The sequence below is a fragment of the Callorhinchus milii genome, unplaced genomic scaffold (assembly GCF_018977255.1).
Source record: "Callorhinchus milii isolate IMCB2004 unplaced genomic scaffold, IMCB_Cmil_1.0 Scaffold1, whole genome shotgun sequence".
NCBI classification, from domain to species: Eukaryota; Metazoa; Chordata; class Chondrichthyes; order Chimaeriformes; family Callorhinchidae; genus Callorhinchus; species Callorhinchus milii.
The window spans coordinates 50,021,236-50,093,324 of NW_024704742.1; the positions used below are offsets into that span (position 1 = coordinate 50,021,236).

General features: G+C 40.0%; 1 protein-coding gene and 1 non-coding gene across 2 annotated transcripts; one reads left to right on the forward strand and one right to left on the reverse strand.

Annotated features, from left to right (window-relative positions):
- Nucleotides 1–3,338: 3,338 nt before the first annotated feature.
- Nucleotides 3,339–37,647, reverse strand: gabrg1 (gamma-aminobutyric acid type A receptor subunit gamma1). The gene is made up of 9 exons (XM_042340431.1): nt 37,631–37,647; nt 37,045–37,193; nt 28,514–28,581; nt 22,175–22,395; nt 17,627–17,709; nt 15,936–16,073; nt 11,040–11,192; nt 9,686–9,891; nt 3,339–3,771 (listed from the first exon to the last, which is right to left on the reverse strand). The coding sequence occupies exons 1-9, from the start codon at nt 37,645–37,647 to the stop codon at nt 3,493–3,495; spliced, it is 1,314 nt and encodes a 437-aa protein (XP_042196365.1). The 3' UTR covers nt 3,339–3,492.
- Nucleotides 8,167–8,238, forward strand: trnaa-ugc. Its single transcript has one exon. It is a non-coding gene; the product is annotated as a tRNA-Ala (tRNA).
- Nucleotides 37,648–72,089: the final 34,442 nt, after the last annotated feature.

Below are 72,089 nucleotides of genomic sequence, written 5' to 3' on the forward strand. Positions count from 1 at the left end.
TGATCATCACAATATTAAGAGACAGCCCAGACCCTAGAGATGGTGCAGAGGAGAGCAGAGGCTGATATCCACAGTTGGAGGGATGAGTCATGAGGAAAGATTAGATAAGTCTTAAAATGCGACAACTCAAAGAGGACCTTACAGATATAAGGTATAAAAGTGGTATAAAACTCAGATGGAGAAAGCAAATCCAGAACAAATCTTTCAGATATGCCAAAGCAGCAGAGGAAGAAGTCACATGTTCAGAATCACAAAGGGTAGTTTTAAATGAGTATTGCCAATGGTACAACAAGCCTTTAATTCATCATTGATGACACAGCAATCAGAGAGTCACAACCAAATGTCGCAAATACCCAACAAATCTGTTTTGCAAATATTTGGGGTGGTACGCATTGCTATGGTGTTAGTTTCAAATAGGATCTATGAAGAAAAGGTCTTAGCTGTACAATCAACACCCCAAGAACTTTTAATGGACCATTCCTTAATGTTGTTAAAGTGTCTGACCAAGCTTCCAGCTCCTAATCATTTTACTGCTCAAAACAATATCTTTTCCCTTCAAACAGATTGATGGGCATTACTGACTTGTAGCTTTTTGGAATCAATAACTGACTCTGTCTGGAGGACCCAGGATTTGACTTATGTCTCAAGATGTCATTAACATCCTGAAATTTTCTTAGTAACTCATCACATTGATCTGTTCTTTCAGTTCAACATGATTGTCTATGCATATCTTAAATTAAATATAACAGAGGTCTGACATCTGATATGGTCTTTAACCTTATATTAACCATTGTCTTAAAAAGATTGTGAAAACATTTAGAAAATTCTTACATTTGGTATTATTTTGTTTTTCATCAGTTCTTAAAAGGATCTGTGGAAAACTGGCTTCCAAATTAAGACTCCATTTAAGAGTTTTCCAAATTTCAATTTGGAAAATTTCAAATTCCAAATTTCTAGCAATCCAAAATATGAAGACAATTGTTTTAAGGCTATGAAGGTTTTGTTATGAGTTAACATACAGTGTATATCTCTTAAAAGCACTCTGGGACTCTACCCTGCATGAGAGGTACTATATAAATACAAGTTGTTGTTTTTGTTGTAAATTATAAACTAATTGAACCTGTAGTGTACGTCACCCAATGAAAACAATGGGACACAGCAAATGACCGTTCACTTTGTCTCTTGAAACCTACATTTGTTTCCAATGTTCAACAAAGTTGGATCTGATTTGAAGTTTAATATAAATGATTATTAGCAACTGATCTTCATTTAGTCTCAGACTGAGCAGTATAAAATGTTACAACGAGAAGGCTGATAAATATACCCAAGCATCCTTAATCCTGACAGACATAAAGGTTGTTTGCATCTTTTGAAAACCTTGATATTGTATCAGATAAACTCTACAAAGTTATTTCAATTAACACCCAGGTGTTTTTTTTCCTCTCTGTCAGGAATTATATTTATGGTATTTCACTTTGGCAAAATAAACTTCAGTCCCCACTCTAAAAAATGTGCTTCCACTGTTTTAAAATCAGCTCATTCAAAGGCAGCTCATCTCAGAAAAGGACTGCAGACCGATGGATACTCTAGGTTTCTCAGTGGTGTGAGTAGACCCAGTTAATTATCCTATTCTATTGTGAGCACCGGTGATAATTATCACAGCAATACCCCCCACCTCCCCCATTCCGTCCGTCCCACAATAAGATGAATATACGACTACTATACGGAATCTCGGGTGTGATAAAAACACTGGTGAATAAACATGAACTGACACCATTTTATAACGATTTTTCTCGTCTTAGTCTTGAGTCTTTTTCATCAAGCATTCCCTCGAAAGCTTTCATTGTCCTCTGACAGCAACATGGTCAGACAAAGGAAGATGAAAGTTGGGAGGGAAGGAACTGAAGATTCTGGTGATAGACATTCAAATAGTAAAATATAATATTTATTGTATAAAATTCTGAAGCTTCTTTACTGAATTAGGCTGACATGTCAAAAATCAGTTGCTAATCTTCACTGTTGAAATGTCTCTAATGCTGAATGATTATGAAATAGCAATGATTATTTATATTACAGTGTGTTTAGATAATAATGGGATTGTACAAAAGTAACTGAAGGGCGGTATTTTGGTTCAAAGTACAATGTTCGCTCCATTAAAACATATATTCTTATGTCCAGACTAATTCTGGTGTGCCCTGTACACTGATAAACACATTATTATTGCTCATTTCCCTTTATTTTAGGCAGATCAGGGATGAACAAAAACACTTGCCTCCTTATTAAATGTAAAAGGCAATATCCATTTTGTATGGTATTTTTAGACTTTATTATTTCCTTGAGATTATGCTGGTATTTGCATTTGGCATATATATTTTAGTTGTTTTAAAAATCAAATTTTCAGTTTGGATTGCAGTTAAAGCTTTATATGTTACATAGTAGACGGCATACTCCTGGGTTTAGAAGTACGAAGAATATAAAGTAGTATCTCATGTTCAAATTTTGCTTTTGTTCCATCTAATTAATGTGTTAGACTGAAGCCATCAACGTCACATTATAAGACCCTGATTTAAGATGGATAATGCCTTTATTTTGTACTATGATTTGCTGACCAAAGTCACATTGATGTTAAGTGCACTTAGTCTTTATGGAATACAAGCAAAATCAGCAAATCACAATAAAAATCAGAAACAAATTTTGATTTTTTTTCAATTAGCTTTTTCGATGAATCATGTCCGTTTCCTTCAACTAGTACTTATATTTTATTATAAAAAACACATTATGTCTGCAATTTGCATTATGATATGGTCCTATGAAATTCTTCAGGTTCAAAATGTGCCAAAGGTTAATGGAACTGTATTTTGGGTCAAATATCCATGTAGGAAGCTACTGAAAACAAATTTAGCACAAGACAAGTATCCTTGCAACTTGAATTACATATGAGAAGGAGAATCAGACACCTGACACCAAAATTGGGAAATTAGTGGACAATCAGAGAACCCTCCCTTAGTGTTGTAAATGAGATTAAACATTTATTTCCACAAGGATTGATAAAACGTGATCCTAATTTATTCTAGATAACTTGTCTTTATCTCGAAACTGGCTAAAGAACCACGTAGATCTAATGTGTATCAGCTGCATTGGCATATGCCAAAATTTGAGTGTTAAAATGAATATGCATTTTGTGAAATGTACCAAAGTCTTGAAAAATAGCAATATCTTAAAATGTGCATGATTCATGCATATGGCACAATATTTCAAGTAAAGCTGAACATTTGGCATTCAGTCACTAAGTTCAAAGATGGACATGATATAAAGCGATCTCTCTTCCGCCCCTCATGTTATTCTCTTTCTGTTGAAACAGAAAATGACATGAAATGATTTTGAAATCTTGTAAGTTTTTTTATGCTTTCAGCACAATCAAACCTTGCATAACATGAGTGTTTACCACTGCAGATTTGTGTATCCTCTTTTTAACCATGCCACTCAGTGCTTTTATAGGTAAAGGTATCCAATCCAATACACAAGATTGAACAGGCCAAAAGCTGTAGGAAAAAATATTCTGGAATAGGAATCGATTTTGGCAACACGAATATGTATTCGACCTTGTCTCCAACCCCCTGAGCGGCATTCATCGAAACAGCAGAAGAAGCTGCTGCAGTCCTTTCCGTCCAAGCACTCGTAGCCATAGTCATCTCTCTGCTCCTGCAAGTGTGCAATGTTGTTCACCTGAATCAATGTTGATCCTGGACCCACATCAATAACAGGGGATTTCTGCAAAGACATCACAATAATTCCCATAAACAATCTTGACTTTACAATCACAATTCAATTTCCAGACGGTCAGGAAAATTAGTTATGGGAGATATGGGACCACAATCATGTCAGAACATTTCATGATGCAGTGATCACTCATAATCCCCCTCCCATCTTTCCTCAAGGCAATGGATCAAACTGGTGTTCCACATGCACCAGGCATCCTCTCGTAATTTGTCCAAGTAGCCATTCTTCATGTCTGAGTTTAAAGATTAAATCCTGGCAGACTGCTTTATTACAAGAGCATCATATTCAAGCCATGATCCTATCCTTATCCTACATACCCACAGACTTACTTAATGGCAGGAATCACTGTATATGATCCAGAGCACAAGCCCTATTTGATCTGTTCTCCCACTTCCCTCGAACACCCGAGCTGATAGCAACATACTCAGGACAGACTTTTTTTGGTCAACCAGATGTTTGACATAGGTGCAAGCCCTATGTCAATGCTCAAGAATATCCAAACCAGTCCCAGAGTTTCACATTGCCGTACCAAATATGCATGGGAGTTTTCCAATGGAATGCACACTCTCCCTCTTAGAGGGATACACCATCTTAACTAATTCCAGAAAGCATACATACAATGAGAACCAAGGATTCGGGATCCCAGAGTGTGCATTGGGTACTGAGTTATTGAGGCACTGCTGGTGTTTAACCAGCTAAAACTGCACCACTTGGCATTCAGAGCATTGTCTGTACAGGTTAGCAATTGAATATGAAGCCCTCCAGGTTTGCATGGCTCAGTTCTACATAATGTTTTAGCAAATTAGCTATTTGAGGAGCTAGTGGTCTTCATATAAATTTGGAATTGTTTCAGTTGAAAAAAACAGTACTCTCTCCACTCAGCAGACTATGGCCTGCTCCATGTTCCCCTCCCAGCTCGCCCCACCATCGGCAGTCAGACCTTCAGGCTCTCTGCCTTCACCCTCTGGAACTCCATCCCACATTACCTTTGCCTCGCTCCCTCCTTTGCCTCCTTCAAGGCACACCTCAAGACCCTCCTCTTCAACCATGCCTTCGGCCACCCGCCTACCCTCTCTGCCTTCCACCCTCCCTGATCCCAACCCCTCCCACCCCCGCTCGTGTCCTAATCCCTGATTGTTCAGCACTGTGGGACGTCCTTCCGATGTAACAGGCGCTTTGCAAATTTAATTTTTTATTGTATTGTATTTGGATTTTTTACACAATACAGTACGCCAAACGTTTCATTACTTTTATTTCATTTCAATGATGATCCAAAGTGTTATTGACAGCTTTTATTTACACCGAAATTCCCTCACCCAAAACCTCTTTGCAATTTCAGTTTGTCTCATAATCTTATACAAAGGGGTCAAGCAAACCTAATGCCATTTTCACAGTAATTGTTAGTTTGTACCCAAAATATCTCTTTTAGCAATATTTTATCATAACAGGAAGATCACAAACCATGTTTACATCATAACATGGTAACAGTTTATTCGAGCGCTTTTCTACAAGTAATTCCAAATATGCAAGCATTTAAGGCAATTTAATTAACTGTGTGATCGATGATTTAAAAAAATTCAGGTGACCCTGAAGCTCCCCTCATATATTACAAATTAAAATTACTCAAATACCAGGAGGAGTATCTAAACTCAAGTGTAACATGTGTGAACTATATAATAAAAATCCTTGCATTTTCTATAGCGGTCAACTGTATAATTAAAAATATCTGTATATCTGTTTGTACATGATTAGTCAGTGTGCTATTAGCCCAACTATTAGACCCCAAAATGCTACCATACATTCTTCAAAAGACGAGGGATTTCTAATGGAGCTTTACAATTGTTTAATAGAGAGTATTGGCTGAAGTGTACTTCACCAGACAATGTCCACTTTTCTTTCTTTCCTCCCCCAAGTAGCACCTTCTCATTGTTTAATCGCACCTTGGGCAAGAACTAACCAAGGTTTCCTATCCTCAGGCTGGTGAATTTGTTGGTCAAAAATGAGATGCTTCAAGTTCCATTTTAAAGATATTTGATGCCGATCCTGTCTGAAAAGAACTGCAAAACCTCAAAGTGAAATAAAGGCTATAAGATGCTAAATAGCAGGCGGAAATAATATGTCGTTGATTCAGAAATGGAAGGCTATTACATTGCTCACTATTAGTCTCAATGCTTCCAGTTCTGTGAATTCTGAGCTAAAGCAGAAGGTCTTGTCTATGTGTATTTGGGGTGAAAATATAAACATGATATAGTATACAGTTCCAATCTTGTATTCTGTACAGTCAGATTGCATTGCTTTTGTTACTGCTCTAAGATATGATAAACAGTACATTAGAATATACAGCACAGAAACAGGCTATTCAGCCCAACTGGTCTATGCCGGTGTTTATGCTCCACATGAGCCTCCTCCTGTCCTTCCACAACTAAGCCTTCAAGCACAACCTTCTATTCCTTTCTCCCTCATGTACCTATCTAGCTTTCCCTTAAATACATCTATGCTATTTGCCTCAACAACTCCTTGTGGTAGCATGTTCCACATTCCCACTACTCTTCGTGTGAAGAAATTTCTTCTAACTTCCCTATTGGATCTATTTGTGACTATTTTATATTGATGGCTCCTGGTTTTGGTCTCCCCCACAAGTGGAAACACCTTCCCTATGTCTACCCTATCAAAACCTTTCATAATTGTAAAGACTTCTATCAAGTCACCCCTTATCCTCCTCTTTTCAAGAGAAAAGAGTCCAAGCATGTTCAGCCTTTCCTGATAGGTATAACCTCTCAGTTCTGGGATCATCCTTGTGAATCTCCTTTGCACCCTCCCCAGTGCCTCTACATCTCTTCTATAATGTGGGGACCAGAACTGCACACAGTATTTTAAGTGTGGTCTAACTAAAGTTCTATAGCAGTTGACCATAACTTCCCTGCTTTTCATTTCTACCCCTCTAGAAATGAGCCCCGATGTCTGGTTTGCCTTTTTTATGGCCTTATTAATCTGCGTTGCTACTTTTAGTGAAATGTGTATCCTCATCCTCACCTACAAGGCCATTCACGGCCTTGCTCCCTCCTACCTCTCCAACCTACTATCCCCCTACCTACCTGCCCGTACCCTCCGTTCCTCTGGCTCCGGTCTGCTCCACGTCCCCGCCCCAACCGCCCTACTATCGGTGGTCGGGCCTTCAGCCTCTCAGCCCCGAGGCTCTGGAACTCCATCCCCCAGTGCCTTCGCCTTGCTTCCTCCCTTTCCTCCTTCAAGGCCGGTCTCAAAACCTTTCTCTTTGACCGTGCCTTCAGCTCCCCTCTCGACTCTCTTCCTCCTCGCCCTCCCTTCCCTCCCCTCACCCTGACCATTTCCCCCTCCTCTCTCCCTCCCTTCCCTCCCCTCAACCTGACCATTTCCCCCCTGCTCGGGTCATGACCCAACTGTGCAGCGCCTTGGGACGTCCTCCTGACGTGAAAGGCGCTCTATAAATGGAATCTTGTTGTTGTTGTTGTTGATGTGTATGTGTAGGTCCCTTTGCTCTTCTACCCCATTTAGTTTTTTATTTTCCAGGATGTATGTGACTTCCTTATTCCTTCTAGCAAAATGTATCACCTCACATTTTTCTACATTGAAATGCATTTGCCATTTAAAGGCCCACTCAGCAAGTTTATTAATGTCTTGCTGAAATTTGTTGCAGTACTCCTCTGTATTAACTACTCCCCCCAATTTGGTGTCGCCTGCAAATTTTGAAATTGTACTGCTGATTTCCAGGTCCAAATCATTAATGTATATTGTGAACAACAGTGGTCCCAATACCGATCCTTGTGGAACACACTGCTCACCCCTTGCCAGTCTGAGTAGCTATCCTTTACTCCTACTCTCTGTTTTCTGTTTTGCAGCCAGCTTGCTATCCATTCTGCTATTTTCCCCCTGACTCCACATGCTCTGACCTTATTCATTAGTTTATTATGTGGTACCTTATCGAACGCCTTTTGGAAATCTAAATATATTACATCTACGACAACAACAAGATTACATTTGTATAACACCTTTCACTACTGCATTACCCTTGTCTACTCTTTCCGTTATCCCTTCAAAGAATTCAATGCGGTTGGTCAAGCATGACCTTTCTTTTTGAAATCTATGCTGACTATTGTTTATTATGTTTTCTGTTTCTAGATGATTTTCTATTACCTCCTTCAGTAAGGATTCCATTATCTTTCCTACCACCGATGTTAAGCTGACAGGTCTATAGTTCCCTGGGTTTGTTCTATCTCCCTTTTTAAATATAGGTATAGCATTAGCTATCCTCCAGTCCTCTGGTACTACTTCCTTTTCTAATGAATTATTATATATGTGTAATAGTGCCTCTGCTATCTCTTCCCTCGATTCTTTTAATATACCCGGAGTCCTGTAGCTCAGTGGTTAGAGCACTCGCTTTGCAAGCGAGAGACCTGGGTTCAATTCCCAGCAGGGCGAAACCTGGGGCAAGTTTCCTAACTCCACACGCCTGATAATAATCCCTCAAAAGAAAACAATAATAAATTGGTCATTTCAATCCACGACTATTTGTGGGACACTGCTGTGCGCAATTGGCAGCCGCATTTCGCCCACAAATACACAGCCAATTCACTTTACAGTCTATTCTGTGAAGTGCTTTGAGACATCTAGAAGACGTGAAAAGCGCTATGTCAAATGCAAGACTTATTATTATTATCTGGACCAGGGGTTTTATCCTCTCTGAGTTTCGTTAGTTTTTCGATTATATCTCCCTTTGTATCTTAAATGTATTTATATTATTTTCGATCTCTTCTACTGTCATGTCCACCTAATCCATCTCCTTGGTGAATACTGAGGCAAAGTAATTATTTAATATTTCTGCCGTTTCACTGTCGTGGCCTGTGAGCTTATCTTGTCCATCCCTTAGTGGCCCTATTCCTATTTTGATTTTTCTTTTGTCACTTATATGTCTGTAGAATATTTTACTATTTCTTTTTATATTCTGTGATAATTTAATTTCATAATTCCTCTTTGCCTTCCTAATTGTTTTTTTTGATTATTTTCCTGACCTCTTCATATTTTTTTTTGTCATGCTCTCCCTTGTTATTTATGTACTTGGTGAACGCCTCTTTCCTGAGTTTCAACTTTCCCCTTATGTCTTCATGTCTTCCTTATTCCATGATGTCTCATTACTATTTAGCTTTGTCTTGCTTTTTAGCAGAATATATTTTTCCTGGGCTCTATTGATCACTGTTTTAAATGTTTCCATTGCTGTTCTATCTCTTTGTTTGCCAATATTGTTTTCCAGTTTATTTTCCCAAGTTCCATTCTCATCCCCTCAAAATCAGCTTTTCTCCAATCTATTACCCTGATCTTTGTCAAACTCATTTCCTTCTCAATCTTTATCTTAAACCTTATTAAGTTATGATCGCTATCTCAGCAACATGGAAATAAACTAATTAAGTGATATATCAGTCAATGTCAGACTACAGTGGCACACACAACTGAGCATTGTTTTCAGGTCTGAAGAAGGCACTCATAATGGAGCGGATTATTTTATGCCTGAATATTGCATACTGTTCAGGCAGTATGGACCAGAGGAATCTAAGCCTAGAGGATCCTATGGCAAATTACCTCTTCTCAATAATAACGTAACTGCCCTTAGGATCAACAATGTGGGAGCCTGCTAAGTCATAAAGTTACTCCGAAAAAGCCTTGATGGATGAGGTGGGTGGGGAGGTAGAGCCCTCTTCCCTCAGGACTGGAACATTTCCTGTAGGCCAGGGAGTAGGGCTGGTAAGACCACAGCCCAGGAACAGAGCTTTAGATTCATTGTAATGTAGGCAGTATTTATCCTATAATCTTTGCATTTGGTATAGTGCCCTCAAAAATGATCAGCAATGAAAAACAAATTTAAGGAACTAACCGCTGGTTTAAGCTTTTTTTTCTTGTTTTTGCTGCTTTTTCTGTTGCTGACAAAGTAATGCAGGGTTCCATACTCCATCAGAGCAGCAAAAACAAAAATGAAACAAACAGATACGAAGAGATCCATCGCCGTCACATAGGATACCTTCGGCAAGGACTTCCTGGAAATTGTACTCAATGTCGTCATAGTCAGAACTGTGGTGATACCTGTTCAATGTGGAAAGTATCATTAACTGTCAAGGAAGCTTCACTGTGGAAAACAAACTTGTACTCGCACTGAATTACAATATAAAACAGTTTACAATTATATAGCCATCTCAAAGCATATTCACAGGTTAGCACAAAACCATTTAAGCCCATTTTTAAGTTGGTTCCTCATATGATTCCTATTAGGAATAAATAAGAAAATACTGGATATACAACAACAATTTAAATTTATGGAGGATATATCAAAATACTTCACAGAATTTACTGCAAAGTGTAGTGACTGTATTTTATATGTGAATGCAGCTGGCAATTTTTTCACACAGCAATATCCCACAATCAGCTATGAAGTGATTTTTTACCTGGGGAAATGTTGGTCAGGATTATCAGAAGAAACTTCCTTCCCTTTTTGAATAGTGTCCTGGGATATTTAACATCACTCTGAGCAGCCACAGGTGGGACCTGTTTAATATCTCACCCAAAAGATCGCACCTCTGACAATGTAGAGCTCCCCCAGCCCTGCATTGGAGGGTCACCTTAGACTGTGAGCTCAGAGTCCCGAGGTGGGGTTTGAATCCCCAATCTTCTAACTAAGAGGCGAAACTGCTATCAACTAACAGGCTGCCAACAAATACTGTAGAGTTTGTCTTGGATGCTGAGTATCTGTGCAGAGCTTGCCTGGTGATGATTGACTGGATGGGTGGACTTCATGGTAGGATACGGCTGTGGAACGCAGAGGATAGATGGGCTGAATGATATCTTGATCCATGTTTTGTATACTACACTGTGATATGTATAGAGAGTTTTGCAATGTTGTTTATGCCATTTCAACATAAAATTACAAATCAAGATTAGTTGCAAAACAAAGAAATTCTATCTGGTATTTTGTGGGTTGGACTTGTTTCTAATTTCTAACTTGTATCAGCATAGGCAATGAGCTCAAGTCCCAATTGCAGAAGTTGAGCTCACAACCTTCTGACCCAGAGACAAAAGTGATATAAACTGAGCTCGGCTGACATTTACACAGTGGACTTATGAAACCCGAATATCTAATTTAATAAATTATTTTACGTACGTCACCTTTTCTATTAATACTTACCAACCTTGTGACATTAAAGAGTAGACTAAATATGCTCAAAATTAGGCCATACCTAATGACGTCCTTGCTGGCACTGCATCTTTGTTAATCCAAAATGACACCCAAGACAAGACAACTGTAAGTGAGCAGGGAATGTAGGTCTGAATGGTGAAGTAGCCCATCCTTCTACTTAGATCAAAGAATACTGTCAGCAAGACATAATCTCCTGTGAAGAGACAAATTCAACTCATTATAATTCATTGGGCACAGAACTGATCGAAAAATTATATACATGACTAGTTACACCACAGTTAGAATACCGTATCCAGTATTTGTCAACCCACTTTAGAAAGACAACAAAATAATGCAGAACGGTGAAAAGGGGAGAGGATAATTCCCAGGATAATACCGGGTATGAAAGCTTTGACCTATGAACAGACACTGTAGGAACTAGGACTTTTTCTGTTGGAACAAAAAAGATTGATGGGTGACCCGATAGAGTACTTCAAAATTTGGATGGGTTTTGATGGAGTCAATAGGGAATATTATTTCCAGTCGGTGAGTCAGTAACGAGATAGTATCAATTTAAGATGGTTAGTAAATAAGCAAATGGGAGGTTAAGATTGTTTTTCACAAACAGAGTGGTTAGGATATGGAATGCCCTTCTGGGTGCAGTGGTTAAGGCAAAATCTATATTGGCCTTCAAGAAGGAACTAGATAAATAGCTTTAAAAGAGTCAGCTTCAGGGGTTTAGAGAAAAGGCAAATAAATGGAATTGAATGGATTGCTCTTAAAAGAGCCAGCACAGTCACAATGAGGGAAATGGCCTTCTTCTGTGCTGTAACCTTCTATGATTGTGTGGTTCTATTAGGATAACAGCATGTTAAAATAATTAAGCTAATAAATAGGAATTACTTTTAGATGAAAGCACATCTGCTAATTCCCAATATTCACCTTTGCCATCTTTGCAATGATAATTATCCTTGCCTTTGATACAGTGCCCTTAATGTCGAAATATCTCGAAGTGCTTCACAGTTTTCTGTAAAGTACATTGACTGTCAATTTGCAGACGAATACAGCAGCTAATAATGCACCAAACAAACAACCTTATAGTGAATGACAAATTTTATATGGAGGATTGTTGACCAGGACACTGTGAGAGACTACCTTCTCTTTTCGAATAGTGCTGTGGGATCTTTCAGATCCTCCTGCGTGTCACTGAGACAATGGTAGTAATCCCACTGTGTCGACTGAAATCAGTTAATTTAGTCCAGATCAGAAACCTGACCAGTTTGTATGCCTCTATACAACAGCACAATGTTGATGTGTTTAAGCAAACCTCAGTCTATTGGTAGAAACTGTCTATCCATGTTGCCTATCTATCTGAATAATTAAAACATGAATAATTAAAACATGGGAGGGTATTGTATTGTATTGTCCTTCAAATTAGACATTAAACTGAAATCCCGTCTGCCTGTTCAGGTGGACGTTAAAGATCCCATAACACTAAAAGAGAAGAGAAGGGAGTTTCTCACAGTATCCAAGCCAACAATCCCTCAAATAAAATTGATCCCTTACTCCATGGCTGTTTGTGGGACACTGCTGTGTGCAAATTGGCTGCGCGTTTGTCCACAAAATATACAGTCAATCCACTTTACAGTATATCCTGTGAAGCACTTTGAACCATTTTGATGACCCAATAAGGTACTATATCAAATCAAGTATTAATATTATTATTATTATGGATTCTGGACAGGGTTATCAATAGGCTGCACTTACAATCAGCATTACCTAAGGATACTGTTGATTAAAAGGCTTGTTGGGCTATTAACAGTGGCTGAAGGTTGTGCACATGCAAAACCCTGTCCAGCTGTTCAGCATTCAAGGGCCAAAGTTACCTTGACAAGAGAAAATGGGAATTGTAATTGAGTGAACTTTGTACAGCAATGTCACTGAACATATGTGAGGAAAAGCTAGGGTCGGCACTGATCTCTTTCACAACACAGGCAGTCTATTAACCACATCCTTTCAAGCATGCATTAGTATGGTCCCTTTGGTAATGGATAAAAGCTCCATGTGTTTCACAGGTTACACAACTATTAATACCCAGAAATAGGTCAAGTATTTACATAACCACACAGTCTCAATCTTACTTACACAGAGTGGTTTGAATGGCACTCTGTGGGGTATTATTATTTGCTTCTAAATTCACTTTAGAGCATAACCTTAAGATCCTGTGGAGTCCTGTAGCTCAGCAGTTAGAGCAATCGCCTCGCGAGTGAGAGATCTGCGTTCGATTCAGAGTAAAGCCACAGAGAGATGTTTCTATAGAATCAGTGAGGGTCTTAATATTGCATTCTGGTCTAACATTACATTGTCAAAACATTCTCAAAATATTCCTACCTTGTAGGGCTGGAAACAAACTATTCACGGAGCAGATCTACACATTAGTCAAGAGCCAAATTCAGGGAAATTAGTTATAGTTTCATGATATTACAATGTAAAAATTACAAACTTGTCTGCTGGACGTTTCTTATAATAATAATCCTTACATTTGATATAGTATTTGATATAGTCAATTTGCACACAGCAATGTCACTCAGACAGCCATGAAGTTAACCTCAGGCATGGCCAGGAAACCGGGAGAAACTCCCTTCTCTTTTCGAATAGTGATATGAGATCTTTAATGCCCTGCTGAACAGGCTGATAGTGTTTCGGTTTAACTTATGCACCTCCAACAGTGCAGCACATCACAGCACTGTACTGGAGTGTCAGCCTCGACTATAGGAGTTTAAAATCCCGACATGTGGCATGAAGCTACAACTTGCTGACCCAGAGATGGGACTGCTACCAACTGAGCTAGGCAGGTAGACAAATCCCAGCCAAATAATGTTATCCAGCATTCCAATTGTATTACAAAAACAAGATTACATTTGTAAGGCGCCTTTCACGTTGGGAGAACGTCCCAAGGCAATGGACAGTGTACAGCATTTCAGACCCGAGCTGGGGTCAGGGAGGGAGAAGGGAGGGGAGGGGGAGGTGGGTGACTGATGGCATGGTCGAAGAGAAGGGTCTTGTGGTGAGACTTGAAGGAGGCTAAGGAGGGGGCGAGGTGGAGTGATTGTGGGGATGGAATTCCAGAGGTTGGGGGCAGAGTGGCTGAAGGCTCTCCCGCCAATGGTGGGGCGGGTGGGTTGGGGCACGTGGAGAGGCCAGAGCTGGCCCAGCGGAGGAAGAGGGCGGGTTGGTAGGGGGTTAGGAGGTCGCAGAAGTAGGGTGGGGCGAAGCCATGGAGGGCTTTGTAGGTGAGGACAAGGATCTTGAAATGGATCCTCTGAAGGATAGAGAGCCAATGGAGTCGGGTGAGAATGTGGGAGATGGGGTCACGGAGTTTGGTGCAGGAGAGGACACGGGCTGCAGAGTTCTGGATTATCTGCAGCCTGTGGAGGGAGGAGTTGGGAAGGCCGACAAGTAGGGGGTTTGCATAGTCGAGCCTGGAGGTGATGAAGGCATGAACAAGAGTTTCAGTGGCCTGAGGGGTGAGGTAGTGGCTGAGTCAGGCGATGTTACGGAGGTGAGGGAAGGCAGAGCAGGTCATGGCTTGGATATGGGGAAGAAAAGACAGTTGAAGGTCGAACAAAACACCTGGGTTCCTGACTGGCTTGGTGAGTTGAAGAGTTCAACCAGAGCCTGAGGTGCTGAGGCGCTGGCGTGAGCTAATCAGGAGGGCCTCAGTCTTGTTCACATTCAACTGTAGGAACTTTGCTCTCATCCAGGACTTGATGTCTGACAGATAGTCTGTCAGGACAGCAGTGGTTCTGGAGTTGAGGGTGGAGGCAGAAAGATAGAGTTGGGTGTCATCCGCATACATGTGGAAGTTGACCCCATGTCCTCGGATGATGTCGCCAAGGGGAAGCATCTAGATATTAAAGAGGAGAGGGCCAAGGCAGAGCCCTGGGGGATGCCAGACGTGACAGTGTGGGGACTGGAGGAGAAACAGTTAGAGGCCACAAAGTGGAGACGGTGAGAGAGATAGGAATCAAACCAGGTCCGCGGAGATTAAGTAACGAGGAGAGGAGGTGTATGAGGATGGAGTGGTCGACAGTGTCGAAGGTGGCAGAGAGGTCGAGAAGAACAAGGAGGCAGAGGGAGCCCTGATCACAGATGTTCAGAATGTCATTAGTGACTTTGACCAGAGCTGTTTCCATGCTGTGGGCAGTGTGGAAGCCGGAATTGGACAGGTTCAAAGAGGGAATGGTGAGAGAGAAAGGAGAGGAGCTGGGACGTGACGATTCATTCCAGGACCTTGGAGAGGAATGGGAGGTTAGAGATGGGGTGGTAGCTGGAGAGTAGGGATGGGTCCAGGGAAGGTTTTTTCATGATGCGGGTGATGACGGCTGTTTTCAGGGGGGTGGGAACTGAGCCGGTGGAGAAGGAGAGGCTGATGATGTCGGCCAGGAGAGGGGCCAGAAGGTGGAGCTGGGTGGTGAGGAGAGAGGTGGGGATGGGATCGAGGGAGCAGGTGGTGGGTTTGAGTTTGCGAACAATCGTGGTGAGGGAGGAGGGAGAGATAGAGTCGAAGGAATATAGGGGGGGATGGGTGGCGGGTGGGTCATGAGGGAGAGGTGATGTGGGAGTGGCGGTGGACAGGGCAGAGTGGCTGAACGTATCCCCTCGATTTTGATATTAATACTTTAAATGCCACCAGAGAAATGTAACATATTTTAATGGCTCCCTTACTGCCCATATGGTAAGACAGCAGCATGTTTACTTTTACGCCCGAATTTAGTGCTCCTGTATGTCAATAGAACAAACTCTTCCTTTATTGCAGGATTATATTAGCTTTGTAAGATTATACAGCATCATTCAGGCTTTCAAATCATTGCTCACTGTATACTCTAGAAGGAAAAGTGTCAGTTGTTTATGTAATGTTTGAGAAAAGCCGATTGCAAGTAGATATTTTACTTACCAGATTGTGTATGCATTATGTCAGTGGCATTTCTTAGGCCAATAAATGCAAACTGGTAAAGTCTCCAATATCTCTGGTCGGCAACTTCAACAGATTTACGCTTCCAGCGATACACAATTTCATTGTTGGGGTAACCATCTGCAAAAAGACATTGATAGAAAGGGTTAAAGGAATCCTCCATAAAATCTGGACTGATAGCTACTGCCAACCTAAACAAAACACAATTACTGTGTCATCAGAATATCTTGAAACGTAGGTGGCAGTCAAGTTTGGAGAGTGTTGTAGGGGCCTCAACGATGTGGTGTGTTCTGTTCTCAACGTTACCAACAAACAGATGACTTCCCTCAGTGCTGCACACAAGGGACATGGATGCTGAAGCCAACAGTGCATTTCTCATGATATAGTTCTGTCATGCCACAGACAATGCTGCTCCACTCATGCATATTGAGCCCTCCATTCTGGCGTCAACCCTAACTCGAAAAGACTTAACTCCATACCTTAATTACAAATCCACGAGCAGCTCAGGAAAGAAGCAGTTTAAAATCCTGTTGAAATTCTTTCTCACAGAAAAAAATCAGAAGGACAAGGAATGGTTTGTTATTAATTCCAGTGATCAAAATAAGGTCTGGGTTTGAAAAAGGTTCAGCTGGGACTTCATGCCTCGGTGAGCTTAAAGTGAGATCATCCAGGAAGAGAAACCTGACAGCTGCTAAGAGTCCTACGTGAGAGGAGTTTGGGCATTCTCGATGCAAATTCCAGTGATCACGTGTACTCAGAGTGAAACAAGAGTGTCCTCAAATGTGGAATAAATTCAGCATTCTCTGTGAGAGATATTAGGGAGTGAGTATATTATGCAAAAGTAATGCAAGAGGCATTTGTTTGAGACTATGAGACTATGGTTGAGCTTTAGTGTTTGGAGAAGAATAAAAAGTTATCATCAAATCTGAACTTTAGTATACTGTATCTGCTTAGTGGATCTTGTTATCCACTGTAAGGCATTGCAAACCCTGTGTTCTCAGATAAAAATGCTCCAGTACTTCATTTGAATTCACACATTTTAGACTTATTCACAGCAGGGATCTTATTTATTTTATTACAGCTATTCCCTCATTCAAAAGTACTATCCATCAAATGAGATATTAAACCGAGGTTCTGTCTACCTGTTCAGGTGAACTTTAAGGATCCCATAGCACTCTACGAAAAGAGAATTCCTCCAGGTATTCTTACCATTCCCCCAGATAAACAAAATTGGTCATTAGCTGTGCAGTGTTCTGAGACACTATGCTATATGTGCAAATTGGCTGCTGTGTTCACCTACAAATATAAGCCAATACACTTTACAGAAAGAAACTCTAAAATACTTTGAAACATTTCTACATGATAAGTTGCTATATCAGATGCAAGCATTATTATTACTATAAATTGTGTGATACTAGCCAGTGCTTCCTAAACTGCACAGTTACAATTACTAACAGTTTTAGACTATGGAAACCATGGGAACACAATGCCATCAAGCCTGTCGTGCGTGATCTTCTAGTTTATTAATCCTAATAGGTTGGTTTAAGCCATTTTTTACTTTGAGAACTTGCATTCTAATTCTCCTTTATTATAGTGCAGTATTCTCTATACAAACAACTTCAAAGGGTTTTAGCATTCCTAGCAAACAGCTGTATAATATATGTAGAACTTACAGCTTGAGAATTCCAGGGGACAGGAATGTTCATCCATAGGAAAGTCATGGAGATGAAGATAGCATTCAGCATTGATGGTCAACCTAATCAAAGTAGACAAGTCGGAAGAAAAACGTTTTAATTCTATGAATCAGGATTAATGATAAAGACTTTAAATTAACATTGATACATTGTTTATGTTGATAAACTAACTGGGTAGATGCTGTAGTTCAGTTCAGCAGGTATTCAATAATGGATCCTCAGTTTTGTAGTCTGGACATTTCTGAACGGCATTTTAGTATAACCATCTTTTCAGAATTGCAGTGGCTATAACATCATCAATCAAACACATTTTTTGGTTCTATCAGAGTTAAACATATTAAATTTATATACTTTGACCCCTTCATCCCATCCAAGCTTGGTTTTTCCAATGTTCTACTTACCGGACTATCCAGCTCCTCCCTGAACAAGCTGCAGAACATCCAGAACTGAGCATTGTACATCCCCCCGACCCACCGCCCCCCACCAAACATCCCCCCAATGAAAGTGAAACATGCTGCATAAAATGAAACTGAATAGCCTTTTCTCAACAACAAAACCTCTACCCTTCATGGATTTCCCTCACTTATTGCCCCCTGCATGGAAATTCCACACAAATGTTCCCCAACTCCTAAATCCAAGAAATGAAAAGATCCAATTATATTTCCAATAATATCATTTTATTGCTAGAATTTGTATTCCATCACACAGAGAGAGGGATATAGGAGATGTGAATTGGAGGGCAGTGGATTCATGTGAAGTTGGCGCAGCCTAAGTGAGTCGAAGGCCTGTCGTAATTCCATGTAACCTCTAATGCTCTTTGTCCACAGTACTGCACACTTTTCAGCAGTCATGGATGCCAGTTAGACCAACTTTGGTTCCTGGTTTGAGCTGTCCCAAGGCAATTGTAACCAGCACTCAAACCATTTATGATATGGATTTCTGCTCTAACAATCCCAGGGTCTATTTCCACATAAGAAGAATGGTTACTTGAGTGATATACTGGAGGACTGTAAGTACTGTGGAATTGGCGCACAAATTTCAGTTCAGTGTATGTTCATGGGCTAGACCTGCTTCATCAGGCACTTGACATTATTGGGAAGAAGTCTCACCCGGGTCTAGATTTATTCTATTTTTGCAGACTGTTTGGTAATATCTTAAATACGGCATTAATTTTGAAGTCTGTTTCTGGTAAGTTGTTTAACAATGGCAGAACCAGCATCAAAGCTTAGACGGAATTAACAACAACATAAACATCAAGTAAATCTAAACCCAGATGGAATTTCTCCCCATATGTGCATCTACAATTCCCTGAATACATATATTTCTGATTGCTTTTGCAGGGAATTGTGTTGGGAATTGGGGAAGGGCTCAGAGGAGAGTCAGCATGTCAACAATCATGGCACATACATAGTGCTGCTACTAATATGGAGTATAATGATGTGTCTGTTAATCTAGAAGTGCAGATTGTTCAGAAGTTGAGACTGAGAGGAAGGCTGGAAATTGCACCACAAGTATGTAGTGGCAAGTTGCATCCTGTTTATTACTGTGAAGATACTGATGGCTGGCTACTTTTGCTGCTCAACTGGAAGCCTAAACAACAACAAAATTACATTTGTATAGCACCTTTCACATCAGGAGGATGTCCCAAGGTGCTGGACAATCAATGTTTCAGACCCGAGCTGGGGGTCGGGATTGGGGAGGGTGGAGGTTAGTGGGGGGAAAGAGGGTGACTGAAGACACGGTTGAAGAGGAGAGTCTTGAGGCAGGTGTTGAAGGAGGCAAGGGAGGGAGTGAGGCTGAGGGACTGTGGGATGGAGTTCCAGAGGGTAGGGGCAGAATGTCTGAAGGCCCGCCCACCAATGGCGAGGCAGGCGAGGCGGGGGACGTGAAGCAGGTCGGATCCAACTGAGCAGAGGGTGCAGTCAGATTGGGAGGAGTTTAGGAGGTCGTAGAGGTAGGGGGGAGCAAGGCTGTGGATGGCTTGAAAATGAGGACCAGGATCTTGCCCTGTATCCTCTGTGTGATGGGAAGCCAGTGGAGTTGGGCGTGGATGGGGGTGATAGGGTCACGGAGCCTAGTGCGAGCTAGGACACAGGCTGTAGAGTTCTGAATAATCTGCAGCCTATGAAGGGAGGAGTTGGGGAGGCCAACAAGCAGGGAGTTTGTGTAGTCAAACCTGGATGCTATGAATGCGTGTATGATGGTCTTGGCAGCCTGCGGTGCGAGAAGTGGCGGAACCGGGTGATGTTATGGAGGTGGAGAAATGTGCAGCGGATCATGGCACAGATGTGGGATATAAAGGACAGTTGAGGGTCGAATAGGATGCTGAGGTTCCATATTGGCTCTGTGAGATGTAGAGTGCATTCACTGAGGGAAATGCTGTCAGTGCCCGAGGTATGGAGGCGCTGACGAGAGCCAAGCAGGAGGGCCTTGGTCTTGCTCCGCAACGTAGCCCAGCTCCGCCACTGTCTCACACCGCAGGCCGCCAAGATCCTCACACATGCTTTCATTACATTCAGGCTCAACTATGCAAAATCATTGTTTGTCGGCCTCCCCAACTCCTCTCTCCACAGACTGCTGATCATCCAGAACTCTGCAGCCCATGTCCTCTCCTGCATTAGGCTCCGAGACCGTATCACCCCGATCCTTGCCCAACTCTACTGGCTTCCCATCACACAGAGGATACAGTTCAAGATCCTGGTCCTCACCTTCAAAGCCCTCCACGGTCTTGCTCCCCCCTACCTTTCCAACTTCCTAACCTCCTACGATCCTGTTCGCTCCATCTCCTCAGCGGGCTCTGGCCTGCTTCATGTCCCCAGACTTGCTCGCCCCACTATTGGCAGGCGGGCCTTCCACCACTCTGCACCCACCCTATGGAACTTCATCCCGCAGTCCCTCTCTCTCGCCCCCTCCCTTGTCACCTCCAAGACTCATCTCAAGACCCTCCTCTTCAACCGTGCTTCCAATCTCCCTGCTTCCCCCACTGCCCTCCACCCTGCCCCACCCCTACTCCCAGCTCAGGTCCGTAACTCTGTCTGTCCAGCGCCTTGGGACGTTCTACCAACGTGAAAGGTGTTTTACAAATGTAATTTTGTTGTTGTTGTTGTTGCTGACATTCAATTGCAGGAAGTTAGATCTCATCTTGGACTGATGTCCGACAGGCAGTCTGTGAAGACAACAGTGGCCTGGAATCGAGGGTGGAGGCAGAGGTAGAGTTGTGTTTGATCCACATACATGTGGAAGTTGACCCTTTGTCTACAGATGATGCCGCCAATGGGGAGCATATAAAAAGAGAGGGCCAAGGACAGAGCCCTGAGGGACGTCACACATGATGGTGCAGGGGCTGGAGGAAAAGTTTTTAGTGGTTCCAAAGTGGAGACGGTGAGAGAGGTAGGATTCGAACCAGGCAAAAGCAAGTCCGCGAAGATTGAGCTGAGAGGAGAGGCCATGTAGGAGGATAGAACAGTTGACAGTGTCGAAGGCAGCAGAGAGGTCGAGGAGGACAAGGAAGCAGAGGGAGCCCTGGGCGCAGATGTTCAAAATGTTGTTAGTAACTTTGACCAGGGCTGTTTCCATGTTGTAGGCAGCACAGAAACCCGATTGGAGGGGTTCAGTGAGGGAATGGCGGGAGAGGAAAGAGCGAAGCTGAGACGTGATGTCTCGTTCCAGGGCTGGAATGATGCAATATCTTCTCTGGAGGCAACAACACAACTGCTTTTACATTCCAGCAGTGTTCGGGCTGTAAGCAGTTGCCATAGTGTGAAGGAAAAGGATATAAAACTAAGCCAGTGTCTGGTCATCCATAGTGAGTGAAATAATTTTAAAAGGCTCCTATAATTCCACTTGCACATTTGTAGTAGTTATATATAGCAATGCATAGAAGGCAAAAAATTTCACCGGGTATGGCTTGTTTGATCATATTATCTTAAAATTTAAGATGGTGCAGGACTGGGGAAAATTGATAAACTCAGAACTCTTGATTTGGAAATCTTTGTTTTTGACAAGTTTGGAAAACCAGCATTGAAATGAAGACTAAATTCAAATGAAGTTTGGAAAACCAGCATTCAAATGAAGACTAAATTTAATAGTTTTCCACAGTTTGCATCATCTGAACTTTTAAGGTAAATTAGTTTCACAGGCTAAGACTGAGTGGAACTCTGAGCTGAATATACTGAACCAAAGTATTCTTGTTACATTCTATTTATTTTGGGAACAACTTTGATATGTGCACTTGCGAAAATGTCATTCACATTTATTCCCCAGTCAATAATATTTAAGAGAAGATGCCAATGCTGGAATTTAACCATGAGTACTTTCAACAATGCTTAGACAAAGGTTATACTGTGTATCTGGGTACCTGGCCGTTCATAAGCAAAATGGCGCATAAAACATTCTTTAAAAACACTGAGCAGTAATGTCAGTACAGTATATTGTGGTCAATTTTATCTGGAAGGAAATAGAAAATGCAATGTTCCCAGCTAATGCGATTGATCTTCAGCAAGTGAGTGCTTCAGTGAGCTGTATTACCTTAGTGTATAGAGCACTTTTCCATTATTCCAGATTCGTAGCAATCGATTGGGAGTTGTTATCCAGTGAGCATCTGATTTTCTAGAGTTTCGAAAAAATGTGTCTGGGATCCAGATTTTGCCGACCATATTGCTATTTAACATGAGAACTTTCATGCTACTGTTAAACTGCAGTCGGCTGTCAGACCACGATTGCGCAAAAAATATGTCGATGGTATATTCCTGAAAAAAATTATAAATGTAATTTTAGATTTTGATATGTACTGACTGTGTTTGACATCTTACTGTATTAAGCTGATCAATGCATTTGGTTCAGCATTTTGGGAAGTCTTCCTGACGTGAAAGGCTCTATATGTAATTTGTTTTAATTTGTTGTTGGTCAAAGTATTGCATTTGAACGCCATCTCTACTGGAGTCCCTCCTACTCGCTCACTCCCTCCCCAACCATTTCGCTTCCAACCCCAGGTTGGGTGTTCATCCAGCACTGTCAAACCATTTGAATGCCTTCCCAATGCGAATGGAGCTATATCAATGTAAATTGTATTAAAACATTATGTCATGGCAGCTACTCCTGGCAGCTTGATAACTTTAACATACCTCCAGACCATTTATAAACACTGCTTTCTGTGTAAATTGCCCTCAGCTTTCAAACAAACTCAAGATTGAGAAAAAAGGGCTTGTATTTTATGTAGAACTTTATTTTGTTGGAACATCTTAAAGTGCTTCAAAGGAATAATTGTCAAGTGAAGTGACTGTTTTTGTAAGGAGTTGCGGCTGCTGATCTATACATACCAACTTCCCACCAACAGCAATGAGGTGAATGATCACTTAATCTAAAGGTTTGTGGCCTGGGACATTGGGAGAAATTCCCTTTTCTTTTCCAATAAAGAACTTCCATTCTGTGGAGTCCTGTAGTTCAGTGGTTAGAGCACTCATCCTGCAAGCGTAAGACCTAGTTTTGATTCCTGGCATGGAATAATGTTGGGCAAGTTTCCTTACTCCACATGCCTCTGTTTACCCAGCAGTAATTAGGAACCCGGTAGTCGATTGGCAGATCGCTATTATGGGGGCAATAATTACTTTTAAAAAATAAATTGGTCATTCAATCCACGTCTGTTTGTGGGACACTGTGATGCGCAATTGGTCACCGCATTTCGCCCACAAAATATACAGTAAATTCACATTACAGTATATTCTGTGAAGTGCTTTAAGGCGTCTCAAAGATGTGATAAGGCGCTGTGTCAAATGCAAGGATTATTATCAGTAAGTAGTAGTATCATGGACAATGGTCAAATTGACAACTATGGGGAGTGAGGATGATGATGCTGGTTTGTAAATTTACTGGGTATATGCTCACCTGAAGTTAAATTTAGCGTTCAATGGAGAATCAGACCACACTGAAATATAAATATGTTATTTCACACTCCCCAAAATTTGTTTTTCTTTCGACACCAAGTGAATTGCTACCACAAACTTTCTGTCTCTGGGTTTTGTTTGACAAGGCAATTTTGTGACTGCAAATAAAAACCATGTTAGAAAATAATTCTTCTGTTTCACACACATCTTGGAATGGAATGGGAATAATGGAACAAAGACAAACATTAATCATTTTCCATGTAAACTACTCATTTTAAGTTTGTAGGTTATACATTGTCACCTGCTCAGTTTAATCCGGACACTCGGATGTTTAACTGGAGTGACTGCTTAAGCAATTTGTGACCTGACATCTCTACCATGTTTTCTTTTTGATACGGAGGCATTATTAATTCAAGATTTAATCATTAATAAAATAATCTTTAGAATTCATGCAACAAACCTATATCATTTAGATTTGGTAAAAGGTGGCAATAATAAAATGAGTACATATTTCATTCTTTTTGTTAGAAAACCGTAATATTCATAAGAGGAGCCACAAATAGTGAATGCCAAAATCCCAAAGGTATCACACTGACCCAGGGAAAATGTAATCTTTTATCCGAGATCCCTTCCAGCCAGAGGCCTGATTTATTTCGGGTGCTTTCTCAATACAGATAATGTTTTTTGCCCCCATTCTATCTTGTGGTTAATACGAATATGCTTTATTTCAGCTGATTTCAAGGACTAGAAGCACAATGGAATTGTAAATGTATTCGTATAAAACACTTGTAAGGCTAAACAAACAAGTAAACCAGGAATTCCTAACATATCTCCTGTTAATCAATTTTCCGTGACCTGATTCAGAGTGGAAATATGTCTCAGAGAGATTCAGTCTCCTTCTGTTTCCGTTTCTCACTTCCTCCGTTTTAATTATGTTCTGGAATTTGACCCTCCACCAACTGCTGGAGACACCAGACGGCCACAGCAGTGAGTTTTATGTAAAATATTAATTTGGCTTTACGTTAATTAGTGTGCTCCTAGACTCATTCAGGGGCCACAAATCCAGCTCTCAATGGGTGGTAGGTTGAAAATCTCTGATCTATAAATGTTTAAAACATTTAACCAAATGAAACAGGACACGGATGGCTGGAGCACAATCTGTTTAAACGCTTGTGTCTTTCACAGCCAGGGAGAAAGTCAAAACCCACTGATGCCCATCGGTTTTCAGTGGTTGAAATGTAGCAATGTTTTCTGCAATTATTTCTGACATCTTATTTACTTTGCACTTGTCTGCAACTAATCTTTAAATCATCACAAAGCAATTGTGTGTTCCATAAACAGCAACAGTGCACCGAACATCGTGCTAAGATTGGGTCTTCTATTTTACTATACACACCAGATCTGGATTTCCATAGGATCATACTATAAAGAGGACTAGGAGACATGTACGTGCACTGAATGTAGTGCAGGAATCTCTCTCAGCATCTACTGCTAGTATTAGCAGTGGAAACCTGCTGGATGAAAACAAGCTTAATATTAATAATTAATAATAATAGGCCTTGAACTTGACATAGCATGTTTCACGGGGTNGGGGGGGTTGTCTCAAGGTGCTTCACAGTAACCAATACATTACACTGCACTGTAATGTGCAGTGACCGTGTATTTCTGTAGGCGAACACAGCAATCAATTTGTGGACAGCAATAAAAAACAGTCTTCTTTATAGTGTAAATAATAAAGAAGATACTGCCAAATAATATATATTTTGTCTGTATTGCATTGTGTATAATACAGATTTGACTTTTACAGGAAAATTACTTCCTAAAAAATATGGATTAAATTCAGGAAATGGGGAATTCAACATAGAGTGGGCCTGTTGGAAGTAACTGGTCCATGCTAGGTCTTTGCTCCCTGATTCCTGTTGTGTGAGGAGCAAAGCACCTTCTAGCTATGGACAGCTCGAGCGAGAGCTATTTGGTTGAATAAAAGGACCTGATATACTATCAGTGGAAGTAGGAGCTGAGGAGGCTGGAGCTGGATTGGCTGGAGTGAGAGAGGGGGCCGGGGGCCATTCTTACAAGGCAATGTACATAGGAATTCAGAATTCAATATAAACAACATATAGTCAGCAGAAAAACTAATAAATGCACGTCACAAATGTCAGGTACACCAAAGTCAGTTGTTCATTGACAAAAAAAAATCAGTCGACTCGAAAGAATTCTGACAGCCAGAATTGCTTTCACCAATACAGCTTCAATTGCCAATTGGATGGAGAATCCAAACACTTTCAAACCTTTTAAATCCATTATTCATCTCTGAAGAGGGCAAAGTCAACTTGGAAAATCCAAAGTTCATGATGAATGCTTTTTGGACAAAAAAAAAGCATCTGGTATTAATCCTGAGAAATAACAATTTAAATACTCTTTTTTCTATAAATGTTCCACACAAAACAGACCATATATTAGCATGTCTGCATGGAAATAGAAGAGTGAGAACGTGTGAGGTCTGCACAGACAGTGAGATAGGCACAAACAGTGAGATTCAGCCTGATACATGTTGTGCACATGATGATAGGCTGTATTTTCCAAGAATAACTCATTCAAGTACCAGGACAGCATAAATGGTTACCAGGATGCTAAAACAGATCTTAGATAAAAATAGGATAATGAGCTACATTTTGTTTCAAAAAATGCTATTTATTGGAAGTCTATTTATTGGAAACAATTTGAAAAATCCACCAAAACGCTATTATTTAATTGGCGAGAAATTTGGATCTGCAATGAAACAATAGACATGAGATGAAGGTCTTAAAAATAAACAAAACTTATATCAACAGCATAATGTGTAGGTGCATTCTATCTCAAACAGCACAAGGCTAGATTTTGTTCTTGACTGCCTCAAGTGGCCGGAAATACTGCCAATGGCAATGCCATTGCCGGACTGGTGGGTGATGGTAACAAAAGCTTTGAATTTCTCCCTATCCCCCGCCCCTCCCCTCACACAAAAAAATAAAGAACAGGGGTCAGTGGTAGGAAAGTGTTGTTAGACCTCAGAGGATGTGGTGCCAATTCATAGGAGTATAGAAATAAGAGTAGGCTATTCAGCCCATTGAATCTGTTCCACCAATTTCTCAGATATTCTCCATTCCCTATTTTCTCTCCATGCATAGCCCTTAATACTCTAATTTCCCAAGTACATGTATCTGTTTATCTCTTTGTTAAACATCTCAGCTGATTCTGCATCTACAGCCTTCTGTAACCCTGCATGGCTAGAAACATGCTAGGAAAGTTGGAATAGGAGCAGATCATTCATTGTGTTGAACCTGGTCTACCAGTTTATTAGATCATGGTAGATTGTTTCCCCTATATCATTTAACATCCTTATTATCTAATCTAATAACCCTATCTATCTAATAACCCTTTAGGTGTGGAAATGTTTCTTCATTTCATATCTAACAGATATGCTCCAATGTTAAGATGATTTCCCCTTATTCTGAATCCGTGAACCAGAGAAGAGAGTTGTCCCCATCCAGCTTGCAAAACTGAAGGTCAACCGGTGGATCTAACAAATAGTTCCTGATTATCACTTTCATGACAGTGGAGAACAGTCCAGAGAAGTAGGAGTTATTTCTACCTTAGCAATTGGCAAATTTTGGTTGTACAAATGTATATAATCCAGAGACCACCTATCCCCACCCCCCACCCACCCCCAGAAAAAAACTCCAATGATCAAATGGATATATCTGTCCCAGAGTCTCCCAGTACCATTAATAACCACAAGCAGCTATCTAGATAAACAAATGTCAAGAAAACACATTTTAACTTTGGAACTCCACCCCACAGCCCTTCCCTTGCCTCCTTTATGACCCATTTCAAGACCCTCCTCTTCGATCATGCTTTTGGTCACTCTTCCCCCTATCCCTACTCTCCCCGTCCTCCAACCCTCCTGATCCTAACTACCAGCTCGGGTGTGGATCCCTGTCTGTCAGGCGCCTTGGGACGTTCTCCTGATGTAAAAGGCGCTATACAAATATAATTTCTTGTCGTTGTTTAACAACTTTTTAAACATCATTTGAACCATTTGTTCTTGTTCTTCTGGTTGTAATGCAAAAAAAACCAGCTACCTGTCTGCCTTGATAGTGAGGAGCCTTTTGGCATGATGGGGAAATATGATTATACATGTGCAAAGGACCTGTGCAATGAGCACTCTCATGATTTATTTTAAAATGTACAGGTAAACCTGGTCAAAGTGATAGGATGAAGCCCAGTTTAGATGGTTGATAACGTGAGTTGAATGAGCCTAAACCTGTTAAATTTAGTAACAGGTAGTAACAGTAGCTTTTTTTTTTGCATTAAAACCAGAATTTAGTGTGTTTCAATAAATCTCTCATTTTGCATAATATAGATCTGGGAACTTGACATCAAAAGTGAAATAGGTAAAGAGAGTGAAATTTTCTTTTCACCAAACTGACTACCAAGAGGAAAATCTAGCCTGTATCAAGGCACAGATATGAAATGTAAACATGCAAATCATATCATTAGTGATTTGGTCCTGCAGGTCAAGGTAGTGTAGAAATAGTGCAAAGTGGTTGTGACCTGCACTGGATAAATTGGTGTGAAAATGGGACTTTTAACTTTTTTTTAAAAAAAGTGAAAAATATCAAAGTTCTTAAGATGTACTTGCCTTGTAAAAAGTAATTGGCATTTCTGAAAAACAAATATTTATCATGAAGTGCAACAAAGTAAGTTTCAACAAATATTTCCTTTATTTAAATATTCATTCGTTCCATCGTTCATACCTTCATTCATTCATTCAATCAATCACCTTTATAAAAGCTCAACAGTAACCAAACATTACCAAACACCCTATGAAACAGTGTGTTAATTCAACAGTAAAGTAGGTAAAGAAGCAAACAAGTATAACAGAAGAAAACGTTTCAAACATGAGCATATCCTTTCGTGGATCTTTGCAGAAAGATTGACTTACCATGTTAATGGCATCGACTGGCCCAATGCTGTTCACGTAGATGTCTGTTTCAATCACTGTTGGCCTCACTGCAATTTATCACATTTCATATTGTAACCAAAGAAAAAACAAGATACATTTATAGCTTGAAAATGCTGAGCCCAAGTCATAGAATCACATGAGAGTGAAATTTCACCTGGGTCTAAATTTATTCTATTTTCTTACCATTTCAGAGCTGGCAGAATTTGGCAAAATTGTTGAACTCAGTCTTAATATACACAGACTTAAGAAAAAATAACTTGCTTCAAAATGAAGGCTGTATTTTTAGAATTTACCATATTCTGGACATTCTGAAATGCTAAAGGATAGAATAAATCTAAACCTGGCTGGAATTCCCCCACCCACACCCCCGCTCACCACCCCCCAAAATCAATATTTATCTCATCATATCTCCACTGATGTCAGCTTACTAACATCCACTTATCAAATCCTTTCATAATTATAAACAGCTCCATCAGGTTCACGCTCAATTGTCTTATCTCTGAGAGAAAATATCTAATCTATCCAATCTTTATTGATCACTGTATCCACTCATCTCTGGAAACATAGTGGGCGTAGTAGTAAATTATGCTGCACTCTCTCCATTGTTAAAATATCCTTCATGTACCAAAATTGTGCACAGTATGCAATCAAAATGCAGTCTAACCAAGTTTTTATATAAAATTAACATAAATTCCCTACTTCTGTACTCTATTCTTTTGGACATAAAGCATGTTATGGTCTTGTCCATCTGTGCTACTACTGTTAAGAGTTTGGGGAATCTGAATCTCTCGATCCCTTTGCTCCTTTTCCCCTCTTATGTTCCTGTCATCCAGAATGTGGTCAGTTTCTTTATTTTTCCTACCAAATACATGGCAAGTCAATAGTTATCAACCGCTGATAATTGTCATATCAAATTGATTATGAACCATTACATAATTACCCCTACCCTCATCAAAGCAATGAAGTGTATCAATGAAGATAATTCAGTCATTTCCATTGTTATCGTGCTGGTTTATAAACAACAACTTGCACTTGCTTGAATTCTAAAACCCTGACTGGCGGGACCAACTGGGAGGAGATCTGGTCTGATGAGTGGGAATTTTCGGCTAAGAGTAATTACAATGACGGTACCAGTATTTGTCAGTATTTTTCAACAAGATGAAGCAGGGGTGTGCGCTGAGAGTGGGCTGGGAGGAGTCTACATGCACACAGGCCCGTGAAATTGTTTTTAAATTTCCGTTTCAGGCCTAGTCTTGCTAAGTACGAAAATGTCTCAAAGCACTTCACAGAGACAGAGTGGGACCAACCAGGGTTAAAAGTGTGGAGGGTGAAGTTGGAGAGTGGTGACTGAAAGCACACTGAAAGAGGTGGATTTTTGGAAGGGATTTGAAAGCAGAGAGGGAAGATTTGAATGTTGAATTGTCCTCCCCCAGGCTCGGAGTTATGCTCGACCACTGTCAAGCGCTCCAGGACCCTACCCTACGTGAGGGGTGCTATATAAATGCAAGTTGTTGTTGAATATTTCAGTGAAAGCAAAATTTAATTTCTGCTTTCTGGAATCTTCTGTGGTTCCCTCCAAAAAAAAACAATAATAAATTGGTCATTTTCAATCCACGACTGTCTGTGGGACACTGCCGTTCACAATTGGCTGCCGCATTCGCCCACAAATATACAGTCAATTCACTTTACAGTATATTCTGTGAAGCGCTTTGGGACGTCTAGAAGATGTGAAAAGCGCTATATCAAATGCAAGGATTATTATTATTATTATTATTATAACCCTCTCCCTTGAGCAGAAGGAGAGGATTCCAGAAAGCAGAGGCAAAATTTTGCTTTCGCCAAAATATTTTATATTTTTTTCTTATGTAACCAGGATTTATGATTATTTTGACAATAAAACAGCCTCATGAACCTTTAGAGAGATGATAATATTTATCTGCATTGGTATCAATACTATTGCAAGATGTTTGGCTTGTGTTCTCTGTTATAGAAGGACCAAATGCTTCAAAAGATCAATTTCAATTTTAAGAAAGGACATCGGCTCTTTAGGAACACTGAAACAAATTTATGGCATAAATGTCCAGAACTAGTTTTATTTTTACGAAGTGTGTCTGTTTCTAAAATATGTGGGATAATCTATATACCGTGCCAGATTCAGTCCTTTTGAACTGGAGCCAACAATGTGCAATTATCAGTAACAACGCTAAAAGGCTTTGATGACTTAACAATGATTTTGAGCTCTTGGTAAAAAGATTAGTTAAAATGTTAGATTAAATTTAAACAGATGGTTAAAATGAACCAAGACATAGTCTTCTTATCTAATTTATTCTTTCTTTGGACCATAATTCAAAGTTTAGAAAGTCCTGAACTTAAATGAGCAGTAAACAACTGTTATTTAATAATAGTGAACGTTTTAAAATATTTGCCAGAAAAAGAATGTGTTCTATTAAATCAGACTACAGTATTTAATATGTTGATAAATTCCTTCACATTCATTGAATTGTCTTCCTATCCCACATTGCTGGATGCTTCCATTCACAAAGAACTACGGTTGCCTCTTACATTTTCGGCAGTGACAATACATTGCCAAAGACAAATGCTTCCTTCTGTCAAGCTGTTACAACTTTCTTAAGGGAGTCACTCCACATCCCTCCTGGAAGCAGCCACTATTTCACTGTGCTCAATTGTACAATACTTACTCAGCCAATTATCACTACCAATCTTCCCAAAGGTATAATTTCCTTTTCCTGCCCTCCCATAAGCAAAAATAAAACAAATTAGACCAAATCATCTTTAAAATAAGCATCAGCAGTTAGTGCAATCTCCACCAACTGTGACTCGTGATACCTTTAACATGACGTGTCACCACAGAAGGTTGACTACATTGACTAAGCTGCAATCTTGCACAGAAGCACATTTCAAAGATGGGCTTGCTCCGTGCATCAAAAGGTTATAAATAACAATTCTGCTCATCTGGATTGCAGATGTATTCTTTTTCATTACTTTACTGCTGGTTCATTTCAATAATGAGGGTCTGAATATTCCGATTTAACCATGAGGCAAATTAAATTGTCCATTCATCTTGTGCCAAAATGTAAGTAGGGAATGTATTATTCAGCAATCATGCACACACTTGTTGTTTATTGCTCCTATTAAACAATGACTCAATCTGGTAACATTGAATTTCCCAAACTTAAAACAATTAACTTGATAATGTATCAAATGAATTTTTTTTTGAACATTATTCAACAACAACAACTTGCACTTATATAGCTCCCTCCACAGTGGGCAGCATCTCAGAGCGCTTAACAATGGTAGAGCCCAAAGCCGAGCCAGGGGGAGGGGGAAGGTGACCGAAGGCACGGTCGAAAAGGAAGGTCTTCAGGTGCGACCTGAAAATGGGAAACGAGGGGGCAAGGTGAAGGGATTGAGGGAGGGAGTTCCAAAGTTTCAGAGTGTAGTGGCTGAAAGCACAGTCGCTGATGGTGGAGCAGAGGATTTGGGGGACGTGGAGGAGGCCGGAACCAGTAGAGCAGAGGCAGTACTGGGTACTGCTGTGGGGAGAAAGGAGGTTAGAGAAGGGAGGGGGGTGCCAAGGAATGGAGGGATTTAAACACTAGAGTGAGGATCTTGAAGTCGAACCTGACGCCTAAGTTTTGCACAGGTTCAGAGAATTTTAAAGACAGATTGGGTAGGTTGAGAAGGTCGGATCTGAGGGCCAGAAGATGTCGGCGGGAGCCAAACAGTATGGCTTCAATCTTGTTGATGTTTGACTGCAGGAAATTTGTGCTTATCCAGCTCCTGATGTCTGACAGACAAACTGACAGGGACCGCAGCTGGAGGTGGAAAAGTAGAGTTGAGTGTCATCCGCATACATGTGGAAGTTAACCCCACGTCTGTGGATGACATCACCGAGAGGGAGCATATAGATGAGGAAGAGAAGTGGGCCGCAGGTGACTGGGTGGAAGAGTATATGTTGGTTCAAGAGTATATGCTGTCTGATTATTTGTGATTCGCCTCTGAGCAACTGGAATGGGTTGCATCCAATTGCATTCTGAACTCCAACTTGTGTACTCGGAAAATGGGGGACTTTGCTCTGGCAGTAAGTGTTGCCTGCCACTTAGACAAAGTCATCTATCTGCACAGCCACAAAGTCATTCATTGCTCTCCTGTAACACAGGCCATGCAAATGAAGAAGCAGAATGAAGACTGGTGGGATTGGTCATGGGAAAATGCTGATGCATTTTATATCTCTGAAGCTCTATTCCAGAGTCCTTCCTACTCATTCCCTTCCTCCCCTCATTCAAGGCATTTCTCGGAATGTACCTCCTTGATCACTTTTTCAGTCATTATTTCCCCTCCCACCCTAGCTTGGATGTCCATACAGTTTTGTCAAGTGCATTGAGATATCCTCCTGACATGAAAGGCATATTATAAGTGTAAATTGCAAACTTATCTAATAATTATAATACTTCTTCAGTGTACCACAAAACATTGTTGTTCATCCCTTTCAAGCCTTGTCCTTTTGCTGAACAATCCTAATAATTCTCTGTCTTCTATACTGATTGCAAATGATTCCCCTGCAAGCATGCACAGGTTATATTGATATTGAACAGACATTAGGATTGGCAATGAGAAGCTTTGCTAATGCAGGATCTGCTGAGTGATGAGGTCACTCCAAAGGGCCTTGGGCAGTACCTGGTGGGGAGGGGGGTGTGTTTGGAGCTTGGGCTGGATAAAAGCTGTAACCAACCCCTAGGCCAGTTTCTGGCTCTGTGACTAATGACATAAGCCTCTGGTTCTGTGTTGCCAGGGAAAGCAAAGGAAGCCTGAGGGCAGCCATATGACAGACTGGGTGATTCCAAAGGAGGCTCTGTGGCCATTGAAGGGGAGCAACTGAGAGATAAGAGACCGAGTGCCTTGTTGTGGTGGGAATCATGAGCAAAAGCAAGGCATAAGAGAGGATGGAAATGTCAAATTATGAACCCAGACCTTGCACACCTCCGGCTCGTTAGTATTGTCTACAGGGTGCTGAAGACTACAGAGGTCCTCGCTGTAGTAGTACACTGTGACGTGCCTGCCAATGGAATCAACCCAGCTCTCTGTGGCGGTCTCAGTAATCTGGTGCCTGAGCCAGGTGGGTCTGCAGTATTCCAGGACACTGCTGATGCAGCACAGTTAGCCTGGCTCATCAACAGGACCTGGAAGGATAGACCAGTGCATTGGGGGCAGGGAGTCATCCTACTCAGCTCTTGTTAACCCTGCAATCCAAAACCCTAACTGGTAGGGTGGTCCTAGCTGGACAAGCGGCAAAAAAGCTTGCCTGGCAGCAATATCAATGGCAAGGTATGCGGTTTTAGCTGTTAAGACTCTAGCAGTCCCCAACATACACTCTGGGGTCGCTATGCCTTGGCAACACTTTCCGGAATTAGGTAAGCAGGATGTGTCCCTCCAGGGAGAGAGTGTGTGTACCATTCCAACAATCTATCTCTGTGATTTCCATGTGGGATGGTAGGATGCTTTGAAATCTCAGCTTGGTTTGGATACTTTTAAGCATGGTGATGGGTTTCCAAATCTGTCTGGCACCCGGCTGACCAAAAGGTATACCTAGTGAACCAAGTCTCTTTCCCTGTAAGTTAAGTATCTGTTTGGTTCTGATGGTTCATCTTCATGGTGCAGGAGTGGGATTTTCCGGGTTTGGGGATGAGCAAAAGTAGGAAGTTACATCCAAGAGAGTGGCTGGTGAGTAGAGCCTGAGAAAGAGGTTGGTGAGAGGAATCTATGAGAGAGGCTGGTGAGAGGAGTCTGTGACTGCCAACCTGCCCGCTCCCTCCATTCATCGGGCTCCGGCCTGCTCCATGTCTCCCGCCAGATCCACCCTACCACCAGTGGCCGGGCTTTCAGCCGCTCTGCCCCCACACTCTGGAACTCCATCCCACGGTCCCTTCGCCTCACTTCCTCCCTCGCATCCTTCAAGGCCGGTCTCAAGACCCTTCTCTTCGACCGTGCCTTTGGTCTCCCTCCCACCTCTCTGCCTTCCCTCACCCCTACACCAACCCTCCCCCATGCTTGGGCCCCGACACCTGACTGTTCAGTGCTTTGGGATGTCCTACCAACATGAAAGGCACTCTTATCATTTTTTGTTGTTGTTGATGTTGAGAGAAGCTGGTGAGAGGAGCCTGTGAGAGAAGCTGGTGAGCGAAGCCCAAGTACAGAGACTGCTTTAGTCAGTGGAGACATAACCCAGATTGGGCAAAACTAACTTCAGCATTCTTAACTTCAGTCTTAATTGGCAAGACTGGCAAGACTTAAGACTTCAGTCTTAATTTTCCACAGTTCTTAAAAAGGCTTCAATATAATAGTGACTTCTAAAAATTTTCCACAAATCTGCGTGATGTTAAATTTTAAGATAAAACAGTTTTACAGACTAAAACCAATTGGAATTTTTGGCTTCTGGTGTTAGTTGCTTCCTTGTATTTGCCTTGTCGCATGCTACTGAGCCTCACTCCCTGATGTGCTCTTTCTACTGTACAATGTGACCATTTTTTCCAAATGGATGGAAGGAAAATGCTTTTTATGTAATTACACAGAATAGCATAGACAGCTGTAATTCACCCCAGTCATCCATATCTGTAACTCTTTCAATTTTAAATTTAAAAACTTGAAGTGGGTTGAGTCATGTTTTTGGATGATTTGGGTTTTCTCACAGTACCTTTTGGAATAACAAGCCTGTCATCTGTAAAGTAGACATAATTTCTACTTTCTAATTGCATCCACCTATACAAGAGCTCTCTTATCTCAATTGCCCATTTACATGAATCACATCTGCTACCACAGGCCACAAGGGAAGTCCCCATAATCTTGCTGGGTGATATATACAATTGCATAGATTATTCAAGCACAGAACAGGCCATTCAGCCTAACTAGTCCCTGTAGGTATTTATACTCCACATCACTCTTCCGAACCCCTCTATTTCATTCTCCCTCATGTATGGATCAAGTTGCCTGCATTTTGGGATGTCCTCCTGATGTGAAAGGCAGTATACAAATATTTGTTGTTGTTGTTGTTGCCCCTCAAATGTATTGACACTCTCTACTTCAACCACAGATTCTAGCTGTGCGTTCCACATTCCCACCAACCATTGTATAGAAAAGTTCCTCCTAAGCTCCCCTTTTATATCTGCTGGAAGCTTTATTATATTTATGGTCTGTTTTTTGCACTCACGAACAAGTGGAAACAGCCTATTAATGTCCACCTATTCAAATCCTTTCATAATATTAAATACCTCTATCAAATCCGTCTCCACTCTCTCATCTACAGAGAGTGATAACAAATTAACAATTTAAATAAAAACTACATCTCAATTGAATAATAAGAGAGTGAATTGTCTGTTTTAGTGACAAACACACCTGATGTTAAAACCATGTTGAAGTGTTTATTACTTCAGCAATGTGATGGGAATTCATATAGGTTTGAATATTTGAGTAAAAAATACTGAAAGAAGGAATGCCAACTTGGGTGGAAGAGAGCTGTTCTAGCAAAGTTTCTTGTGTTTCATCTCCAAATTCTGGGATTAACATTACTGAATGTTTATTCAGAATTTTGATGCATTAATTTGTCCATTGAAAATATACTAAATATTATAATAATAATAATCCTATAATAATAATCCTTGCATTTGATATAGCGCTTTTCACATCGGGAGGACGTCCCAAAGCGCTTCACAGAATATACTGTAAAGTGAGTTGACTGTATATTTGTGGGCGAACGCGGCAGCCAATTGCGCACAGCAATGTCCCACAAACAGTCATAGATTGAAAATGACCAATTTATTATTGTTTTTGTTTTTTGGAGGGATTATTATTAGGCGTGTGGAGTAAGGAAACTTGCCCAAGGTTTCGCCCTGACCTGCCTGGAATTGAACTCAGGTCTCTCGCTTGCAAAGCGAGTGCTCTAACCACTGAGCTACAGGACTCCATGCTAGCTTTAAGTTTATTGGACTGTTCAGATATATCAACTTTTTAAATATTTTACCATTAAAATTAGTATTATGGAGATGGTATTGTGAAACAGAACCTTCTGACTGTAAGGAGAAGAGATCAACTTCTGTCTTCATATAATAACAGACTGAGAGTCTGTTATATTTTATGCAGAGAACCATAGAAATTAACAGCACCAAAAAAGTTCATTCTGCCTATTGTGTCTTTGAAAGAGCAATCTATTCAGTCCCATTTACCTGCCTTTTCCCCATACCCCTTCAGATTATTGCTCCTTAGATATCTAAGAATGACTCTCTCTGTCCAGTTTTCTCCTGACATGGATACTGCCTCATCCACCACACCCAGAAGGCCATTCCATGTCATCTTTTATATTGTGGACTGCTTCAATAAATATTTCTGTAATAACTGGAGATCTCAAGTTCATTAAATCCTCTCTGTTTATACTCCAAAGTTCATTCCAAAGTATTGATACCAATGCAAATAATACACATTTTAAAAACAAAACTTGCCTCCCATATCTGGTCTAAGTTTGTTATCATATCCTTTAAGTAAGGTGTTCAGGATATTGGTGACATCACTTTCATGGACTCTTGGTGCTAGGACCCATGTCTTATTCAGTGCTGTGTCTTCATAATCTTCATCTTCCACTTTGTTTGCACTAGACACATAATAAAACGACAATTAAATAAAATCACAGAAATTGATAGCACAGAAAGATCTCATTCAGCCCATCAAGACTGTACCAGCTCTCAAAGCAAGCAGTACTTACAATCCCATTGGCTTTTCTTAACCCCAAATCCCTTCAAGCCTCTGACTTTCATATATATCACCTCCTTCCCTCTTGAAACCCATCATGGACTCTGCCTCTACCTCTAAAATTGCCAAGGCACATCACATCCCAACAAATCTGTGAGTAGAAAAAGTTCTAGCTATTCTTATGACTATCTTATGCACATTAACAAAAGGGCCAAGAATAATTATTATCCTCCCTTTCTCTTTTTATTTCAATGGGGATAATTCTGCTGTTTCAAAATATTAGAGTTCCTTGTGCGTTAGAGCAACTGGATAGAAATATTCTTCCTCATGATTACTTACCATATGAAAGAACCCATGTGATGCTAGAGATTTGAATTTCTATGTGGGTTTAATAGGACATTAGCAAAACCAAATTTATTCTACAAGCGCAATAGTCTTCTGATAGCAGCATTAACAAAGTTATGAGTGAGCTTTCAAGATTTTCCTCCCAGTTGAATATTGTGTATTTTGCAGTCCATCATTGATTTTTCTGCTCATAAAATATGATTTAAATCAACTATTGTTTCTTAACCCTATTTGAATGTAAGACTAGTATTTTAACACCAAGCAACAATTTGCATTTATACAGTGCCTTTCACATCTCAAATAATAATAGTTGCATTTGATATTGTGCCTTATCACATCATCAAGACCTCTCAAAGCACTTCACAGAACATAGTATAAACTGGATTGACTGTGGTATTTTGTGAGCGAAGCTCAGTAGCCAGTTTGCACACAGCAATGTCTCACAAACAGTACTTCCAATAATGCAATACACACCTAGCACTGCAATGGAGTGTCAACTTAGACTAAATTATTCTAAGTCCTACAGAGGGGCTGAACTCACAACTTTCAGATTCAGAGGCAAGAGTGCTCTCACTGAGTTAGGCTCAAAGTGCTTCACAGGGACAGTGTCAGATACTGAGCAAGGGAGGAAGGAGGTAACCATAGGAAAGGTCAAAGAGGTAGGCTTTTAGGTGGGATTCTACCATGCTCCAAAGCATGCCTCATGTCTCTCCAAAATAAATCAGTCACTGCTTGAAAAATCTCTTCCAACAAGGATGAAACTAATTTACACAATCTTCTCATTCTAAGTAAAAAGTGAATATCCCATTAGCAGTAATCCACATAAATAATCTACCTGTAAGATGATTCAACTATTATTTCAACCTCTACCAGGCTTGCTTTATTTATTTTTCCTTCCTGTGACATCCATTCTGTATATTTAGAGGTTCTATCAGTTCACGGTATTAATGAAGGGCAACGGCTGAAATGTAAGCTTAGTTTCTCCATTAGAAACATTTTAATTTGTTGTCGACTTACAGGAATTGTTCTCTTTGTTTCACATTTTCAGGAGTATTACCTCTTACGGTTTCTGAGAAAGAACATTACAAATAATGACAGATAGCATGTGTCAGCCTGACTCTGAGTAGAATTATGTGAATTCAAGTGTCAAATTGGGGAACAAATAGCTCACGATCTAGGTTGACACTTCAATGCAATGTTGGGGGAGCACTGGATTATTGGAAGTGTCGTTCTTCAGATGAGATGTTGAAACCAAGATTCTATCTGCCTGTTCAGGTTGAAACCCAAATGCCATTTGAAAAGAGAAGGGAGTTTCTCTCAGTGTCCTGGTCAAGAGTTCTTTGCTGTGTGCAAAGTGGCTGCCTCAGTTGAATGCAAAATACAATCACTACACTTCACAAGAATTACTGAAAAGTGCTTTGAGAGATTTCAACTTTATAGGCGCTATATCAAATGTAAGGAGTATTATTATGTACTGCTGCGTTTGGGATTTATAGGGAGACTGGCAAAAGCCAACACTGCAAACCTTTCCACAGTCAAAGCTAAAAGTTGGGTATAAATAATCTGAATCAAAACAGCTTTGTGTTAAAAGATGTGTTTGTTCCTTGAACGGGCTCAGAAATGCTGAGATCAGCGATGACAACAGTTTCAGGACACTGCTGGCTGGCTCAGTAGCTGCAGCAGCAACTTTGGGCACAACCATATGAATGGAGTGAAAGAGAGGGTTGAATGAGGGAGGGGTTGTACATCATAAGCCCCCATAATGTCACATTGTGTATAGATGTCAGCAAGTCTCTCTGGCAGCTTTGATGTCAACACTTCCATTGAAATTCATGTCATTACCATTCTTGATAGAACTGAACCAACACCAACTGAAAATAAGAATAGAACAAGAACAACAACAACTTGCATTTGTCTAGTGCCCTTCACTAGGTACAGTCTGGGAATGCTTAAGGATGGGATGAGGCAGAGAGCTCCAGAGTCTCAGGGCATAGTGGCTGAAAGCATGGCTGCTGAGGGTGGAGTGGAGATTCATGTAGGAGGCCAGAACAGCTGAGTGAAGGGGACAAATAGTAAAGTGTAGTGTAAACAGGTCAAAGAGGTCGGGAGGTACTATATTTGGTTATCACCATTTGGCGGGCAAAACACACTCACTTTTCTCCTATATTAGAAGACGTGAAGAAGAAACAAAAAGACAACAATTTAAGAAATTAAATACAATAAATTAAAGGGCTCAGGGAGGAAATAGGATGATAGTGCAACATGATGCTAGAAGGAAAATACTAGTTTATCAGAGAAATATAGTGCAAAAAATGAAAATCAGTCAAGCTTGGCATTTATTAAATACATTCTGCAATGACTTTATAAGAATAAATTATCCACTTGTCATTACATGACCCCACTCATTTACATTGTTCTTATTCATTAAAAATATGAACATGATTGACACCATGTTATGCTTGAAATGTGTAACAGCTTTGCTCGTGGCAGTTTACTGATGTGGAACAGAGAGCTAGGTTTATACAGCGAGCTATACATTATTTTCAATCAGGAAACAACAAATATCCAATTTATTTTTGATGTTAGAAAGAGCCAAATGCGTGATTGGCTCTTTACTCATGTTAAAAAATGCTCTCTTCAAAGTTTGCAGTCTGTACAATCTTTGAAAGGGGCCTGAGGAAGCACATTGAATTAACAAACTGTTTAACAGTATAGCTTGGGATCTCGGTGCTTCTCAAAATTGCTGGTAAGCAAATTTACCACACAATATATTATGCAAATGCTATGAAAGTTGCTCTGCTGTTAAATCAGCCCAACACCTACGGTGACAGCAATTTGCTCGGTAGGGACTCTGAGCTTAATTTTTTTTGCAGTATGGGGCAAATCATGTTGTCCAAACATAAATCTCTTAACTGTTTGCAGATAATTAACAATTTTTTCACAAAGTAGCATTTTACTGAAAGAATGATTCAGTATGATCCTGTGAGACTATGTATAGTAATCCTTCTGCTATAATTACAGTAAGTGGAATGAATTCATCAAGCAGGCAATTTCTGGAGATACGTTTTGCAGATGCTACAAAATGTTGCACATTCCAGTTTGCATCAGATTTGTTGCAATTTACATATAACAGGATGAGAGGGAATAGTCGATAAGTGGTCTTGATACGATCATAAGTACTGTATCTTACAACATCAACTTTTTTGCTGAGACCTTGTGCAATTGCTTGGGAGATTAAATCAGAATGACTTGTCATTATCTCCAGGCTCTGAACACAGTACAATGGTTCATTTTTTTGGAACAAGACATCTTCAAGTTCTCACAGTAATGAAGTGATAAACTCGGAGGTGGATTTCTATACCATGACATTCTTGTGTGTTATGGCCTTGTACTTGTAATGAAAAGTTACTGCCTACAGGTTCTCAAATTAAATTTGAAAACATAACTGTAAAAACACCTGTTCTTTTCATAGCCTCTATTGTTCATTTGAGACAAGTATTATCTCTCAGACAGTCCATATTACGTGGCTAGTATGCAGCATGCCAAGTTATACTGCATTGTTGTTTGCTCCTTCTCAGAATCTACATTAAGATCTAATAAGTGGTGACTTCTAACATGACTGCCTAATGTATTATAACTCAATCCAAAATCGTGTTACTATAAGCTTCTTTATTTGTCAATCCAAACACTCATAAATCCACCTCTCTAAACCACACACCCTTTGTCCCACTCCTAGTGTCCTTCTGTACTTCCTGCCCTTCTTATTATTCTGCCTTTTATTATTTGTTAATTTACTGTGAAAGAAGTATCCAACACCCAATGAAGAGAAAGAATGGGGACTCGTACTGGTAACTGGAAGTAGGTCATAAATATTAGGCTGAACCACAAGAAATTGCTCCAAAAGTAGATGGTTTCAGAACAGAGTTCCTATAAGCCAGTGTGAGCATGCTTCTGGTTTCTTCATCAAAGAAATTGCAGCTTATTAGACACTATTGACAGGCTCGGATGAGAAGGGTTATCAAAAATTGCATTTTCAAGCTCCTAAGTTCTCTTCAACTACCAATCTTGTTAATAGATGTGTGAATGAACCTATACTACACCTATTGAAATCAGACAGTTTTTCAAATTTGGAAGCACTCTTGTTGGGCATTGTGTTAGACCTTGTTTCCATTAATGCACAAGGATTTAATAGCTGGACAGATACGTAGTGGTACAGGAATAAAACAGGATGGTATTGGGATTAAAATATTTGCCAAGGTCCAATAAACTTGCTGGCTGAATGGCCTGCTCCTGTTTCTATTTTCCTACAGTCCTAGCCTTTCTTATCAATGGGTCTATTATGTGCCATGTGTAAAATGTATAGAGGGAATTATAGATGCCATTAACTAGCCAATAATCCTTGCCAACAATCCCGCAAATAAAACAAAGGTCACTCTCACTCCTTGGGAGTTGTGGGGCATTGCCGTGTGCAAACTGACTGCCATCTTTGGCCACAAAATGCACAGTCACATCACTGTATCCTGTGAAGCACTTTGAGACATAACAAAGACATGATAAGGCTCTGTATCAAATGCAAGGATTATTATAAATGAATCCCCCTTGAGGTGCCTACCACAAATACTGGAAGAAATGTTTGAGATTCTAGGCCTTGGTGCAATGTTACTGTGCTTAAAAACTGAGGTTTGTCATACTCTGATCCCCAAATGTCATAATACTGAACTTTTCCCCTTCACAATAGGGAATCCCAATAAAAAGACAAGCAATCATTGTTTTTAATCCATCTCCATATGGTACACTCCGTGGAAACAGAAGTTGTTTATCATGAGGAAAATTGGAAAGTGACTGTCCTGCGCCTTAGGACATTCTCCTGACACGAAGGGCACCATACAAATGTAATTTGTTATTTGTTGCTGTTCCTGAGATAAGATGCAAGAAGAAATTTACACCAGAGTATATATTTACCCTGTTTATGTAGCATCCAGAATTTGGTAAATTGTTCAATTCAGTCTTCAGATTGAATGCATTCCTAAAAGAACTTACAGAAAACTGGCTTCAATTGGCCTTGATTTTGAAGCCAGTTACATAAATAAGAGTAAATCTGAACTAGGTAAAATTTCTCCTTGAAGGACGAAATCAAATTTTTCCTCCACTTTGACTTTATAATATACAATATTACACAAAACAAGTATTTTTCATACACTTATATAGGCGTCATGTGAAAAACATTCTCCTTGTTTAACTATCTATAATCTCCTAGGAGGACAGGAGTGGTGGGGAGATAGGCAGGGGCCTCCTTGGAGCTGAACTGGCTCCAAGGTGACATGTTTGGCAACAGAATGTCAGAAATGTGCCCACTTTCTGTTGGGGTGTCGGTAGTCCAGTTCCTGAGAAAGACGGGTCCGCAGTACTAAGTCAACAACAGAGCCAGGCTGATTATCCTAACTGGACAAGTAGTAGGAAAATCTTGCCAAGCAGGGCTCTGAATGGCAAGATATGCTGTTTTATTATTATATTTATTATTATTTTAGCTTGTAGGATTCCAGAAGTACCCTAACGCACACTCTGGGGTCCCAAAGCCTTGGCTCTTGCCAACCTGTGCCTAATATAATAACCATAACCAACCATGATATATGAAGAGTATCACCTTTTAAATAAGCCAATTCAGCACTGAAGCAGCTGTGATTACGGCTGTGTCACCAAAATAATGTGAATGGTCTTGTGACGAGGCAGCTCAGTTCATGTCAAACTTCATGCAATGCAATACTCAACCTTATTCGTACATATTCTAGATTAACACCACTAGGCACTAGAAGGGGGATAATCCCTCCAAAAAATAATAATAATAATAGTAATTTGGTCACTCAATTTGTGGGACACTGCTGTGTGCAATTGGCTGTTGCGTTTCGCCCACAAAATATACAGTCATTTCACTTTACAGCATATTCTGTGAAGCACTTTGAAGTGTCTCGAAGACATGGTAAGGCGCTATATCAAATGTAAGGATTATTATTATTATTAATACTATCCAGAATTAGGTGAGCAGGATGCATCTTTCCAGGAAGAGTGTGCATTTCATTCCAATAAACATCTCTGGAATTTCCACGTATAGGAGGGATGCAAGGAACTCTCAATTTGGTTTGGATACACTTGTGCATAATGATGGTTTTTCATATGTGTCAGACACCCACCCAGCTGACAAAAAAATATCATACCAAAGCCAAGATGTAAACAAACAAATCTCTATTTTAATTGATGCAGCAAGATTTCAACTAATATATTATGTATGTATGCACTGCAAACCATGTGCCTTCACACTGTGTTCACTGGTTGAATGTTCAAGACTCGGAGGTGAAATTGATGGGATTGGAAGTGACAGTGTTACAACCATGTGAAGCAAATGCTCAGTGTGGCTACATTTCTTCACAAGACAAAAGGCCGGGCTCTAATTAGAACATTTCGAAGACAGCGAGACACTAATCAAAGCAATCAGCTGCAAAACTAAATAAAAGCAATTGCCTAAAAAGACCAGTGGATTTCTCAGGAGAATCGGCCGCTTGCAACACTGTTCATCAGCAAGATTTTAAAGCTGTCAGAACCAGAATTTCCAGAAGCTGTCAGAACATGCAATGTATTTTGAGACGAGCATGCGTCTTTCATTCGATCCATCTGAAAGCAGACTGGCCAGGCGTTTTCTGTGTTGTTTCCATTGTGACTCTGTGTCGCAGTTTAAGATTTTGTGCCTGATCTTCGAGGACAGGATTTTGACCATAACCTGATCTTTCCACTTCTAGCCTACTGTAAACAGTCATAGGCAGTACTGGCATCACAGGAATTATCTTCCATGCATAAGAGGGCAGGAGTGCAATAAAGTGTTCTTTTAAAGAATCCACCAGATATTGTGTCCTGTTTAAACACCTCAATAAGATCACTAAAAATTAGCAACCTGAGCTATTCTGGGCCTTAAACATATATTTTGTTGTCTATGATTCTCTCTTATTTGTTGTAATAGCCAGAGTGAAATATTCAATTAATACATTGATCATTCATTTTAATTCAGTACCTAGAGCAATTAATCAATTATTTACCTAAGAATGGTTGAAAAAAATAAGATGGGTGAAATTATAGAACAAATTACAGTCATCTTTGTGATGCACTCAGGGTTTTCTGAATGTGAGCAAAACATCTGCTTACTCCCAATAATAATAATCAGAGATGGAAGTGGAAATGGCAGAAACAATAGTTAATAAAAATGTGTGGGTTCAAAACTCAAGTTAGTACTTTAATCTCAGTCTAGGCTGATACTTCAGTACAGTGCTGCCTTCCTTCAGATGAGATCCTAAACCAGTCTTGTCTGCCGGTTCAAGTGGATGCTAAAAACTCCATGCCATTATTCAAAAGGAGGAGGGACTTTATACTTGTTCCCCGACCAAAATGCTCCAGAAGAAAAGGTCATTCACTTCAAGTTGTTTGTAGGACATTGCTGAGTGCATATTGGCCCACAGAGTTCGCCCCAAAATACAAACGGTTTGGTTTGGATTGTTTTTATTTAGTCATTACACTTTACAGAATAGTGTTTTGAGACCTTTTGACATGTTAAGGAGCTGCATCAAATGCAACAATTATTATTACTATTTATTATAACACAGGCAACATCAATGAACCTAAATATCTTTCAACAGTTCTTTTCCATTTATAACATACGTTCGTTCTTATGCAATTGGCCCCACATTCTGTGGTGCTTCTCTACTTTTATATTTCTCCTTCCTCATCCACAAGCATCTACTCTTTCAAGACCTCCAATACTCCATATGTGCAAAAGTTTTAGATAGGTCAACTAATCAAGTGGCTGATTAGTTTGGGTTCTACTCGCACAATGTTATTGTCAAAGGTTTAGGAGCAATTTCCTGCTAAAACCTTACAACCTCATTTAATTTCCCTATTTCTGAGATTGTTTTGCCAAGACAATTAATGTGTCACTTCACCTTTTGTACTGTTGATCTCCTGCATTTAATATACCAGCAGGGAAGCTGCTCCTCTTTGGTTTGGATACTCTTAACCAGGGTGATGGGTTTCCGCATGTGTCAAGCACCCAGCTGACCAAAACATTTATATTTTCTAGGCAAAATGCTGCAGTCAATTTGGGCAAAGCATTGTCCCACGCAGCTATGAAATGAGTGACTAAAATGGATTCCAATGAGTTCCAAAAACCTGCAGCTTGTAGGAGAAAGTGAAAACTGAACGCCATATGAATTATCCTGGGAAAGATTGAGAAGAAAACGAGTTAGGCTTTTGGCAGTTATTCACAAAATACGTTGGAGTGTATGGACGAAAGTTATGTTTTCCTCAGAACTCATTAGGCTCAGATCAGTTAGATTGATAGATTTTCAGAATTGATCTATTCTAAGTATGTGGATCTTTATTGATTAAGGTTTGAATTTTGTCATTTCAATAAGGGGAATAATTATTATTAATTATTAATGCAACAATTCAAAGATAAAATGTCAAATCCTACACACTTTCTGGATGCTGAGTGAGACAACATAGACAGGGAAACAGAGTATCAGTTGGCATAATTCATATAGCAAAACAAGTCTACATCACTACAGATGAACAACTGAGATTAAAGTTGACGCGTTGTTTCTAGTTCCTCCACTGGAGCTAACTGGTTGAATACCATTCACCTGCTGCTTCTCCATAGCCTTTGATATTATCTTTCCTCAAGTAGTTATCCAATTTCCTTTTAATTGCTTTTATGGATTTGACTTCAACAGGTATTTGAGGTAAAGCATATCATAGTGTAATAAACCTCTGCCTAAAAATAAATTGCTCCTCCTTTTCTCTTCTTCGTGTTGTAATGGAAAAAGCAGTGTTCACATGTCTCACCTATAAACACAGCAGAGAGGTTGCGTCAATATGTACTTTTCCTATCCAATTGGTGTAGCTCTTCTGTACAAATTCATGTGGTTCCTGCCGGATTCCTATACATTTTATACATACAGTATCAAGGTCAGTGTTCAGATCTATTATGTAAGACTGTAATGCAAATCAACTGCTGGTGAAGAACTAACCTCTAAACTAATAACTGATATTCTTTTTGAGATGCACGAGGCATACAGCTGGACAAAATTCTACAGCAGCTGTGTGTTGTTCAGGAAGCCACGGGTAATACCCCCGGGTATTAGCTATGCTGGTGTTATTTTTGTTGATGGCATCAGGAGACTAACCCTATTCCCAACAGATTCAGTAGATAGCACTGAATGAATAAGCAGCTATACTGCACGGCCACACTCAATGCTTCCGACAGCATCTTCTTCACACTCCTTTGCCTCCCACGGTCCACTCCCTTTTAAACATAATAAGAACCATGTTAAAGTGCCCCTGTAAAAGAAGTACCAACTTTGAAGGTTATCCTATAGAGAAGGCAGCAGGGAGTGAAATGACATTCGGAACTATTATTCGAACCTCATGATTTAATTATTGCTTCAAGATCACCCCTAATGTTATTATGTTAAACAATGTATATTATTCAATTTGTAAATGAGAAATTTGACTGTATTTTAGTCATGTTTTAAACCAGCTGTTTTGTGTTCATGCCATTGGTCTGTGTGGAATGAAACACAGGAAGATGTTACTATTATTGCAGTGGGTTTCATAAGACAAAATGTGCAGTTGGTTACAGGGAAATCCTTGGTCTGGAGAATAATGAATAGCTAGGAGTGAGTACAAGGTGGCAATCTAATCCAGAGCTTTAGATGAAGTCATAAATCTTAACAGCAAAGCTTGAGTAGTGTATGGCCTTCATCTGAAATGTCAAATAACGTTACTGTTGTGAATATTCTCCTGAGTACCTTGTTTTAAATAACGTTTACATTTGAGCTTGTCGAGGCAGCTTTATTGTATTTCAGGTCCTTGCTAATAATGAATATCATGTTGGAGATAACAGGCAGTGTGCCCTGAACAGGCTCATCTCTGATGATATAGGAAGTCAAATACTCTGCGATTCAAAACAGGAGTCGCTAACAGCAACCCTGTTGTAATTCCAAGCGCATTGTGCCGCCTGCAGAAATCTGACCTACTTTTTGAGTGAAGTTCCCACAGATCAGAGTGACACATTCCTAGTTACTGTCAGAAGTGCCGATTTATTAATCCTGTTACAAATCGTTCCACATTAGACCCCACAGCTGTTCTAATTTTACGAAATCCACAACTTATTGCCAGAAAATTAGAAAGGTATCCTATTTTTCTCAGGCGACTTGTTATATATATAGGGGAGGATTTTCATCATGTCGATCATTACAGTTTTTAAAAAAATAAATCAGGCAGGAAATCTATAAACGCAGGATGGATAAGTGCAATTTTCCACTGAGCAGTCGAATTCTGAAGATGGTTCTGAAGATTGAGAAAGAGAATGCAACATGAAGTGCTAAATGGACCATTAATTAACATTAACAAGATCATTTGTGCCTATAAAATACTAATTTGGTACAGTTTAATCTTTGCATTTGATAAAGCAGCATATTATGTCAAAATATATCACAATCCAATGTAGTGACTGTGTATTTGTAGGTGAATGAAGAAGCCAATATACACAAGTTGTGGAGTCCTATAACTCAGTGGTTAGAGCACTCGGCTCACAAGTGAGAGAACTGGGTTCGATTCCTGGCAGGGCGAAACTTTGGGCAAGTTTCCTTACTCCACATGCCTCTGTTTACCTTGCAGTAAGAAAGAACCCAATTCATGACACAGGACTTGATCCCACAAAAGCAAGAGTATTACCAGGCTTTGTTAGCCAAGGATAATGGGAGAAATTCCCATCCCATTTCAAATAGTGCCATGGGATCTTTAACATCCACCTGAACACACATTTTACAATATAATGCAGACATGTCCTATGATCATTGGCTCACGGCAAATAAATCCAGTGTCGAGTAAGAAATTTGGGACAAATTGACACACAATTCCCTTTGTGTGGATATTGTGTGGCAGCCTGTTCCAGTTGCTTGGACCCTCTCCTCTCAATCAGAATATTGTAGGTTCAGGCCCTATGTTGGGACTTGAAGTCATGCAGTCCCGAGGGGTGGGGGTTGGATTGTTAGAGGTGCCATCCTTCAGATGAGATGCTTAAATTGAGGTCCGATCTGCCTATTCATTTGGACATCAAAGATCCCATGCCACTACTTCAGCAGAGAAGGGCATTTCTAAGGCTAACACATTTGCCAAGAAATACACAGTCACTCCATTTCACCGTAAAATCTTGCGAATTGCTTTGCGACAACCTCCTGATGTGAAAGGCGCTTTATCAAATGTGAGGATTATTATTATTACGCTGTCCGTCACTTTATGTCATAACAGGAAATGAGAAAGAAGTTCCATTGTGAAGGAAAGCTAAAAGGGCACAGACCTGTGGAGTATCACCTGACTGTTGCAGGGATTGCCAAAAGGTGAACTAATTGACACATTGTGATACATACTTCTTTCTCCATTCTTTTCGTGTAAAGTGACAGTATTGTGTTACAATATATAAGATACAATGGTGTATGGTGTGAATTAGCAATGTCCATCTTAATGTCGCTCCTGTAATACACAGATTGACTAGTTCAAAAAGAAGATTTCTTTAAAAATATCCAGATGCCAGAGCAATACAGTGTACAGTATCTTCATACAAGTATATAGCCTGATTATACTCAAAATAGTTACACAGAGAATAGAAATATGCAAACTGAGTGAAAGAGTACAGATGCTTGTAAATGTGCACTAAAACACTGATCTAACAACTTTAATAGGGATGGGGTTGCCCTCAGGATTGCGTGGATTCAAGTTAGACTGATCTATTTCTGGGATTTTCATGTGTAAGTGGGCTGCATGGAATTCTCAGTTTGGTTTGGATACTCTTAAACATGGTGATGGGTTTCTGCAGATACCAGACAGCTGGCTGACCAAAATAAAACTAAAACACTGACATTATCAAATTCACCAAAACACAACAGATCCAAAAGTTAAAATATAATTTACTTTCTGAGGCAAAAAGTTAACTTTTATCATAAATTGTCTTCAATGTATTTACAGAATTTAAAGTTCACATTTATTGCACTCCAATGATAGGAGTATAGTATACTCCAATAGTATAGCAATAACATGAAGAGAAAGAACTCCACGTTTACAGCATTTATCAAGCTATAATATTTTAAAGTGCTTCACAGGTATCTGTTGTTAAATGTAGTGAGTGTGTTTTTAGGCAAACACAATATACATTTGCTCTAGGTGAGGTGAATGACCAATTAATCTAAAGGATTGCTGGCCAGAACCCATGGTGAAATATCTTTTCTTTTCTAAATAGGTAATGGGATCTTTAATATTCGCCTAACAGGAAGCCGCAATTTCAATTTAACATGTTTGAGTCCTCACTAAATGCCTTAAAATCCATCCTAAACACCTACCTCATTGACCGCAACTACAGTTGCCTTCAAATTACACAGTCGCAATCATCTACAGTAAATCTTGTGAGCACTTTGAGATGTTTGACAACATAATAAGGTATTACATAAATGCAAGTGTTTATCAAATGCATTATTATTTTTACGATCACCTCATTCCACCCGCTTCTTCCTTGCTTGGAGCCTGACATCATCCCTTTGAAACGCTCCGCAACATTATCCTACATGAAGCTATATAAATGGAAGTTGTTGTTGCTGAAGCATCTCATTCAAAAGACAGTACCTTTGACATTGCAGCACACTGTATACTAATGTCATATGCGGTACACACAATAACGTTTGCAATATTAGGCGCAGTAATCCAATATGTGTCTATCCAGGCAATTGTTTTTCCTTGTATAGAAAATAGATACAGTCTATTACAGTTTGACCTTTCAAACATGTAAAGTCCAATCAGATGGCCTACCTTGAAAGGGCTCCATGCCTGCCAGTTTTTCATGAACGTTATTGTAGATTGTCTGCTGCCAAACAATTCAATGTTCTCATCCTGATTTCAATATAAAGGTCCAGGACTGCACTTAGTAATTGAAATATCAATGTCAAACTTTCATCTTATGTTTTACAGTGAAGTCAATGGATTGTTGGGTCCATAGAATCCCTACTGAACTTATAACAAGGCTATGATGGCCAGTTCCCCTGTGTTTGTGTCAGCCTGGTTCATTTGGTAGCAGTCTGAGTCAGAAGATTGTGGGCCCCAAGTCAGGACCTAAACTCACATTATCTGGCTGGCATTTCAGTGCAATGTTAGGGGTGTGTTGCATTTTCAGAGATACTGTCCTTTGCGTGAGACATTTAACTGAGATTCCATCTGCATGTTAAAATCCCACAGCACGACTCGAAAAGAGAAGGGAGTTTCTCCCAGTGTCCTAGACAACAATTCCCCAAATAAAATTTGTCATTCGTTTTATGGTTCTTTGTGGGACATTGATGTATGCAAATGGACTGCTTCCTACAAATACACAGTCACTCCACATCGCGGTAAATTCTATGAAGTGTTTTGAGATGTCCTCTCGACATGAAAGCTACTATACCAAATACAACTATTATTATTGTTGTTATTATTTTGTGTGTAACCAGCCAGCTTGCTTCTGGGTTATCTGGTCTCCGCTGGTACTGCTTCTTGTTTTTGCCACAGAAAGTGACATCAGCAGCGACCTAATGACCTGGTAGTCAATCATTTTTAGTGCAGGAGGGAACCAGTTACACACATGTACATCTCATTCACGTTGTAAACGAACCAGCAGGTTCATGAAATGTCTAATAACAAGGCTACACTACTTACTTATTATGGTCGATGACGTTACCAGTGATAGTGGTACAGTAAACTCCTGATAACTCATCACTCAAAGAGAAATGGCCTCAGTGACGAGTTATCCAGAGTGGTGAGTTAGGCATTTGTATAAATTCATAAATAAATGCAGCCACAATTTTGACAGCATGCTGACTTAAGTGGTAGTGACAAATTAAGCTAGGGTCAAGTTATCAGGAAGTTTACTGCACTACAATTTACCCATGCAATATCTAATTCCCTATTTGTGCTATATTTATATAATATATTATATTGCATGCCACTGAGTCATTACAATTCCATAATTGTTTTGAAAAGTCTGTTTTGGGCATTGAGATTAAAAATGCCAGATTTGCTACCTGGATTGCTAGCAGTAACTTATACTGATAATGAGGAATGTATTTCAATGACCCACAGGATCTCTGTGATATAATTCTGGGCACAGGTGGCATGCATATGTGGAACTCTTAGTCTGGTTTGGATACTCTTAAGCATTGAGAGCAGTATCTGTCTGTGTCAGACACACGGCTGATCAACAAAATAGTAATTATTGGTGCTTTGGAGCAGAGTCCCTTGCGGGTTGTTGTGAACACTTCTGCTATTAGTGAATCCAGGCAGTAAACCAGTAAACACAACATTTTCAACCGCACTGCTTTTATGTGGCACAGACAAACTGTTCTCAGTAGACAGAGAAAACCGAGTTCATTATTCAATAGACCTGCAGTTTTGTTTATCTTATACCATAATTATAAGCTTAATTAACATTTAATATATTCAATTCAATATGCATTTGATTCAGATAATAAATCATGTGCACATCCACACCACGGTACATTGGGTTGCAGGGTTTCGTAACAAGCTCTTTTTGTGAGGAACACAAATGTCACAATTTTCACCCCAATATATAATGTTCACGAATATGTAGTATATAATAATAATAATCCTTGCATCTGATATAGCGCTTTTCACCTCTTCTAGACATCCCAAACCGCTTCACAGATAATGTTTAGTTCTTATTTACAACAACAAAACTTGCATTTATATAGCGCCCTTCACACGGGGTAGCATGTCGGTGTGCTTCAACATTTTAGGAGATGTAAAACTAGGACATGATTCCAAATATTATAAAAACAATTGGGGTAAAATTCTGGTTGGCATTATAAGCAGCACCTTTGGCAATGTCGGTCACTAATGGAATTTTTCCATCATAGTCGCCTCTCGCCAAAGTCTTTGACTGACATTTCAGCCATTGTATTTCACTCCCTTTTGGATTGTGCAGAATAATTTGTTGCCTGTCTCCTACACACACAGGCAATCAACCACCTTAATAATGCCTTGTTGTGGTAAAGTACTAATTAACTATGCCACTGCCTGAGTCACAATGAAGTGATGAAAAGAACGCTGTGTTGTTACTGCAGAATTTTAATCCTAATATTTATTGCAGCATATGCAATAAATACTTCTGTTGCCATCCCATGGAAAGCGAGCCATCCCTCAGGATTTATAGATGCTATATAAATTAATAGATTGGGTCGACACATTCATAGATTGGGCAGATTTTGATTCAAAAGCAAAATACTTCCTGACCTGGTTAAAAGACGAATTAGTCTTATGATTCCATGACTCATGGACTGCCAGAGCCAGTGAAGATAATTGGATCTCATCTTCCGCACTGCTATCTTATTTCGAAGCAGAGATCAGTTTGTGAGTAACATCAAAGTACTGAATTTCCAGCTTCACAATTTCATAGCCCACTATGTCACTCTACCTGGATTCATCCACACCTTCAAGAGTGAGGTTGATAGAATTTTGGTAGGTCAGGGTATTAAGGGATATGGGGAGAAAGTGGGAAATTGGAATTGAAAGGATTAGTTGAGATACAGATCAGCCATGATCTAATTAAATGTCAGAACAGGCTAGAAGGGCTGAATGGCCTCCTCCTGTTCCTATGGTCCTATGTACCAACTTCCATATAGAAGTTATAAACATAAAAGTTGCTGGGAACATGCAGCAGGTCAGGCAGTATCCATGGAGAAAGGAAAATTAGTTAATGTTTCGGTTCTATGACCTTTCTTCAAGAAGGTAAGTTTCATCAGTTCTGACGATAGGTCACAGACCTTAAACGTTAACTAATTTTCCTCTCTCCATGGATGCTGCCTGACCTGCTGCATGTTCCCTGCGACTTCTGTGTTTATACCAGATTTGCAGCAATACTTTGCTTTGTTTTTCCCAAATAGAAGCTCGTGAGAATCAGACAATCTTTCATTCAGTGCTGATTTCATTAACATCCTAGGTCTTGTAAACAATACCCAAATACCAAGCTGTTCTCCTTCTCTGAATGGACCCATCTATTTTAATAGGATAGGTTTCCATTCTATTAACATAAAGGCAGTCTGCAGCTCCAGCAATGTTATCACAAGTGTTATTTTTTCGACCGCTGCTATGAATAATTTATCCTTATTAATTCAAGACTAAGGAGAAGAGTGTACACTGCTACAGATGGTGATGCTGTCTGTTCTCTACATTATTATTATTGCTGTACTGTATTGCTGTACTTAAATACTGCTCTTTGTTTAATGACAGGTCATGACTCTGGACTATAGTGCCAAATCAGAAACCCAAACACAAGAGACATAATGAAACATACTTGTCTCCTTGAAAAGCTATAACTAGCACATTCACATTGAACACAAAATCCATATATTTCACTAGGTGTTCACTTTGGTAATATCAAAACTCTAATCTAAACTCTGTGAATTATTTGTTACCACCTGTCTCACTTAGAAACACTCTCCCCTCTGAGTCAGAAGGTTATGGGTTCAAGCCCCAGGTTGGGATTTGGTTTTAAGAATATTGTATTGTTGGAGGTGACATCCTTTGGACGACAGACTCCTGACAGGGTTTCTAAAAATGCAACAATTTAATTTGCAGTGTGAGTCTACAGCTTCTGGGAAGCAGAAAATATAAATATCTTAAATATGAATACGGTCAAAATACACAGTCGCCTGCAAAATATACAGTACCCATACTTTACATTAAATGCTGTGAAGTACATTGTGATGCCCTTCCAACATGAAAGGCCCTATACATAGGAACATAGGCCCATCAAGCCTGTCCACCACTTTCCAAGATTGAGGCCAATCCACAGCTCTGTTTCACCTCCTCACCCTCTCACCATATCCTCTGATATCCTTGTCTATCAAGCATTTTTCTATTCACCCTTTAAATTCTTTTTAAATTGCCTCTAACTGCACTGCCCTCTGGGGGAGTGAATTCCACCCCCCCACCACCCACTGCTTGAAAAAATGCTTCCTCATTTTACTTCTAAATGTTTATCCTCAAGTTTACAACTATGGTCCCTCGTCATCAGTTTTCTCGCCAGAGGGACCCTTTGCTCACTATTCAGGCTGTGAAATCCTTCATCATTTTATGTACTTCAATCAGATTACCCCTCAACTTCCTGAACTCAAGAGAATACAATCCAAATGTTTCCATCCTTTCCTCATAATTTAGGCCCTTGACATCAGGAGTCATTCTAGTATGTATTCTTTGCATACCACATGCAAAGATAATTTATAGTTACAGATTCAAGTCGAATGCAGTCCCTGTAAAAAGGATTCCGGTGGAATTATCACTGGGTGGCTGCCGCAAACAGCACCCACATCATGAACAAGACTTTTCCTCAGTAATTCTCTTTATGACATGGGGAGTCAAAAGATTTCAGCAAGGGCCTGAGTTCTTACTGGAGCTGACGTCTTGTGAATATATATGGCATACAGGGAATTGCCTGGAGAACACTGGGAACACATCAAAGGCTGTTTCCCTGGCAACTACACAGAGGTGACACTGCTTGTGAGCTTTTTTAGATAAGTTGTTGTGAATATTCGAAATTGAAATGTTTTTATTGATATGAATGCTTTGTGAGGGTACCAGATTTTGCCGTATATGACTTCAGACAACTTTTAAAGGATGACATTTTAGTCTTGTTATTTTCATTCTTTTAAAATCAGATGGTGACTCTGCTCTGGGAAAATAAATGTGAAGGTTCATATTATTGTTATGTAAACTTTGAAGTATATTGGCTTTCTAATAGGCCTAGCCCGATACCTCAGCTTTAAGAAGAAAGATCAATTGGTGACCAATTTAAAGCACATTTACTGAAGAAAAATGGTCTTTTACTTTGCTGTGTTCCTATGTTTTCACAATATCTGTGTGGAGTTTTCTCTTTATTGTTAATAATAAGAACAAATAATCCTTGCATTTGGTATAGCATTTTCAAGTTTGGAGGATGTCTCAAAGCACTTCACTGGATTTACATTGTGATCAATGTAGGCTATCTTTTCTATGTAAAATATTTGAGGTGTGTATATGAAATGAGGATAATAATATTCTACTCTCCTGAAGCACATAAAAATAAAGGAGGAATACATTTTCTACATATGTATTGGAGCTCAGTGATTGCCCCGATCACTCCAAACTACCATCAGTGGTCGTGCCTTCGGTCAATTCTGAAACTCCTGCCTCAATCCCTCTGCCTTATCCCTCTTTTCCTATGTTTAAGTCCATCTTTGACCATGCCTGTGCTCACCTCTCCCTCTCCCTCGCTCAGCTCCAACTCTGCCAATGCACAGCATTCCAAAATGCTATCCTGCATGAAGGGTCTTATATAAATGCAAGTTGTTGTTGGAAATACAAACAATACACAAGCTTATTTTGGTCAACAATAATGCTCAAATATTTTCAGTATAATATTCGTACATTGAATACTATGGTATTCCATGACTTTCAACTGATCCCAAAATATTTTCTGGGTTTTCTATAGCACATTGCCTTGTCTATGCACCTCATTTTGGCTCATTAAGTAAGTCCTATTGCACCAAAGGATTTTTCCCAGTTAATGTCCTGAGGCACCTCATTGCAGAACTGTCATGTGTAATAAACAGTAGTTTACTGCTTAATGCTGGATTGCTGACTGCCCCCATGCCCCGTCAAAGGAGATAAGTCTTCAAGGACTTCAGTCCTTTGGGCATCATACTGACTCTTAATAAATGTTAACAAGAAGATATTCATTGCCTCTGCATGGGCTGCTTTCCTATCTGAGACTCAAAGGTTAAAAGATATGATCGTGTTTCAGAAGTTCTCATGTACAATGATCACTATAGTTACCAGTAATAATTGGAACAAGAATTGAGTAGTACCATCACATTTCACAACAGTAGCTGAATAACATACAAGACTCATTTAGTATTAGTGTTGAAAATATTCTTGCAATATTGTCCTGCAGGTATTTATCGACCACAAAACATGCACTCAATTCACTTTACAATATATTCTGTGAAGCTCTTGGAGACGTCTTGAACACCTGATAAGGATTATATCAAATCCAAGGATTATTTATTATTTTATTTGTTTGAATGTAAAGTCTTCAATCGTGTCTGTTTCATAGACAGTAAATACACTTTGCACATTCAAAAATTATTGTCTACTTCTATTCTAATACTTATATAATACTGTGAGTGGTATCATAAAGATGTACTTTCTTCAAACCCAACACAGCCTTTATGCTTTATATCTCTGGGCTGGTGCCAGTCATTGGCAAGTCCACAACAGACCCTCGAGGGAATCCGTGGGATCTGGATGGAGCATTTTGCTGAGTTGGCATGTAACCCAGCAGAACACAGGAGAGAGCATGGAGATTGGAAAAGCTGGCGAGAGGTGTGGAGCAGATTGAAGGACTTAATGATCCAGTCATTGAGAGGAATATGCTCCGCATTGGATTGCCTTGCAAATGGTAAAGCTGCAGGCGTGGAGAATATTCATGTTGAGCAGTTAAAAGCTACTCTGAGAATGGCAAGCTTTTACTGAGCAATGCCAGGAAGAGTCAACTCGGTTTGGAATTGCCTTTCTAAGACTGGTCAACAGGATCCTATCTGAGGCACATATACATCGTCAGTCAGTGTTCCAGAATCCAATTGTGCATTGATCCACAAGAAATATGACGAGTGAGGCTGAGAATCACTAAGAAATCTCACTGATATCAGTGGCTCTTAAGGTAGGGTGGCCATACGTCCCTGATTTCTAGGCACAGTCCCCAGATGAGGTAATGTGTCCCTGGCCAAATTTGCCATATCTACAACAAGAACATTCTGAAACAGATGCACTCATCAGAGAAATACAAATTCCACAGGTTTTTCCAGTTCTGCCAGTATCAGGAATTGTGGTGAGTTAAATCTTTTCTACATATGTCCCTGGATTTGGTTTACAACATATGGTCACCCTATCTTAAGGTGGGGCTTTGTGTAGTCACTGCACATATTGCACAAAGGTGGATTCGAGGCCCGCAATGTAATCGGGAATGAACAGGCTGGGTTCCATTTCTTTATATGGCTTTATATGAGATCACATCATAAGGCTCAGGGGAAAACCATGCGAGTTACATTCATTGATTTGCATAAAACCTTCAACCTGGTGCCTCATGATACCTTCATTAAGATGCTGAAAGTTACGGGGTGTACATAATTAGAATCCTTGCATTTGATATAGTGCCTTATCACATCTTCGAGATATCTCAAAGAGCTTCACAGACTATACTGTAAAGTGAATTGACTGTATATTTTGTCGGCGAAATGTTTTGCACAGCAGTGTCCTACAAACAGTCATAAATTAAGTGAATTTTTTTTAAGGGATTATTACTTTATGTGCAAAGAGTAAACTGTATATTTTGTAGACGAAACTTAGCCATGTATATTACATGGCCAAATTCTCTATATTATCCAGGATGTGTGTTCCAGTTCCAAGATACGCGTGTGTGCAAATGGGAGACAAACCAAACTTTTCTCTCTTGTGCACAAAAGAGAGAGAGAGCTACACGTTTGGACTTTCTTAATCATTAAAATATGATTATGTTTCACAATCGGAGTAATTATAGAAATCACATAACATTTTCAAGTTACATTTTCAAAAACCCAATTGATCACAATTGTCAGGGATCCTCATTGCTGATACTTTTCCGCACAAACCAGGCTGCGCATAAACTGTCAGAAAACCAGTGATGCAGTAAGACTGACATGATGGTTAACTAAATATTAACAACACAAATTTAGAATTGATTTCTACCCTCATGGTTGAGTAACATAGGAAACAGCAGAACGTTCTGCTCTCACGTCTATCAATTAATTCCTCCTAAATTGCATTCAAAATGTCACCATAGCCATATCAGCGACCCCACTCTGCTGAATTTGATTATCTGGAGTCCTGTAGTTCATTGGTTAGAACACTCGCCTTACAAGCAAGAGGACCTAGGTTCGATTCGCGGCAGGGCGAAATGTTGGGCAAGTTTCCTTGCTCCAAATGCCTCTGTTTACCTAGCAGTAAGTAGGAACCTGGTTGTTAGTTGATTGGCGGATCGCTTTTCTGGGTTTAATAATCCCTTAAAAATAAAATAATAATAATTTGGTCGCTAATCCACGACTGTTTGTGGGACACTGCTGTGCACCATTGACTGCCACATTTCACCTACAAATATACAGTCAATTCACTTTACAGTACATTCTGTGAAGCACTTTGAGTTGTCTAGAAGACATGATAGCATTGGATTATCAAATGCACGGATTATTATTACCTAGTGGAATAATGATCCTTACATTTGATACAGCATCTGTAATATCAAATGATTCAAAATACTTCACGGAGAATTCCTGTTTAAGGGCAGTGGCTGTATATTTTTATGCAATTTGTAAGTAAGTGTAGTGACTGCATATTTGCCGTTGTAATTACCAGCAAGCTGATTTCAGCCAACTGGAATTGGCACCCCTGGCAAAGAAAAACACCCAGGGATCATTCCAAGAACTGCAGAAAACTAGATTCCAAATTAAGATTGAATTTAAGAAATATATAAAATTCTGCACAAACTTAAAATTTAAGACAATGGTCAAATGTCAAGCTTGTATGCAGCGTGCATAGGCCATTGGGTGAGGACATTACAAGATCACAAGATTGGTTTGAATGAAGAAAGCCCTTCAGTCCATCTGATCTCATCCTTGCAGAATACTCACCCTACACCCTACCCCAATCACAGTATCAAACTGCTTTTTACATGGGTCCAGCTTCCTGGCCTCAACCGCTCTTCCTGATTTCTGTCCTGAAATTGCCTTTTAGAACTCTAAACCTACATCCTCTTAGAACAATTCTACTGGCTTCAAGAAGTGCTATCCTACTTAAAGCATACTATATCAATGCAAGTTGCTGTTGTTGTCTTGGTGCATCCTATAGTATTGATCTGGGTTGACTTCTGACCATGACAGTGATATCGTCCATGGATAGATAGTTTCATTGATGAACCAAACAAGCTGATCGTCCATCTACAATGTCTTGCGATCATGCAGACCTGCCTATATTTACCAAGCATTTCTCCTCAAAAACAGTTGAACCCCAGGCAAATCTTGTTTACCTTCCTCCTTCCCCAAGGAAGGTGGTGTTGTTGGAGGCTACTGTGAAATATAAGGTGTCTTATGAGATACACTTTTGATCACAAGGCATCTTTTCTTGTAAAAGGCACTATCAACCTTGCTTTTTTCCTGAACAGCATTTTTTAATCCATGTGGTACACTACTTATTTTAATGATCATGAAAGAGTAAGGATCTATCATAACCCATCCTTCAGTTGAGACGTTAAACCAAGGTCTTTCCTGCCTGTTGAGGTGGACGTTAAGGATCCCAATGACTATTAAGAAAGTGAATGGTTTCTCCTGGTGTCCTGGCCAAAAAAACACAAAAAAAATTGATCATTTGTGGGACAGTGCTATGTGCAAACTGGCTGCCGATTTTGCCCACAAAATACGCAGTCAATCCACTTTACAGCGCATCCTGTGAGGCACTTTGAAACATCCCTATGACATAATAAGGTGCTATATTATTATTTTATTATTTTTATAACAGGACTGGTTGTGTCTTAGAATTGCTATAAAATTCGAAATATGGAAAACCCAACATAAAGAACTTTTGAAAAAAATGTTTTTCTATTAACTTGGCAAGGAGCAATTATTTTGGTTTGGTGATACTGCTGTAAGAATCGATTGTACAATTTTAAAAGAATTAAAATGGGCTGTTTATGTATTGGAAGTAATGTACATGTAACTATTTAATTTTGGTTTGAAAATAGTTCTGCTTAAATTATTCAGTTGCTTTTAATACTATGATTTTTTCACACAAACAGTTTGTGGGATAAAAATATATACTTTACATTTTACAGCTACCGAAACATAGTCAGTAGCTGTAAACTGTTGACATATTTATATAAGATACTAAATGCTGCTTTGATGAAGATAGCATGGTTTAATTTGCACATCTCAATGGATTTCTTCATATCAAATGTGTAATTATTGAATTTCTGAAGATTATCTGTTTAATTCGCAATGTTTCTTAACTCAGTCATTGGGCTAATTAATACAAGGAATAATAATAAAAAAAATTAACATGAATGGGTCAAGAATCACAACAAATTTTATCCTATAACATGTGCAGAAGCAGTATCAATATTAGATTTGTTTTCAAATCATGTAAATAAAAGGCTGTGACACACAACTACAACAGGATCGCCAGATATCAGTCTGGTGGGCAAATGCACTTACTCAGTTGGTTGAAAGCAACAAGCTGAGGAAGGCATTGTCTGAGGCTTTACAAAGATGCCAAAGATTGTACAGCACGGAAACAGGCCACTCGGCCTAACCAGTCCATACTGTGTTTATACTTCACACGGATCTTCACCATTCCTTACTCCCTCCCAAACCCTCCTATTCCCAACTTCTTCATGTGACATCTAGCTTCCTCTTCAATGAATCTACACTTTCTGATTCAACCATCGCTTTAGACAACAATCTCACTAGCCTCTACATGAAGTAATTCCTCCTAAATTCTCTTTTAGATCCCTTAGTCACTATATTATATTTGTGTCCATTGCTTATGGACTCCCCAACCAGTGAAAACAGGCTCGTTATGTTAACCTTATTGAACCCTTCCATAATTTTAATTACTTCTATTAGGCCCCCCCCTTTAACATCTCTACTCTAGCAAAAAAGGCCAAACCTATCCAGAGTATCCTGATAGCAGAAACTTGCCAGCTCTGTATCATTCTCGTAAACCTATGCTGTACTCTTCCCATCACTGTTTTATCCTTCTTAAAATGCGGAGACCAGAAATGGACACAATAAATGTGGTCTAACCAAGATTTTGTAATAATTCAACATCACCTACTCCACATCCCCCACCCGGCCAGCCTGGCCTGCCAGACCTTTGGCAGTCTTTCAGACTCTCTGCCCCCACCCTTTGGAACACCATCCTACACCCTTCGTCTCGCTCTGTCACTTGCCTCCTTCAAGGCATGTCTCAAGACCCACCTATCTCTTGCCTTCGGTCACCCTCCTTCCCCTACGGTACCTTTCCTCCAGCCTCCCTGATCCCAAACCTTTGCTGGATCAAAGTTTCTGATTGTCCATCAGTTTGGGACGTCCTCCTGAAATGAAAGACGCTATACAAATGTATTTTGTTGTTGTTATATTCTATCTATCTGGATATAAAGCCCAAGACCCCATTAGCCTTTTTTGTTGCCTTATCTTCCTGTTTTGAAAAACCGTGAGGGTAAGAGCAGCAAAAAAACTAAGGCTTTAACACATCTTTTGAAAAAAAGGCGAAAGAGTTCACTGCAGGGCAGAAAATTATGTAAGCTGTTTATAAGCAAGATGTTGATAACTACCCTACTTTGAAAAATTAACATAGCAAGATGAAATCAAAATCATTTTAGCCTTCAGGAATAATTTGGAATATTTCTGTTCTATTGTTATTCCTTCATGGGAATTATTACCATTATTTGGTAGATAGATTGCATCAGAGTGCATGACATGAATGGAGGTATCCTCAAGTCAGTTATCAGAGAAAATCCCCATTAGGATGACTCCAGTTTCTTATCAAGGAATCCCTGTAAGATCACAAATTAGATTTCATTATGACTCCATGCTCAAAATTCCATCGGGATATCAGATTGGAGTTAATGACACATTGTTAAGAGTTGGGCATTTTTGATAATGTAATACTATTTGAAGATGTTTTTCATATACACAATACAATAGTACCGTCAATAACCTTCATTTAATCTTGTTCACTTATTCTTTACAGGCAAATGTAACTGCAAATTTTGTCCTTTTCATCTGTGTTTAGACAAGTGTTCCTTGTAGCGCTTTGAGACCTCGCAAAGTAAAAGGCACAGGTTAAATGTAAATTGTTTCATATTATAAAGCTGTTGGCGCAAACATTCTTAAAGCTCATCTTAGAAGAACCAGGCATGTCAGTTTGGAAAGAGCTTATATTGCACAATATGTTCCTTTGAGTGTAGACTTTTTTTTCCTCATATCCATAAACTAATATCTCTCAGTGCCAAGCTGCCAGGTGCACAAACTACTAACCATTTATCTCTGCTGTGCCCAGCCAGCAGTTGCAATGGTACATCTCACCAGAGTAGCGCACCTTGGGATTTGAAGAGTGACTTCAGAGTTTCGTTCAACAAGCTTGGAGCCATTTGGCTGCAAATGGATGAATCAGTTTTTCTGCTTTGAATCATACCCTGCTTTGTAGTGTGAATATGAAAGTACCTCAGTGTTGCTAGCTGATCAAAATACTGGCCCTGAAAATGTCAGCTTTCCCTCAGGACACAAGTTTACTTTGGCTGACTCTGTAAGCATGATACGCTTCGTGGGTAGATGGTGGTGGAAATACAATTTACATTTATATAGCGTCTTTTATGTCAGGAGGACATGAAAACATTTAACACAACTGGCTGTGCACCAGATAGCTTTTTGTTAAGTAAGGGTATCAAGAGATATGGGGCAACTTCAGGTAAGGGGCTGAATGGCCTATTCCTGTTCCTATGTTCCTATGAAACAATTCCAATATGCTGTGGGTGAGCTCAGACAGTGAATGCTGGCAGATTAATTATCCATCAACCACATGCATGTATTTTTCAGCCTGAGGTTGGTGGGGGAGGGGGGGGAGTGGTGGTTGGAGTGGACCCTGAAGAGCAATCAGGAGTGGGAACTCTGTCTGATTTTCCACTTCCGTGCTGAGAACAATTGCAACCTCTTCCCCCTTTTGTCAGTGATCGACTGAGATTGCATCTGGGATCCTCTGATCTGGATGGCTTAGTGGTCAACTGGGTTGTTCCTTTACTGACTAAGACATTGAGAAACTTATTTGTTTGGCAGCAGGAGTCCAGCCAGTAATCAATATTCAGCCTAACTCAAATGGAGTGGACTGTATCTATCCTCTGCCTTCCATCTTTGCTTGGATCACTCTTTCAAGAATGGGATTTGTTATTCCGACATACATGGAGAGTTCTGGATTCCATTCCAAAGCTTTCTGATGCTGCTTGACTCACTGCAAGACTCAGGGGTTTACTTGATTCTTTACTTTGCCAACTCCATGCTTCACCGATGCAAATGGGTGCTGAGTAGTGTTTCTGGGTCTCTGCTATTGTGCTCACTTGCAACAGAACTGCTCCTGGAAGTAAAGACAATTTAGCTGCTTGGAGCTCTACTGGGATTGTCTTTCAGAGATGGCAGTATTAATTTTGTGATGTGATCTAACTGGCACAAATGCCTTCAACGCTATACCTTGTGTATCAAGTTGAAGTGCAGCAATGTTGGTTAACACAATGGACAGAAGGAAATAAATTTCAAGGTGACCTCTAGAAAACTGAGAACAAAATGACTTAAAATGCAGAAAGGATAAAGATAAATGTGAGAAGAAAATATATCACAAATGCTAGGGGTTTGAATAAGATCATGCCACCTTTGAGAAATGGTATCTTCATTAGATTAACTCTAGACCCACAAATCCATATTCCATCCTTTGGATGAGACATTAAACCAAAGTCACATCTACCTGTTCAGATGGATATTAAAGATCCCATAGCACTATTCAAAAAGAGAAGGGGTTTCTTCTGGTGTGCTGGCCAACAATCCAACAAATAAAATCGGTCATTTTATTTAGGATTAGCTCTACAGTGGTGACTGGTTGTATGTTCCTTCCAATTCCATGATAGGTGCTGAGAAGATTATATGTTTGACTCTACGAAGAGGATGTTTCATTAGAAAAAAGATGATACCCTGCTTCAAGGACCATGCTATACTTAAATCCCAAAGTATAAGAGGGATCAACTTACAGTACTTTCCATTGTAATAAAATAAAATTATCCACTTTAAAATAGACCTCTCTCCAACAAGCAAAATAAAGACCAAATCCAGAGTGCAAGGGTACATCTAACTAATAGTAGACGAGTGGGGCCAAATCTGCACAGCTTGTAATTGTGTGTGTCTGTTTGATTTGTGGTAGTTTAGAGTTCTCTGTAGCTCCTGATAATAGACAGACTTCTAACTCACTGTGTGTAATAAGCAGAGATCTCAATAGTGAGCCTGATCCATTATCCTTGACAAGACTGAACTTTCTCTATTAGATTGACATTTCTTATTCAAAAGATCATATGAACTCAATTTCCAATGTTAAATGTTCTTATGCTCTTCTCTATGACCTTCAACATTTTGTAGCTTAGATGTTATGAATGGCTACATGAAATACAGCTTAGAGTGATCTCATCTATGTTCACAATCATGGGTACAAACACTGCTGTTTGGATCTATCTACATCTGTTGGTGAGCAAGTTAAGGTAGTGTGGCTCCTGCTCACCAGTGCCATCCTATAGTTCAGACTTGGTAGTTGGGAGTCTAACAAAAGTCTGTTTTCAATTTACTACTGGATCATAAGAATGGTAAAGTAAAAGTGCTGAGGAATATCTGTACTTTCATTACATTAAATAAGTTCTGTCATTGAGATATTAACTTTGTAAATTAAGTTCCAAAACAGATTCCCAGTCAGTGAGGCACCTTGTGACGTACACCAACAACATGATTTGATATGCAACATTGCAAAGACTCTTTGAGGATCCTCAAGAGCTGTGATGCCAAATTGACCACAAATACACTTTTATTGTACTAAATATGTATATATATATAGCTCTGCAAATGATTTGAAATGACTATCATAATGAGACCACTTGTGCTTTGATGTATCCCCAGTCAAAGCAAACTATGGGTCTCGTACATTATTCTCAAAGACATTCTTGAGACTACAACAGAGTGGACATATTAACACTGCACTGTACAAATACCATTTGTAAGCTTTATTAGTAAATGTCATCTGGTGGGGAAAACTTTAAATGCTTGTACCATCCACTGCAGTAGACATAATACATTAATATCTAGCAAGTGTCTATTCAAATGTAAAGACAGCTGAGATTGTGCAGAATTACAGGTTCAATTCATTACAAGTTATTTATAAATTAAATTAACAATAATTTAGAAAAACAAATCAAACTACAAACATATAGTATCAGTGTTTCACAGAAATGCAATACAATTCATCTGTCTAAAGGTTATGACTTATAAATGATTAGATGTTGCATAGAAGTAAATATTACAATCTACACCGTTCAAAGCCAGCAATATATAACATTGAAACATGTTTTGCATTGGTAACTCGTGCAGCTTAGTATTGTATCACCAGGTTTCAAATTAAAATCAATACAATACAGAAAATATTGTATTGCTCAATTTAGCTTATAATTTGGAATCAGTTCACGCGTGACAAAACAGCAAAGCAGAAATATAATAAACCAAATCATTCTAAGACAGATGTCAAGGGCACTGCTGCATACATTCATAACATTCTATTGATGTGCAAGCATTGCAGTAAGCATAAAAAGGCAATCTCTCACTGTCAGGGACATTTAAAATACGTTTTGATCCAGGCACTTACCAGGCTGTCAGAGAAAACACGACCAAGATGCAGAGATAGAATTTTAAGAGAAAGGAAGAAGCAGCAGGAAGGAAAAAGAGCATAAAAGATTGTTTCTCTGAGCCCATTGCGGACAGTGCGTTTAGTGGAACAACCCTACTCCACAGCTGTAGAACAATCCAACCCAACCTGCAACCGGAACCACACACACTCATGTAAATGACAGTGAAAACAGCCATACAAAAGGCAGATCCCTTCCATAACTTACAAGAATAAACCTTTCTGCCAATGAGATATGACTGGGAGGGACTGCCAAAACCACTGTGTTCAATATGTCAATGTTGCTGGAGATGTGTTGTCTTTTTGTAGAAGGAAAAATAGTTTCTTAATGTGATTTAAGCATCCAGAATTATAATTATTACCTACAGCTCTTGTTTAGCATGCTCTGGTACCTTCCACTGTGCCTTTCTAATGTAGTCAGTTAAAAATACTGTGCATGCTGCATCCCCTAAGGGAGTTGTACTCTTTAATTAACAATGGTTGTAAAATTCTAAACTTACTGTAACATTTTGCCTTTAGGCAGTTTGGGATTTGCCGCAGAGTACGGTTCGATCAAGATTCAGACAGCAAATTAAATTTGGAGTAGCAGTTTCAACCAAAGCAGTATATATGTTTACTCACTATCAACTAAGCCCTCTCTGACAATCCTGCCACCAACAGAAGGCACAGCAGCACAGCATAAAGCCCCAAGACTGACTTGTATCATTCACCGACCATCAGGATGGTCCTGCATCCAGACTGACTGTGACTTACATAGGAAGATTAGAACCAGAGGGATAGGAGATGAGGAGATCTGTGGTATAATGCAAGCAGTCCAGCCTGTTAGATCAGAGGAGAGCAATGGGGATGAACTCAGTGTTAGAGGAATGAGCTATGAGGAATTATTAGATAAGCTATTGCTCTTCAGCCTTGAAAAGATACATGTCAGAGAAAACCTTGAGATATACAGGACGTAAAATAGGAATGAGAAAGTAGACCCAGGACAATACTTTAAAATGGACCAAAGAAGAAGAACCTGAGGCAACAAGTTACCGGTTGTGAAATGCAATTTCAGGATAGATGACAATGAGTATTTCTTTATGAAGATGGTAATTAATAACTAGAATGGGTTGCCAGAAAGACTGTCTGAGGTTAGAATGCTGAGCTTATTCACAAAGCAATTTGGTGCCGTAAAGAGAGAATGGTAGGTTGGGTAATCTTGAAGGATAAAATCAATTTGTTTTGGTCGGCTGGGACATGCAGAAACCCATCACCAAGCTTCAGAGTATCCAAACCAAACTGAGTGTTCCATGTATCCCACCTATACATGGAAATTCCAGAGATGTTTATTGGAATGGAATGCGTACTCTCTATCTGGAGAGATGCATCCTGTTTACCTAATTCCAGAGTATTAGGCCTAGGTTGAGACAAGCCTTAGGGACCCCAGACTATGTGTTGGAGCAGCATAGCTTGCCATTGAGAGCATTGCTTAGGATTTCCTACAGCTTGTCCAGCTAGGACAACCTATGAAAAAGCCGATAGGGCTTTGGCTTGCAGGGGTAATGGGACCTGAATGGGATGAGTCCCTGCCTCAATGAGGTCTACCCTTCCAGGTCCTGCAAATTGACTAGGCTGGCTGAATTGTCATCATCAGTGCCCTTGAGTAGTGCAGACCTGCTTGGCTCAGGAACTAGACTACCAAAACCGCCACAAAGGGTGAAATGCATGAGAGCATTGTCACCCTCTTCCTGTCTACAGCTTGGACACATATCTCTCCGATTGAGCGATAGTTCTACCATTTGAAGATGTGAAGCATAAGCAGCAGCTGCTTTCCTCTCTGCAGGCCAATCAAGGTGGCTCCAGGTGCTGGATTAAATGAACTCAGACATCTGGATAACACTTTCCAACAGCCATCACCCGAAGTTTCAAGGTTTCTCATCAGCTAGCTGGAGGACATCTGCCTCCAGCATGGTGGGATGACCTTTACAGGACAACTTGTGACGTGATAACCACCTTGATGTTCTCAAAGTCCAAGCCCAATGCCATGATCCAGGCTTTCACAACACCAGTTGCTTAATCCAGGTTCTTATGTGAGTAGCCTTGAAAGGAGATGAGCATGACCAGAGGGCCCTTTGCCCTTTCTCTGGATGATCCTTCAGGGCAAAGTACATGCAAATGTTGGTGTCCACCATGACCCTGAGGTACCGATAAGAATCAACAATTGCGACTGATGTCCCCAATCAATTGCTTCAAGATCTCCTCTTGGGCTGTGCAGAACCACAATTTGCACTTGGGGACACCTACCACCATGTCCCACCTGTTGGCCCAGTGTCAAGATGGCGGATGCAGCTGAGAAGGTCGCAAGGTAAATCTGCCAGAAGCACAATATCATCTGCAAACAGAAGTCCGAAATTCTGTCAAAGAACAGATACACCAAGTCCTTCCCTTTTCATGCCATCAAACAAGTCATTGATGAATACATTGAATAGGGTGGGTACATCTAAGGAGAAATCCACCTATGTTGATTTCATTGACTTCCAAAGCCTTTCAACCTTGTGCCTCATGAAGCCCCCAAGATGGAACCCTTGGGAATACAAGACCAAATCTTGGATTTTATCCGGAATGTGTATTCCAGCTCCACGATCTGTGTAAGGATTGGCAATGGAGTTACTGAGCCCATCCTTCTTGAAAGCAGCATAAGGCAAGGCTGCCATTGTCACCCAGAATGAGATCAAATGAGCCAAGGGCCTTATAATAATAATAATCCTTGCATTTGATATAGCACTTTTCACACCCGGAGGACATCCCAAAGTGCTTCACAGAATATACTGTAAAGTGAATTGACTGTATATTTGTGGGCGAACGCGGCAGCCAATTGCGCACAGCAATGTCCCACAAACAGTCGTAGATTGAAAATGACCAATTTATTATTTTTTGGGGGTTTTGGATGGATTATTATTAGGCGTGTGGAGTAAGGAAACTTTCCCAAGGTTTCGTCCTTCCTGGAATTGAACTCAGATCTCTCGCTTGCAAAGTGAGTGCTCTAACCACTGAGCTACAGGACTCCATAGAGTCATTATTCATTCAATAATTATGATCTTTCTCATTGTGCTCTGAGATGGGAACTTTTCACTTCTCCCTGTGGGATTCATCTTGGGCTGTGGCTTAGCACTCCAGCCTCTCATTGCCTTCCACATTGTTGCTGCTTGTGAAGGGTGGAGTGAGGGAAGCCGATGAGGATAGTCTTGAAAATCTTCAGTGTACAAAGGCACTAATGAGGATTTCAGAAGCAAAGGGGTTTAGGGCAAGGGTATGAGTGGTCAATTTTCTGGAAGTCGAAAAAGACAATGGATTGAATGTGCACAAACTATTGTTTTTATACACAACAACAACAACAACAACAAAATTATATTTGTAAAGCATCATTCAAGTCGGAGCTGGACAGTCAGTATTTTGGACCCGAGCTGAGGGTCAGGATCGGGGAGGGTGGAGGGCAGGGGGGGAAGCAGGGTGATCAAAAGCACGATCAATGAGGAGGGTCTTGAATGGGCCTTGAGGGAGACAAGGGAGGGGCGAAGCGGAGGTTACTGCAGGATGGAGTTCCAGAGGGTGGTGGTAGAGTGGCAGAAGGCCTGCCCGCCAATGGGACATGAAGCAGGCCGGAGCCCACTGAGCGGAGGAAGAGGCAGGATGGTAGGGGGTTAGGAGGTTGCAGAGGTAGGGGGAGCAAGACCATGGAAGGTTCCGGACTGGCATATTAAGATGCAGTGTGCTTCAATGGATGGTGATGCTGTCAGAGCTTGAGGTGTGGAGGCGCTGAAGGGAGCCAATCAGGAGAGCCTCGGCCTCATTGACATTCAACCGAAGAAAGTTAGCTCTCATCCAGGATTTGATGTCTGAGACATTCTGTCAGCACAGCAGTTGTTCTGGAGTCGAGGGTGGAGGCAGAGAGGTACAGTTGGGTATTATCTGCATACATGTGGAAGTTGACCCCATGTCTGCGGATGATGTCACCAAGAGGGAGCATATAGATATTGAAAAGGAGGGGACCAAGGACAGAGCCCTGAGGAACGCCGCATGAGAAGGTGCCGGGGCTAGAGGAGAAACCATTTGTGGAGACCGTGCACACAAACAATTGGCAACTTAAATTTATCCTTTACTGCTTCACAAGCCTAAATCACAGAAAAATTGACAGAAATCAAATAAGTGCAAGAATGACAAAATAACATAGCTCGTGGTTATTTTTATCAAGCAAGTACTATAGAAAGTAAATATCAATTATTTGTATATGAGATAATATTTAAATTAAGGAATATTTTTTATTTTCACAAGACTTTCAAAGATAATACTTGCTTCTGATACCTATTTCAGATTGTGTTGATTCTACTAAGATCAATATTCCTTCTCAGTGGGGACATTTCAAATGAAAAAATGTGTTTAAGCTATTTCTCTCACCCAATAAAAGTTTCCTCCTGGACTTTAGAGTGCTCACAACCTGTAAATGCTTTATGAAGTCCATGTAGTCAAATCCAGAGATCACAAGAAAGGTTCAGATGAAGCTGTTTGGATATGCAAGATGGGATTTGAAGGGATGGAAGCTGATGAGGAGTAGAAACAGCAGCTTGGAATAATTGGGCCGAATGGACTGTTTTGTGCTCTGCATGTAATTCTTTGTAACTGCAGAATTGCAAATATGAGTATATCATTTTCGCATGACTGCATTAGGCTGCTTCTTCAATGAGTACAGGGTCCTACTTACTGGTGTCTGTCATAAAATTGCTCTTCTTCAGCCTTGAACCTGTGCCCTCTTGTCCTACTGCCTTAGGGTAGTTTACAGTTGGATACACCATCTAAAACTCTTCTCATGGAAGACAGTACTCCCTTGCTGATGATCAGTAGAATAAAACATAAAAGGAAACCACAGCTAACTTTATAGCTTTACATAGCAAAATTACTTAGAGAATATACTATTAATGGTATGGGAACTGTTTCCAAATCCAGTTTGGATAGTATTAAAGGATACTGTTAAAGGAAAAGATAGTTCAACAATAAATGGTGTATATACCAAACATATTTTTGTACCCAAACAGAAGTATGTGAGGTAAAATGGAGGTTAGTGGGATAGAGATGATCACTGCATGCTGACCTTCACTGCGATATTTCCAAATCTACATAAATCAAGTTGGTTATGGGCATGATCATGGGAAAACATTACTCCAAGACATATTCTGGGATTCCCAAGCCTTAGCTCTTGCCAGTGGCGGAACCTGACTCTGAGCTGGAGGGGGCGGGGTGGGGTGGGGTGGGGGAGGTGACCATAAGCATGTTTGAAAAGGAAGGTTTTCAGGTGGGACTTGAAAAAGGGGAAAGAGGGGGCATCGCGGAGGAATTAATGGAGAGTTTGGGAGCATAGTGGCTGAATGCGCGATCTCCAAGGGGAAAGAATGTTTTCCTTTCCAGATGCAGGGAAATTTCCATGTATGTGCATATGTGGAATTTTCAATCTGGTTTGGATACTTCACCTGGCTTACCAAAAAATAAAACTAGTTGTGCCTTAAAGATGACAAGAATTATTTTGAAACATTGAGCTGGGTGGCTATGGACATTAAGCCTGTCTTTGTATTTGATATAGTGCCTAATCATGTCTTTGACACATCTCATAGCGCTTCACAGGATATACTGTAAAGTGAATTGACGGTATATTTTGTGGGCAAAACACGGCAGCCAATTGCACACAGCAGTTTCTCACAAACAGTTGTGGATTGAGTGACCATATTTTTTTTAAGGAATTATT

Bases quoted from the DNA above. Each gene is read 5' to 3' on its own strand.
- gabrg1 (XM_042340431.1), bottom strand. The intron at 22,396-28,513 runs GTAAGTCAATCT...AATTTTTTTCAG, and splicing joins CAGTCGATGCCATTAACATG to GAATATACCATCGACATATT. The intron at 9,892-11,039 runs GTATGGCCTAAT...CACATTGAACAG, and splicing joins GCCAGCAAGGACGTCATTAG to GTATCACCACAGTTCTGACT.